Source organism: Thalassophryne amazonica, chromosome 20, assembly GCF_902500255.1.
Source record: "Thalassophryne amazonica chromosome 20, fThaAma1.1, whole genome shotgun sequence".
In the NCBI taxonomy this organism is placed as follows: domain Eukaryota; kingdom Metazoa; phylum Chordata; class Actinopteri; order Batrachoidiformes; family Batrachoididae; genus Thalassophryne; species Thalassophryne amazonica.
The window spans coordinates 13,921,958-13,982,905 of record NC_047122.1 but is presented as its reverse complement, the minus strand read 5'-3'; the positions used below and the strand labels follow the sequence as shown (position 1 = coordinate 13,982,905).

Genomic DNA, 60,948 nt, shown 5'->3' with positions numbered 1-60,948 from the left:
GAACCTTGTGGAACTCCATAATTAACTTTAGTCTGTGAAGAAGATTCCCCATTTACATGAACAAATTGTAATCTATTAGACAAATATGATTCAAACCACCACAGCGCAGTGCCTTTAATACCTATGGCATGCTCTAATCTCTGTAATAAAATTTTATGGTCAACAGTATCAAAAGCAGCACTGAGGTCTAACAGAACAAGCACAGAGATGAGTCCACTGTCCGAGGCCATAAGAAGATCATTTGTAACCTTCACTAATGCTGTTTCTGTACTATGATGAATTCTAAAACCTGACTGAAACTCTTCAAATAGACCATTCCTCAGTTAGCTGTTTTACAACTACCCTTTCAAGAATTTTTGAGAGAAAAGGAAGGTTGGAGATTGGCCTATAATTAGCTAAGATAGCTGGGTCAAGTGATGGCTTTTTAAGTAATGGTTTAATTACTGCCACCTTAAAAGCCTGTGGTACATAGTCAACTAACAAAGATAGATTGATCATATTTAAGATCGAAGCATTAAATAATGGTAGGGCTTCCTTGAGCAGCCTGGTAGGAATGGGGTCTAATAAACATGTTGATGGTTTGGATGAAGTAACTAATGAAAATAACTCAGACAGAACAATCGGAGAGAAAGAGTCTAACCAAATACCGGCATCACTGAAAGCAGCCAAAGATAACGATACATCTTTGGGATGGTTATGAGTAATTTTTTCTCTAATAGTTAAAATTTTGTTAGCAAAGAAAGTCATGAAGTCATTACTAGTTAAAGTTAATGGAATACTCAGCTCAATAGAGCTCTGACTCTTTGTCAGCCTGGCTACAGTGCTGAAAAGAAACCTGGGGTTGTTCTTATTTTCTTCAATTAGTGATGAGTAGAAAGATGTCCTAGCTTTACGGAGGGCTTTTTTATAGAGCAACAGACTCTTTTTCCAGGCTAAGTGAAGATCTTTCTAAATTAGTGAGACTCCATTTCCTCTCCAACTTACGGGTTATCTGCTTTAAGCTACGAGTTTGTGAGTTATACCACGGAGTCAGGCACTTCTGATTTAAAGCTCTCTTTTTCAGAGGAGCTACAGCATCCAAAGTTGTCTTCAATGAGGATGTAAAACTATTGACGAGATACTCTATCTCACTTACAGAGTTTAGGTAGCTACTCTGCACTGTGTTGTTATATGGCATTAGAGAACATAAAGAAGGAATCATATCCTTAAACCTAGTTACAGCGCTTTCTGAAAGACTTCTAGTGTAATGAAACTTTTTCCCCACTGCTGGGTAGTCCATCAGAGTAAATGTAAATGTTATTAAGAAATGATCAGACAGAAGGGAGTTTTCAGGGAATACTGTTAAGTCTTCTATTTCCATACCATAAGTCAGAACAAGATCTAAGATATGATTAAAGTGGTGGGTGGACTCATTTACATTTTGAGCAAAGCCAATTGAGTCTAATAATAGATTAAATGCAGTGTTGAGGCTGTCATTCTCAGCATCTGTGTGGATGTTAAAATCGCCCACTATAATTATCTTATCTGAGCTAAGCACTAAGTCAGACAAAAGGTCTGAAAATTCACAGAGAAACTCACAGTAACGACCAGGTGGACGATAGATAATAACAAATAAAACTGGTTTTGGGGACTTCCAATTTGGATGGACAAGACTAAGAGTCAAGCTTTCAAATGAATTAAAGCTCTGTCTGGGTTTTTGATTAATTAATAAGCTGGAATGGAAGATTGCTGCTAATCCTCCGCCTCAGCCGGTGCTACGAGTGTTCTGACAGTTAGTGTGACTCGGGGGTGTTGACTCATTTAAACTAACATATTCATCCTGCTGTAACCAGGTTTCTGTAAGGCAGAATAAATCAATATGTTGATCAATTATTATATCATTTACCAACAGGGACTTAGAAGAGAGAGACCTAATGTTTAATAGACCACATTTAACTGTTTTAGTCTGTGGTGCAGTTGAAGGTGCTATATTATTTTTTCTTTTTGAATTTTTATGCTTAAATAGATTTTTGCTGGTTGTTGGTCTGGGAGCAGGCACCGTCTCTACGGGGATGGGGTAATGAGGGGATGGCAGGGGGAGAGAAGCTGCAGAGAGGTGTGTAAGACTACAGCTCTGCTTCCTGTCCCAACCCTGGATAGTCACGGTTTGGAGGATTTAAGAAAATTGGCCAGATTTCTAGAAATGAGAGCTGCTCCATCCAAAGTGGGATGGATGCCGTCTCTCCTAACAAGACCAGGTTTTCCCCAGAAGCTTTGCCAATTATCTATGAAGCCCACCTCATTTTTTGGACACCACTCAGACAGCCAGCAATTCAGGGAGAACATGCGGCTAAACATGTCACTCCCGGTCCGATTGGGGAGGGGCCCAGAGAAAACTACAGAGTCCGACATTGTTTTTGCAAAGTTACACACCGATTCAATGTTAATTTTGGTGACCTCCGATTGGCGTAACCGGGTGTCATTACTGCCGACGTGAATTACAATCTTACCAAATTTACGCTTAGCCTTAGCCAGCAGTTTCAAATTTCCTTCAATGTCACCTGCTCTGGCCCCCGGAAGACAATTGACTATGGTTGCTGGTGTCGCTAACTTCACATTTCTCAAAACAGAGTCGCCAACAACCAGAGTTTGATCCTCGGCGGGTGTGTCGTCGAGTGGGGAAAAACGGTTAGAAATGTGAACGGGTTGGCGGTGTACACGGGGCTTCTGTTTAGAACTACGCTTCCTCCTCACAGTCACCCAGTCGGCCTGCTTTCCCGGCTGCTCGGGATCTGCCAGAGGGAAACTAACGGCGGCTAAGCTACCTTGGTCCGCACGGACTACAGGGGCCTGGCTAGCTGTAGAATTTTCCACGGTGCGGAGCCGAGTCTCCAATTCGCCCAGCCTGGCCTCCAAAGCTATGAATAAGCTACACTTATTACAAGTACCATTACTGCTAAAGGAGGCCGAGGAATAACTAAACATTTCACACCCAGAGCAGAAAAGTGCGGGAGAGACAGGAGAAGCCGCCATGCTAAACCGGCTAAGAGCTAGTAGCTGCGCTAAGCTAGCGGATTCCTAAAAACACGCAAAGTGAATAATGTGTAAATAATTTAGAGGTGATTCAGCAGAAGGAGTGCTTTAGTTAAGGCACGTGAAGATTACACTGTGAAACAAATTGTAATCTAGATAACTAGATCAATCTAACTGCGCAGATTAAACAGCTAACAGATACAGAGAAACACTGCTGTGCTCCGGAACAGGAAGTGATACAATACCGCAGTGAGAGCCAACCACCAGTAGAGGCCAGCCAACCACCGGTAGAAGAAAGGCACTGGGGAGATGGCTGTCATTACATCATCAATTAATTCCAGAATAGAATTTAAAATTCTTCTTCTTACTTATAAGGTTTTGAATAATCAGGTCCCATCTTATCTTAGGAACCTCATAGTACCATATCACCCCAATAGAGCACTTCGCTCTCAGACTGCAGGCTTACTTGTAGTTCCTAGGGTTTGTAAGAGTAGAATGGGAGGCAGAGCCTTCAGCTTTCAGGCTCCTCTCCTGTGGAACCAGCTCCCAATTCGGATCAGGGAGAAAAACACCCTCTCTACTTTTAAGATTAAGCTTAAAACTTTCCTTTTTGAAAAAGCTTATAGTTAGGGCTGGATCACGTGACCCTGAACCATCCCTTAGTTATGCTGCTATAGACTTAGACTGCTGGGGGGTTCCCATGATGCACTGAGTGTTTCTTTTTATTCACCTCTTTTTGCTCTGTATGCACCACTCTGCTTTTAATTATTAGTGATTGATCTCTGCTCCCCTCCACAGCATGTCTTTTTCCTGATTCTCTCCCCTCAGCCCCAACCAGTCCCAGCAGAAGACTGCCCCTCCCTGAGCCTGGTTCTGCTGGAGGTTTCTTCCTGTTAAAAGGGAGTTTTCCTTCCCACTGCCGCCAAGTGCTTGCTCACAGGGGGTCGTTTTGACCGTTGGGGTTTTTCTGTAATTATTGTATGGCTTTTGCCTTACAATATAAAGCGCCTTGGGGCGACTGTTGTGATTTGGCGCTATATAAATAAAATTGATTGATTGATTGATTGATATTTTGGACACTTCTTATCCCATCAAGTGAAAGGATGTTTGGGGATGATAAAATCATTTTTCAAGATGCATCTTGACATAGAGCAAAAACTGAAAACATTCCTTTCAAAAAGACACATAGGGTCAATGTCATGGCCTGCAAATAGTCCGGATCTTAATCCAATTGAAAATCTTTGGTGGAAGTTGAAGAAAATGGTCCATGACAAGACTCCAACCTGCAAAGCTGATCTGGTAACAGCAATCAGAGAAAGTTGGAGCCAGATTGATGAAGAGTACTGTTTGTCACTCATTAAGTCCGTGCCTCAGAGACTGCAAGCTGTTATAAACGCCAGAGGTGGTGCAACAAAATACTAGTGATGTGTTGGAGTGTTCTTTTGTTTTTCATGATTCCATAATTTTTTCCTCAGAATTGAGTGATTCCATATTTTTTTTCCCTCTGCTTGGTCTAAAAAGTAACCGTTACTGACTGCCACATTTTTTTTCTTGATTTCTTATAGTGTTTCTTAAAGCCAGAAAGTTGCCATTTGAAATGACTTTAGTTTTGTGTCATGTCTGTGATCTGCTTTTTTTTCTACAAAATTAAACAACTGAATGAAAATCCTCCGAGGCCGGTGATTCCATAATTTTTGCCAGGGGTTGTAGACTCTAAAGAATTGTAATTCTTCCTTTGTCATTATATTGTAATAAAACAAAGTATGAAAAGATGAGTGGTTTTCATAAAGGAACATTATGGTCAGAAATTAAGATGCTTTGCTTGAGAGTTCATTTTAGTATTCTGCGTGTACAGTGTTACTGAAACAGTATAAGTTGGAACTATGAATGTGTTTTAGGACTTCATTGAAACGGTGCCGGTCATATAATTAGAATATCATGAAAAAGTTGATTTATTTCAGTAATTCCATTCAAAAAGTGAAACTTGTCTATTATATTCATTCATTACACACAGACTGATATATTTCCAATGTTAATTTCTTTTAATTTTATGATTATAACTAACAACTAATGAAAATCCTAAATTCAGTATCAGAAAATTAGAATATTGTGAAAAGGTTGAATATTAAAGACATCTGGTGTCACACTCTAATCAGCTAATTAACTCAAAACACCTGCAAAGGTCTTTAACTGGTCTCTCAGTCTAGTTCTGTAGGTGACACAATCATGGGGAAGACTGCTGACTTGACGTCTTGCCTGGGCTAAAGACAAAAAGGACTGGACCGCTGCTGAGCGGTCCAAAGTTATGTTCTCTGATGAAAGCAAATTTTGCATGTCCTTTGGAAATCAAGGTCCCAGAGTCTGGAGGAAGAGAGGAGAGGCACAGAATCCACGTTGCTTGAGGTTCCAGTGTAAAGTTTCCACAGTCAGTGATGGTTTGGGGTGCCATGTCATCGGCTGGTGTTGGTCCACTGTTTAAGGGGGCCCAAGGTCAACGCAGCCGTCGACTAGCAAGTTGTAGAGCACTTCATGCTTCCTGCTGCTGGCCAACTTTATGGAGATGCAGATTTCATTTTCCAGCAGGACTTGGCACCTGCACACAGTGCCAAAGCTACCAGTACCTTGTTTAAGGACCATGGTATCCCTGTTCTTAATTGGCCAGCAAACTCACCTGACCGTAACCCCATAGAAAATCTATGGGGCATTGTGAAGAGGAAGATGCGACACGCCAGACCCAACAATGCAGAAGAGCTGAAGGTCACTATCAGAGCAACCTGGACTCTCATACCACCTGAGCAGTGCCACAGACTGATCGACTCCATGCCACGCCGCGTTGCTGCAGTAATTCAGGTAAAAGGAGCCCAACTACATATTGAGTGCTGTACATGCTCATACTTCTCATGTTCATACTTTTCAGTTGGCCAATATTTCTAAAAAATCCATTTTGTATTGGTCTTAAGTAATATTCAAATTTTCTGAGATACTGAATTTGGGATTTTCATTAGCTGTCAGTTATAATCATCAAAATTAAAAGGAAAAACATTTGAAATATATGTCTGTGTCTAATGAATGAATATAATATACAAGTTTCACCTTTTTGAATGGCATTACTGAAATAAATCAACTTTTTCATGATATTTTAATTATACCAGCACCTGTGGGGTCAGTAGATGTTACTCTGCACCTCTTTATGTGGACCATCCTGGAAAATATTTTATCATTGTAGTTCATATCGGTTGTCAGCGGACCCACGTGTAAAGTGATGGTGCGTTTACGGGCCTCGGATTCCTGGATGCCCTGTTCACGTCTGTGACTCGCCGATCACGTCAAGTGATTCAATTCTGGGTAATTAAAGTTTAGTTTTAGGTGTTCTTTCGCCGAGTTTGTTGTAAAACATCTTACATGTAGGTTGTAAGACTTGAGCAAAGTTGCATGAATTTAAGCGGTATAAAATATAAACGGTTATAAGCAGTGTTATTATGATTGACTATATTTAGTACAACTCACTGCACATATCAAAGTTAATGCAGCAAATAATACATAGATAGCGTGAAAACATTTATTTCTCTTGTGGTCCAAATGTGATTCTGGACATTTTATTTAAATAAAGCACGTTAAATTATGACTTTTTACTTTTAGATTTTCGAACATAATGAATATTGTTTGGAATCTGCCTGTTATGTTAAATTCCGTCTTTTCAATTATGTGTTCGATAACGAAAATGAAACTTAATGATTACTTTGTAGGTTTTACATGTTTTATTGTAAGTCTCGTGTCTGCTGCTTTTTGCTGTTTTTATTGTTACAAAGACTAACGTTCCTTGGACGAAACTTTCCAAATAAATAAATAAACATCCGATGGTCACAAACGCAGCAAAGGGGAGGAGCGTTTGCTGTACGCCATTGGTCACAAGTTGTAAAAGGAACGAGTATTTTTCTGTTTTGTTTTTGTTTTTAGTGGTAGGCTCTCAGGTGTGTTAGCCGCAGTTGAGGAACCATGTCGGGCAGCTGGTGGAGCGCTGAGGCGGTGACTCACGGCCTAATAGCGCTCTTTGCTATGGGCTCGTGGATTTCTGTCAACAGTTTGTGGGTTGAACTCCCGGTGATTGTCGACGTGCTGCCCGAAGGTCGGTCTCCATAAAGATTTATGAAGACGTTTATCTTCTCTCAACTTTACTACAGTACACTCAGACTATACTAACGCAAGCAACACAGACAATATTCAGCTGACAGCTCAATTTAGCAAGATTTTCAGTAACTAGACGCAAAGCCTTTTCACACTTTGGGAATGCGCATGCGCGACCAGGTTCAAAGGTCGAGAGGTAAAAACGTAAACGCTCGGACCGTCAGTGACAGCGTCAGAAGATTTATAGAGTCAAACAACTGTCTAAATCCACAATAAACATGATTTTACGGATGCTTATAAGGAATGAAAATGCAATTGCAATATAAATATTAAAAATTACCTTTGAGATTATCCAAAAAGTACTGAGCCCGGCTAGGGACATGGTGGTTATTTATTTATTTTTGGCCCAGATTATTGCGTTCCCTCGCAATAACTTAATATCATATTAAAGCTCACGCCTATCAGAGCACAGAGTGAGTGGAATTAGGTGGGGGGAGACTGAACGCATATGTTCGCGCACACAGAGCAGACAGCAACAGGATTCACGAGAGAATGGGATCCCATGAGATGAGGGGGGCAGTTCTTTTCAGAATCTTTTTATTAATTTTTCCAAAGCGAATATGTATGTATGTGTGTGTGTGTGTGTATAAAGGAAAGCAGCAGTAGCACACTAGAAATGTACATTACAAATGTAATAACCATAACAACAATAGAACATCCTCAGTATTAGGCAGGTACCAGTAAGGAAGGTACAGTTAAATGACCTACCCTCCCATACATTATGCATACACCTGTATACAAATTCACCTTAATCATATCAGGATAGAGAGAGAGAGTGAGATATTTTGGAGTGAGTTCAACTCAACCGTTAACCATTCCGGGCCGTCAGATCAAAGATTGTATTTATACCAAAAGGCGAGAGAACGAATGTTTGCTGCCCAGTAGTAGGAACACATGTTAGGGAGTCCCATACCTCCATCGGTCGTCAAACCATGGAGCACAGCTTTGCTTACTCTGGGTTTCTTATTCTGCCAGATGTACTGGAGGTTTCTTCCTGTTAAAAGGGAGTTTTTCCTTCCCACTGTAGCCAAGTGCTTGCTCACAGGGGGTCGTTTTGACCGTTGGGGTTTTACATAATTATTGTATGGCCTTGCCTTACAATATAAAGCGCCTTGGGGCAACTGTTTGTTGTGATTTGGCGCTATATTAAAAAATTGATTGATTGATTGATGTATGAGGAGATAGTCAAATCCAACAAAGTAAAAAAGGATTTGGGAACAAATACCAGTAGAGATTGAAATAGATACATAAACTTAGGTAGTATATTCATTTTTATGGAATTTATACGACCGGCTTGTGTCAGTGAAAGGGGTGACCACTGTTGTAAAGAAGTTCTCACCTGATTGTGAAGAGTTATGAAATTTTCACGGAATAGGTCCTTAAACTTATGGGTGATCTCTAATCCTAAATAAGTGAACTGCCGTTTCTCAATCTTAAGAGGGGTGCTACTATAATCGGCAGCCAGCGCCTCATCATTTATTGAAAAGAGCTTTGTCTTGTGGATGTTAATTTTGTAGCTGGACATACGTCCAAATTCTTCAGCGATAACGCCGCATGCCAGAGAGTTAGTTGGGTCTGAGATATAGAGCAAGAGATCGTCACCATAAAGAGAGACAGACTATGTTCCACGCCGCCCCTATAAATGCCCGAGATGTCAATGCTGTTTCTGAGCACACCTGCAAGTGGCTCTATTGCTAAATCAGATAGGATCGGGCTCAACGGGCAACTGACGTGTTCCGCGGCCCAGTGCAAAAGGTTGGGATATTATGGCATTTGTCTGCACCGTTGCAGTAGGGGTGGCTTAGAGCAACTTAATCCACCCTACAAATATAGGACCAAAGCCAAGTTTACGTAATGCTGAAAACAGATATTTCCACTCGACACGATCAAATGCCTTCTCCGCATCGATACAAACAATGCATTCTGGGATTTTGTCTTGGGAGGGCGTATATAACGCATCAAGAAGGCGTCAAATATTGAAAAAAAGCATGGCGGCATTTAATAAAGCCAGTCTGATCAGTGGGTATTATGAGTGAGGGCCTCTTCTAATCTGAGAGCCAGGACTTTCACTAGAATTTTGGCATCCGCGTTAAGGAGAGAAATAGGATGATAGGAGGCACAGTCAGCAGTGTCTTTTCCCTTCTTTGCAATAAATGATATGAAAGCCTCGGTCAGGGATGGTGGGAGTGAGCCACGTTGGTGTGATTCATGTAGGACAGCTGCATATTGTGATGAGAGGGGTTTTGAAAAATTCAGTGGGACAACCGTCAGGTCCTGGTGTCTTCCCAGACTGCATTGATGAGATGGCTTGGGTTATTTCTGCTGGGGTTGTAGGAGCCTCAAGCTTTTCATTGAGGTCTACGGGAACAGAAGGAATAGGTAATGAGTTGAGAAAAGTGCTAATACTAACCTCATTGCCATCAAATTCAGAGGAATATAGTCTGGAGTAAATTTCTGAAAGTAGGGTTGATCTCACTGGCATTGGAAGTAACTTCCCCATTTTTCAGAGCAGATGCTAGATATGTGTTATTTGGCTCTGAGTCCCCTCAGCAAATTAGCGAGTAATTTCCCTGATTTCTCCCCATGTTCATACAATGTGCAGTTGTTTTTCAGCAGAATGCTTTGTGGTTGCTAGGTTGTCAAGAGATCAAATCGATTTCAGTCTTTTTATTATAAAGCTCAGGGGTTTGGTGTTTCACACATTACTTGTCAATGTTGTGGATTTCAGATAGGAGGTCCAGTTGTTCTTTTCGGGATTTTCTTTTCAAGTTTGCTGTAAATGAGATAATTTGGCCTCTCAAATAGGCTTTGAGGGCTTCCCAGACTGAGAGTGCGGATATATCTGGAGTATTGTTAGTTTCAAGAAATAAGGAAATAGGGCTGGGCGATTTTCTCCCCCCCAAAAATCTTCGATTTTTTTTTTTTAATTATTATTAAATCTCTTTATTAAGGTTTTTTCTTTTTTGACACATACAAAATTAGGAACAAATACAAAAATTACAGAGTTAAGAAAAGAGAAAGAAGAGAAGAAAAAGAGAGAGAAAGAATGAGTGGGGGTAGGTCATCTATCACAAATATAATTCACTTTACCTGTTAAAGTAATCTAGGAAGGGTTGCCATATCCCGTAGAATGTGTCCACCTTGCCTTTCAGCTCAAATTTAATTTTTTCTAATTGTACATGTTTCATTATATCCAGTAATAAATTAGTAAAGGAGGGTGGGTTCTTTTGCTTCCAATTCAGCAGTATTGGAAGCAACCTAATTGTTTAGCTAATTGGTGTGTGTCCTCTGGCTTCATGGATAGATAAAGCTGGGTATCATCTGCGTAACAATGAAAATTTAAGCAATACCGTCTAATAATACTGCCTAAGGGAAGCATGTATAAAGTGAATAAAATTGGTCCTAGCACAGAACCTTGTGGAACTCCATAATTAACTTTAGTCTGTGAAGAAGATTCCCCATTTACATGAACAAATTGTAATCTATTAGACAAATATGATTCAAACCACCGCAGCGCAGTGCCTTTAATACCTATGGCATGCTCTAATCTCTGTAATAAAATTTTATGGTCAACAGTATCAAAAGCAGCACTGAGGTCTAACAGAACAAGCACAGAGATGAGTCCACTGTCCGAGGCCATAAGAAGATCATTTGTAACCTTCACTAATGCTGTTTCTGTACTATGATGAATTCTAAAACCTGACTGAAACTCTTCAAATAGACCATTCCTCTGCAGATGATCAGTTAGCTGTTTTACAACTACCCTTTCAAGAATTTTTGAGAGAAAAGGAAGGTTGGAGATTGGCCTATAATTAGCTAAGATAGCTGGGTCAAGTGATGGCTTTTTAAGTAATGGTTTAATTACTGCCACCTTAAAAGCCTGTGGTACATAGCCAACTAACAAAGATAGATTGATCATATTTAAGATCGAAGCATTAAATAATGGTAGGGCTTCCTTGAGCAGCCTGGTAGGAATGGGGTCTAATAAACATGTTGATGGTTTGGATGAAGTAACTAATGAAAATAACTCAGACAGAACAATCGGAGAGAAAGAGTCTAACCAAATACCGGCATCACTGAAAGCAGCCAAAGATAACGATACGTCTTTGGGATGGTTATGAGTAATTTTTTCTCTAATAGTTAAAATTTTGTTAGCAAAGAAAGTCATGAAGTCATTACTAGTTAAAGTTAATGGAATACTCAGCTCAATAGAGCTCTGACTCTTTGTCAGCCTGGCTACAGTGCTGAAAAGAAATCTGGGGTTGTACCAGTATTATACCAATTAGCTAAACTGCAGGATTGTCTTACAGACATAAAGACATGGATGACCTCTAATTTCCTGCTTTTAAACTCAGATAAAACTGAAGTTATTGTACTTGGCCCCACAAATCTTAGAAACATGGTGTCTAACCAGATCCTTACTCTGGATGGCATTACCCTGACCTCTAGTAATACTGTGAGAAATCTTGGAGTCATTTTTGATCAGGATATGTCATTCAAAGCGCATATTAAACAAATATGTAGGACTGCTTTTTTGCATTTACGCAATATCTCTAAAATCAGAAAGGTCTTGTCTCAGAGTGATGCTGAAAAACTAATTCATGCATTTATTTCCTCTAGGCTGGACTATTGTAATTCATTATTATCAGGTTGTCCTAAAAGTTCCCTAAAAAGCCTTCAGTTAATTCAAAATGCTGCAGCTAGAGTACTGACGGGGACTAGAAGGAGAGAGCATATCTCACCCATATTGGCCTCTCTTCATTGGTTTCCTGTTAATTCTAGAATAGAATTTAAAATTCTTCTTCTTACTTATAAGGTTTTGAATAATCAGGTCCCATCTTATCTTAGGGACCTCGTAGTACCATATCACCCCAATAGAGCGCTTCGCTCTCAGACTGCAGGCTTACTTGTAGTTCCTAGGGTTTGTAAGAGTAGAATGGGAGGCAGAGCCTTCAGCTTTCAGGCTCCTCTCCTGTGGAACCAGCTCCCAATTCAGATCAGGGAGACAGACACCCTCTCTACTTTTAAGATTAGGCTTAAAACTTTCCTTTTTGCTAAAGCTTATAGTTAGGGCTGGATCAGGTGACCCTGAACCATCCCTTAGTTATGCTGCTATAGACGTAGACTGCTGGGGGGGTTCCCATGATGCACTGTTTCTTTCTCTTTTTGCTCTGTATGCACCACTCTGCATTTAATCATTAGTGATCGATCTCTGCTCCCCTCCACAGCATGTCTTTTTCCTGGTTCTCTCCCTCAGCCCCAACCAGTCCCAGCAGAAGACTGCCCCTCCCTGAGCCTGGTTCTGCTGGAGGTTTCTTCCTGTTAAAAGGGAGTTTTTCCTTCCCACTGTAGCCAAGTGCTTGCTCACAGGGGGTCGTTTTGACCGTTGGGGTTTTTCATAATTATTGTATGGCCTTGCCTTACAATATAAAGCGCCTTGGGGCAACTGTTTGTTGTGATTTGGCGCTATATAAAAATATTGATTGAATTGATTGATTGATATTAATCTTTTAGCCAGAAGCACCACAAATTTTATTACAGCTTTTGTTTAATTAAAAGATTAGTTGTAATTGGGGCAACACCAAATAAGGCAAGAACTGGGTCTGGGACTAAACATATATGAAAAATCTCAGAGAGCATCTGAAATACCATTGTCCAGTAATTGTAGCTGTTTGGACAGCTCCAACAGGTATGAGCCAATGAGGCCAGACGCTGGCCACAACGGTCACATGATGGGTCTGTCCCAGGAAACATTTTAGTCAAACGTTGCTTGGACAGATAAAGTCTATGCAAAACTTTAAATTGCAATAATCCGTGTCAAGCGCAGATTGAAGATGAGTGGACATTATCCTGAGCCTTGTTCCATTGGGAGTCCGATATGTTTACTCCAAGGTCCTTTTGCCAAGCTTCCTTCAGGTGGCCTAGAGAGGGCAGATATTCCATATCTGACAGATCATTATAGACCTTAGAAATTGAGCCCTTTGTCAGTGGGTCATTTAAAATAATTGAGTTCAACTCGTATTCAGGGGGTCGACCGGGAAAAGAGGGAAACATCTCCTTCACAAAGCTGCGGACTTGTAGAAATTTAAAGAAATCTCCCCTGTTAATGTTATACTTCTCTTTTAGTTGATCAAAATTAGCAAAAGTGCCTTGTATAAAAAGGTCACGAACACAGTGTATCCCTTTAGTTTCCCATTGCTTAAAAGATGTACCTATAAGCCCTGGGGCAAACTCATGATTACCCATTATTGGAGCGAGCACTGAACTCATCTTCACTTTCGAAATAGATGTCTTAACAGAAGAATAGACCAGTGCCCGTAGTGAAGATGGGTGACAGCTATGATTTTCCATCTCAACCCAGTCGACCCCCGGTCCACCACACCAAAAAGACAAAGAACGAATATTACAAGCCCAATAATATAACTGAAAGCGAGGCAACCCCATGCCCCCGAGTGTTTTTGGTCTCTGCAGAAAAGATTTCTTGATTCTAGGAGTCTTCTTGTTCCAAATGAATTGAGAAATCAAGCCGTCTAATTTTTTGAAGAATGTTTTTGAAATGAAAATCGGTAAACATTGAAATACAAATAGAAATTTTGGTAAAACACTCATCCTCACAACATTAATTCGTCATGCTAAAGAAACTGGAAGGTTAACCCGTCTGTCAAAATCTGATTTTATTCGCTCAAGCAAACTTGATATATTATGTTTAAAAAGGTTAGAAAAATCTTGTGTAATAATGATTCCTAGATATTTAAATTTGTTAGAAACTGTGAATGGGTATGAATTTATGAAGCTGGAATGTTGCTGGTCCATTCCCTTAATTGGGAATAACACACTTTTAGAAAAATGTATTTTATAGCCAGATATTATACCAAAATTTTGCAATATTGATAGTATAACTGGTAGAGATTCCTTCCCATTTGATATATATATAATAAGAGATCGTCAGCGTACAGTGATACCTTGTGTTCCATATTACCTCTGAAAATTCCAGAATATCCATCAGCAGCTCTCAAAGCAATAGCCAGGGGCTCTATCACTATCGCAAACAACATTGGAGATAGGGGGCACCTTTGTCTAGTAGAGCGGCCTAGGGGAAAAAAGTTTGAGCTTATGCTATTGATCTGCACTGATGCCTGGGGTTGAATATATAACAGTTTTACTAGAGATATAAATTTGGGTCCGAATCCAAACTTTGACAGGGCCGAGAAGAGATAATCCCACTCGACCCTGTCAAAGGCCTTCTCTGCATCGAGAGAGAGTAGCAATTCTGCTCTGTGGTTCTCCACATTCTTTGTATGAATAATATTCAATAATCTTCTTATATTAAAGAATAGGTGTCTATCTTTGATGAAACCGGTCTGATCCTTTGATATAATTGTTGGAAGTATATGTTCTAGATGTGTCGCCAAAATTTTTGCAAAAATCTTATAATCTAAATTAAGTAGGCTTATAGGTCTATATGATGCAGGTTCCAAGGGATCTTTACCCGTCTTGTGAATGAGTGATGTGCTGGCTTCAAAAATGATGGGGGTAGGGAGCCCCTGGATAATGCTTCTTCCAGTGTTTGCAAAAATAAAGGGGAAATCTGCTCCTTAAAAGTCTTATAATACTCAGCCGTATAACCATCTGGGCCTGGCGCTTTTGAGTTTTGCATTTTATCTGTTGCACATTTTAGTTCCTCTAATTCAATTGCTTTCTCCAATAGGTCCCTATGTTCTGTGCTAATTGTTGGAATATGAAGGCCTTTAAAAAAATTATCTATTAGTGCTATATCATTTTTAGATTCAGAAGTGTATAAATTTATATAAAATGTTTTAAATGTTTCATTGATCTCTATTGGGGCCATTGTTGTTTGTCCTGTTTCAGTTCTGATTTGTGGAATTGCCCTTGAAGCTGTTTGTTCCTTAACTTGGGACGCGAGAAGCCTACCTACCTTTTCTCCATGTTCATAATGGTTATGTCTCAACATAGTGAGTGACCTGGTTGTTTCAGTAGTAGAGCAAATTAAGTTCTGTCTGAAGAGACTGCTTCTTTTTGTATAAATCAGGCGATGGAGAGGACAGACACTGCCTGTCCACCTCTGCAATATTTTCAATAATATCTAGTTCCTTTTTTCTTTGTTTTTTAGTAATGAAGCTACTCTGCGAAATCAGGTGTCCTCGTATACAGGCTTTTTGCGTCTCCCAAATCGTGGATCTTGTGACATCGGGTGTGTCATTGCTATCAAGAAATATATCAATGTGTTTCTTTATTTCTTCCTGCCATTTTTGCTCCGACAATAAATTGTTATTAAGTCTCCATCTTTTAACGGATTTCAGCCCAAAAATTAATTGTAAAAGTACTGGGCAATGATCTGACAAGACAGTTGTTTTATATTCACACTGATTAACTATTGGTAGCAGCCCTGGGGCAAACTCATGATTACCCATTATTGGAGCGAGCACTGAACTCATCTTCACTTTCGAAATAGATGTCTTAACAGAAAAATAGACCAGTGCCCGTAGTGAAGATGGGTGACAGCTATGATTTTCCATCTCAACCCAGTCGACCCCCGGTCCACCACACCAAAAAGACAAAGAACGAATATTACAAGCCCAATAATATAACTGAAAGCGAGGCAACCCCATGCCCCCGAGTGTTTTTGGTCTCTGCAGAAAAGATTTCTTGATTCTAGGAGTCTTCTTGTTCCAAATGAATTGAGAAATCAAGCCGTCTAATTTTTTGAAGAATGTTTTTGAAATGAAAATCGGTAAACATTGAAATACAAATAGAAATTTTGGTAAAACACTCATCCTCACAACATTAATTCGTCATGCTAAAGAAACTGGAAGGTTAACCCGTCTGTCAAAATCTGATTTTATTCGCTCAAGCAAACTTGATATATTATGTTTAAAAAGGTTAGAAAAATCTTGTGTAATAATGATTCCTAGATATTTAAATTTGTTATAAACTGTGAATGGGTATGAATTTATGAAGCTGGAATGTTGCTGGTCCATTCCCTTAATTGGGAATAACACACTTTTAGAAAAATTTATTTTATAGCCAGATATTATACCAAAATTTTGCAATATTGATAGTATAACTGGTAGAGATTCCTTCCCATTTGATATATATATAATAAGAGATCGTCAGCGTACAGTGATACCTTGTGTTCCATATTACCTCTGAAAATTCCAGAATATCCATCAGCAGCTCTCAAAGCAATAGCCAGGGGCTCTATCACTATCGCGAACAACATTGGAGATAGGGGGCACCCTTGTCTAGTAGAGCGGCCTAGGGGAAAAAAGTTTGAGCTTATGCTATTGATCTGCACTGATGCCTGGGGTTTGTAGAAGAATTTTTAGGTCCATATTTGAACTGTGTCATTTTCTAGCATATCACTTGCAATTAGTTTGTGTTATCTAAAAGACGACATCCTGAGAAGACTAAAGACGAGCCGCGACAGGTTGAATATATAACAGTTTTACTAGAGATATAAATTTGGGTCCGAATCCAAACTTTGACAGGGCCGAGAAGAGATAATCCCACTCGACCCTGTCAAAGGCCTTCTCTGCATCGAGAGAGAGTAGCAATTCTGCTCCGTGGTTCTCCACATTTTTTGTATGAATAATATTCAATAATCTTCTTATATTAAAGAATAGGTGTCTATCTTTGATGAAACCGGTCTGATTCTTTGATATAATTGTTGGACATATATGTTCTAGATGTGTCGCCAAAATTTTTGCAAAAATCTTATAATCTAAATTAAGTAGGCTTAAACGCAACACTTTTGGTTTTGCTCCCATTTTGTATGAGATGAACTCAAAGATCTAAAACTTTTTCCACATACACAATATCACCATTTCCCTCAAATATTGTTCACAAACCAGTCTAAATCTGTGATAGTGAGCACTTCTCCTTTGCTGAGATAATCCATCCCACCTCACAGGTGTGCCATATCAAGATGCTGATTAGACACCATGATTAGTGCACAGGTGTGCCTTAGACTGCCCACAATAAAAGGCCACTCTGAAAGGTGCAGTTTTGTTTTATTGGGGGGGGGATACCAGTCAGTATCTGGTGTGACCACCATTAGCCTCATGCAGTGCAACACATCTCCTTCGCATAGAGTTGATCAGGTTGTCAATTGTGGCCTGTGGAATGTTGGTCCACTCCTCTTCAATGGCTGTGCGAAGTTGCTGGATATTGGCAGGAACTGGTACACGCTGTCGTATACGCCGGTCCAGAGCATCCCAAACATGCTCAATGAGTGACATGTCCGGTGAGTATGCCGGCCATGCAAGAACTGGGACATTTTCAGCTTCCAAGAATTGTGTACAGATCCTTGCAACATGGGGCCGTGCATTATCCTGCTGCAACATGAGGTGATGTTCTTGGATGTATGGCACAACAATGGGCCTCAGGATCTCGTCACGGTATCTCTGTGCATTCAAAATGCCATTAATAAAATGCACCTGTGTTCTTCGTCCATAACAGACGCCTGCCCATACCATAACCCCACTGCCACCATGGGCCACTCGATCCACATCATTGACATCAGAAAACCGCTCACCCACACGACGCCACACACGCTGTCTGCCATCTGCCCTGAACAGTGTGAACCAGGATTCATCCGTGAAGAGAACACCTCTCCAACGTGCCAAACGCCAGCGAATGTGAGCATTTGCCCACTCAAGTCGGTTACGATGACGAACTGGAGTCAGGTCGAGACCCCGATGAGGACGACGAGCATGCTGATGAGCTTCCCTGAGACGGTTTCTGACAGTTTGTGCAGAAATTCTTTGGTTATGCAAACCGATTGTTTCAGCAGCTGTCCGAGTGGCTGGTCTCAGACGATCTTGGAGGTGAACATGCTGGATGTGGAGGTCCTGGGCTGGTGTGGTTACATGTGGTCTGCGGTTGTGAGGATGGTTGGATGTACTGCCAAATTCTCTGAAACGCCTTTGGAGACGGCTTACAGTAGAGAAATGAACATTCAATACACAAGCAACAGCTCTGGTTGACATTCCTACTGTCAGCATGCCAATTGCACACTCCCTCAAATCTTGCAACATCTGTGGCATTGTGTTGTGTGATAAAACTGCACCTTTCAGAGTGGCCTTTTATTGTGGGCAGTCTAAGGCACACCTGTGCACTAATCATGGTGTCTAATCAGCATCTTGGTATGGCACACCTGTGAGGTGGGATGGATTATCTCAGCAAAGGAGAAGTGCTCACTATCACAGATTTAGACTGGTTTGTGAACAATATTTAGGGGAAATGGTGATATTGTGTATGTGGAAAAAGTTTTAGATCTTTGAGTTCATCTCATACAAAATGGGAGCAAAACCAAAAGTGTTGCGTTTATATTTTTGTTGAGTGTAGGTCTATATGATGCAGGTTCCAAGGGATCTTTACCCGTCTTGTGAATGAGTGATATGCTGGCTTCAAAAATGATGGAGGTAGGGAGCCCCTGGATAATGCTTCTTCCAGTGTTTGCAAAAATAAAGGGGAAATCTGCTCCTTAAAAGTCTTATAATACTCAGCCGTATAACCATCTGGGCCTGGCGCTTTTGAGTTTTGCATTTTATCTATTGCACATTTTAGTTCCTCTAATTCAATTGCTTTCTCCAATAGGTCCCTATGTTCTGTGCTAATTGTTGGAATATGAAGGCCTTTAAAAAAATTATCTATTAGTGCTATATCATTTTTAGATTCAGAAGTGTATAAATTTATATAAAATGTCTTAAATGTTTCATTGCTCTCTATTGGGGCCATTGTTGTTTGTCCTGTTTCAGTTCTGATTTGTACTGCCTGTCCACCTCTGCAATATTTTCAATAATATCTAGTTCCTTTTTTCTTCATTTTTTAGTAATGAAGCTACTCTGCGAAATCAGGTGTCCTCGTATACAGGCTTTTTGCGTCTCCCAAATCGTGGATCTTGTGACATCGGGTGTGTCATTGCTATCAAGAAATATATCAATGTGTTTCTTTATTTCTTCCTGCCATTTTTGCTCCGACAATAAATTGTTATTAAGTCTCCATCTTTTAACGGATTTCAGCCCAAAAATTAATTGTAAAAGTACTGGGCAATGATCTGACAAGACAATTGTTTTATATTCACACTGATTAACTATTGGTAGCAGCCCGGAGTCAATTAGAAAGAAATCTATCTGAGAATAAGAGCGGTGGACTGGTGAAAAGTATGAATACTGACGTGTCGAAGGAAATAACAATCTCCACGGATCTACTGTTTTAAATGTCACCATAAAATCCAAAACAGTTCGTGCAGATTTAGACAGAGCCACTGTTCTCTGTGAGGACCGATCTAATTGGGGATTCAATATCAGGTTGAAGTCTCCACCAACTATAAGTTTGTGCGAGTCCAGATTTGGTACTGCAGAAAAAAAGGATATAATGAATTGTTTATCATCGATATTTGGAGCGTAGACACTAACTAGAATAACTAATTCATTAAAGAGCCTCCCCAAAACAATAATATATCTACCTTTACTGTCTGAGATTACTTTGGTTGCCACAAAAGGGATTGATTTTCTAATTATTATTGCTGCACCTCTGCTTTTAGTATTAAAATTTGAATGAAAAATTTGGCCGATCCAGTTTCTACACAGTCTACAATGATCTTTGTCCTTCAGGTGAGTTTCCTGCAAGAGACCAATATCTGTATTAAGTTTTTTCAAATGAGAGAGGATGTTGCCCCGCTTCACAGCACCATTCAGTCCCTTACAGTTCCAGGAAACTATATTAAGTAAATTCTTATCCAGGTTCTAGTTCAGAGTGAATTAACATGTGACCCCGCCCCCACTGTCTGAAAACACAAGAAAAGAGAAAGAGAAAAGAAAAAGTAGCAAACCCCATACCCTCTCTGATTTTCCCCATACAAACAAACAAACAACAACAAAGAAAGAAAAAAAAAAAAAAACAGCTGCCTCCAGTGCAGTAAAACTTTGTCTATAAAAAAAAAAGGTGCTCTCCTGAACCGAAGCACCGTCAATACAATGTAGTAAAAAAAAAAAAAAAAAAAAAAAAGTCCTTCAAATAAGAGAGGAGTGTGGACTCTTGACTTCACACTAAGCTCTAGTGATAAATGACCCTATAAACCTAGACCAGAGTATTATGCCAACAGGGCCAGAGTAATTTTAAATAAGGCCTAAACAGGGTTAAACACAGTGAAAACGAAACATTATCTAAATATTATGCGCCATAGGTGTTAATAACAGAAGTAATAATAAAATATATACTGTGCTCTCGCAGTAGAATTATAAGAACAGATAACTCTCACCACTTTTAATTTGTGTCTTTGGAATATAGCGCTGATCAGTTCAAAATCGTCGAGGGGGAGAAAAAAGAGAATTATGTCTCCTCCAGCGCGTCCCTCTTGTTATGTTGTCCTTCACGAACATCTCCGCTTCCCGTGGGTCAGTGAATGAGTGTTTGGATCCGTTCATGGTTATCACCAACTTTGCCGGGAAGTACAGGCTGTACGGCACCCCTGCATTACGTAGCGTCTTCTTCACCTGGTTAAATGACGCCCGGAGCCAGCCGACCTCTGGGGACAGGTCCGGGAATATGTGTAGTGGCGCACCTTTATAGGACAGCTGTCCCTTTTGTCTGGATAACTCCAATATTTTTTCCTTCTGGGTGTAATAATGCAGACATACAATTATGGCTCGAGGGCGTTCACCTTGGCGCGGTTTCGGGGCAGGGGTCCTGTGAGCTCGATCGATGATAATAGGTAAGTCAAACTTGTCTTGCCCCAGCACCTGAAGTAGGAGCTCGGCTACAAAGCTGCTAGGATTCCCCCGCTCGGCGTCCTCCGCGACTCCCACAATACGCAGGTTCTGTCTGCGGCTCCTGTTCTCCAGATCGCTGCATTTTCTCCCGTAGACTCTTGCATTCTTTTGTCAGCAATTCGTGTGACTTCTCCAGTGAAATCACCCTGTCAGAAAAGTCACTTAAGGATTTTTCCATCTCCCGTTGTGTACTTTCCGTCTGCTTATGAGTGTTATATAGCGCCTCTATCTTTTGGGAGAGTTCGTCTCGGAGCGCCTTTATGTCTGCTTTAGCCTCCTGCCGAATTGAAGAAATGTCCTCACGTAGTTCTTTGTGTAGCATGTCAGCGTTTGATTTAATGCATGACTTCAGGTCGTTCCGGAGGGATTGTAGTTCGCTCTGCAGCGCTTTCACGGAGATCGCATACTCTTCCCCAGGGCCATGGCCGGTCTCCGCCATGATGTCAAGCTCATCCGCGCTGGCCTGGACTGTAGTCGCCTGGATGGTTTTCTGTGTATATTTCCGAGTATCTTTTTTGTTGCCATTTCGGACAGTTATTTTAGCCCAGTGTGTCGCAGTTTGGTCTATGTTTTTCTGGTCTAGTTCGTTTTAAATCAATGTATTAAATAGAGCTGCCCTAACCTGCTGCTCACTCCATTGGCCCGGAAGCGGAAGTCCAAAATCTTCGATTTTTTAATAAAAAACTTGATTTTTGATTTTTTTTTTTTTTTGACCAAATTATCCTTCCAAGTTTTTTTGGTTTAAAAAAAAAAAAATTTAAAATCTAACAAAGGTGATTTGGTATGAAAAACATTACTGTAGTAATCAATGGCATCAGGTTAAAATAAGATAACTTCACTTATATTCAATAATATCAAATTTATTGTTGTCAATTGAAGTGCAAAGCAAACCACAGTAGTAATGATAACCACAGTAGACATCTCCCTATCTTTTAACAAAGTGCAGTGTGCAATTTATGCACATCATATTACAATTATAAAAGAAAAACCTTTGTAAACATCAACACTTATGTTTTCACTGTTTATAACCAAATATGAAGTATATGAACTGTTCAACCTCCCACTACTATATATATATATATATATATATATATATATATATATATATATATATATATATATATATATATATATATATAGTAAACAACATTGTTTTGACTGATAATAAATTCTAACCAAATGTGAAGTAGTTGAACTGTGCAACCTCACATTCCAAAAATTTAAAATAAACAATTTTAAACATCAACATTAACATTTTGACTGATTATAGTAATAACAAAATGAGAGGTAGTTTAACTGAACATGTTAACAGCATTGATAATGCATGCTTGTTTGTCTTCAAGCATTCTTTGCTAAGAATATGAGCCTGTCTACAACTGCAGGTTTGAGACATGCTCGGTGACAGGTGACAATGCCTCCACCTGTACTAAAAACCCTCTCCGAGGGAGCACTAGTTGCTGGGGTGGCCAAGTATTTTCTTGCAAGGCGACTCAGTCTAGCAAAGTTGGGCATGTGCTTTTTCCACCTCAGCAGTGGGTCGGTGTCATGGTCCACCTTAGGACTCAATAGGTAGGAGTTGAGCTCTGCTTCGATTTTGTCCTTTAGGGACTGTTGGGACAGTGGTGCAGTTGCTGCGTTTTTGAAAAAGGCAGCTAAAGTTTTCTTCTTAGGTGGGGACTGTTTTTCTTCACAGACCTTTTGCACACCTGCTTCATCTGAGCAGAGAACAGAGTTCAGTGACCGCCCTTTTTCTTAATAAAGTCCAACTTTCCTGGGTCAATGTAGGTGGTACGGAACCGTGGGTCCATTAGAGAAGCCAAGTTTATCATTTTCACTGTCGCTGTATTTCTCTTCAAGGTAGTGCATGATGTTTCTTTTTATTGTAGCAGTGAGCTCCACATCTTCCTCCTCTGGCTGAAGAAGACTTGTTTTAAACAGATGCAGCACAGGTTTGATGTATGAAACACTGACATAAGATTCCCCGGACAGGGCGTCAGTGAAGTCCTGGAGTGGCTTTACTGCTCTATGAGGTCTGTTAGAAAAGTAACGGACCTTTTTATTTTTTTCAAAAACTATATGGATTTGATTCATATGTTTTTACGTCAGCCAAGCTTGAACCTTTGTGCGCATGCGTGTTTTTCCACGCCTGTCGGTTGCGTCATCCACCTGTGGGCAGGCTTTGAGTGAGCACTGGTCCACCCCTCTCGTCGTTGTTTCATTGCGAGGAAATGGCGGAATGATTGGGCTTTTTTTTTCCATCAGAATTTTTTTCAGAAACTGTTAGACAAGCAGCTGGAAACCATTCAAAAAATTTATCTGGCTTTTGGTGAAAATTTTACGGGCTTCACAGAGAATGAGTGTTACTACAGCTTTAAGGACGGCCCACAATGGCGCACGGCGCGCCACACTCCGAGCCGCCATCGAGAGGCAGAAACCACCACATCATTTCTAAACGGATGGCTGTGTGGAGCCGGGACCGTCGTGTGCAATTTCTCTGGTTATCACAAGAGCTGGACATCAGCCATTTTCCGGCAGATTTCACTTTTAACAAGAGATTTTGTCATGGAAAGCCGCACGGAGGCTTCGCGCGTCAGGACCGATTTGCTGATCGAGCGAGACAAAGGAACACCTCCGTTTCGGAGTGTTAGAGGACAAGTTGGGACATGCCCAGCTCTCCACAATTTCAGTGCTTACCAGTCGAGTGAGTATAAGAGAAATTTTGTCAAGTCAAGTCACACTCACATGCACACAGACTAAATGTTGGCTTATTAGTTCATACAAACTTACCAATAGCATTGTGCAAGCGATGTCCAAAGCACTTAAGATTGGGCCATTTATTGTCTTTCATAGCTCTGATTACATTGGTGCCACTATCTGTAGTCATACAGGTGAGTCGGTCCTCTGAAAGGCCCCAGGAGTTGAGGGCATCCTTTAATTCCTGGGCAATCAAAACGCCCGTATGATCCTCTGGGAAATATGACGTTAGAAGACAGACGCTTCGCAAATTCCAGCTGTCGTTGATGTAATGTACCGTGAGACACATGTACGGCTGCACTGTTCGGCTCAACCATAAGTCAGTGGTGGCAGCATAAAAGTCCAGTCCGTTCAGCTCGTCTGTAACTTTTTGGCGTGTAGTATTGTATAGCAGGGGAAGTGCAACGTCAGAAAAATACTTGCGGCTAGGGACGGCATACCGAGGGTCCAGAACTTTTAGCAAGTCTTTAAACCCCCTCTTCTCGACAGAATAAACAGGCAGCATATCCTTGGCAATGTATAAAGTTATAGCCTCCATAATCGTTTTCCACCTTGCGCCACTCTTCTTATATGGTACACAGTTTGAAAACATTTGTGGAATGCTTGGTTGCTTTGCAGACTTCACGCTAATGCTAACGCTACTACTAGCAGCACGGTCTTCATAGCGCTGGAGGCAACACTTCTCCCACTCGGTAAAATGTCTCTGCTTCAAATGTTGGAAGAGATTTGTCGTACTGCTACCTGTGACAGCAACCGCTTTAAGGCACAATTTGCAGCGAGGCGTTTTCGGCAAGTATCCATACCAATTCCAAACTACTGAATTAGATGGATTTTTCTTGGGCTGGAGCTGCTTATTTGCTTCTTCCATGCTGTGTGGCGCTGCCTCTGTGTGTTTGTGTGCTGCATGTGAGGAGGAGGGGGACTGGCTCTGCTGCTGCCTGACCAGCAGTCACTACGGAAGTGCGGAGGAAAGCGACTGGTGGCAAATGCAAATATAATGTTGTACAGAAAAAAATCTAATAATCGATTTGAACTCAAAACTCGATTTTTATTTAAAATCGATTTTTTTTTTTTTTTTTTTGCCCAGCCCTATAAGGAAATATGTTTCTCCATAAACTTGATAAAGAAGTGTAGAATTAAATCGCCAATGTCTTGTGGGGTTTGGAATCCCAGGGAAATTCATTGACACTATCAAAGGAGCATGGTTGGAGATACAGTAACTATGCTCTGATAATCACATGAGCTGATTTGGGGAGCTTTTCTGTCATCCACAAAAATGATCTATCCTGGTAAACGTATTGTGCATGGGGGAGAAAAAGGAGTATGCCCTATCATCAGGATGAAGATGGCACCAAATGTCAGATTCCACCTTCTAACAGAAACTATTGAATGTATGAGGCTGACTTAGTGCTCATGGTTGGTTTGGAGGAAGAGCGATCTAGTGCTGGATCAAGCCAGCAGTTGAAGTCCCCGCCCATGATTAGATAACATGAGTTCAACTCGAGAAGCTTGGAAAAAAAACTTTTTCAAAAAAGGTAACATCTACATTTGGAGCATAAATGTTAACTAAGACAACACTTGTATCAAAAAGCTTTCCAGAGACAATTAAAAACCTGTCATCATTGACGTGAGTTGGTTCAAACAGTACATCCCTGGACATAAGAATGGCCATCTCCCTTGCTCTAGCCCGGAAGGTAAAAGAAAACACTGCCCCGCCCATTTAGAAAAAAAATTTAGAGTGCTCGGAAGATTGCAAGTGGGTTTCCTGCAGAAACACAATTTCTGCCTTTAATTGTTTGAGATGGGTTAGCACTTTCTTCCTCTTGACAATATGGTTCAAACCCTAACATTCCAGCTCACCAAATTAGCCTGTCTAGCCATTGCCATTTAAAGGAGAGAAAAAATAGAAAAGAAGAAATAAATGGACCTACATGTGTGCCTGCATTTTAAAAAAATTAGAACCCTCTTCCCCCATTCCCAACCCCCCCCCCAGAACATCAAAAGAACAAAGAACAGACCATCTCACCACTTCTCCAAAAGCAGCTGAATCAGACTGCAGCTGCACACTTCTCCTACGTGCTTCCCCATACATATACTTCCCTATGTATCTACTCCTTCTCCCTAGATCGAAAGTTTATCAATATTTAACGTGTTTAAGAGAATGGTAATAACCGCTGTGGGTGTAAATAGTGTGTCACATCTGGCGCTACTTGCCCCGTAAAGATTGTCCGATGGCTTATAAACAGAGAGGTAAAGAACTTAGCTGCCAGCCAGGCAGGGATGGGTATCAATAAGATTTTATCTATCGATTCCGCTTATCGATCCGAATCCTTATCGATACCTCTTGTGAATTTTTTGTGTGCTAAAAGTAGGCTTTACAGGTTTACTATGTCAGCGGGTCAAAGAGCTTTTTCTTATCATGAACCCGCTCTGTGGAACAGTCTTCCTGCGACCATGAGGCAGTCAGAGTCCTTGGACATTTTTAAGTCAAGACTTAAAGCCTATTTTTATTCTCTATCTTATGTGAATAGTTTTTATTTTTTATCTGTTTTATTCTTTTACTTCTGTTTTTAATTATGTATTTGAATTTTTTTATTTTCAGTTATTTTAATTTTTTATGAGGCGCCTTGAGACGGTTTTTGTTGTGATTTGGCACTTTATAAGCCGATTAAATTGAAATTGAGCAACATTTTATCAAGTCTTAAAATGAATAAATGTGAAATTGGTCACTGGATCCTTAAACTTTGGACATAATAAACTCTACATGGTGGATCCTTGATCTCTGGACATAAATACAAATAAACAAAATCTGTTGTTGCTGTCAAAAGCATTTCCATTCAGACATTATTGGCACGAATGTCTTTCCATACCTCTGAGCTGAGCTCTTGCAGCCGGCTGTGCTGCACGTCAAGATGTAACTTGTGTAAGATGTCTCATTTTGGGAGGAAAAAAAAACATTTTAGTCGATTGTAGTTTCTTGTCTGTATTACAGAGTTTGCAAGAGGTGTCATTTTATTTAAAGCGGCAATTCATTTTGAAGTTATTAATTTTGACCGGACTCTCAACAGAGAGCCGCGCAGCGTTTGGAGCTGTCCCAACGAAACAGGATGATTCTTGTTTCTTGACTGCAACAAGACAAGAGTCCCAGTTAGTGTCTTTGATCCACAAAAAAGTGACTCATGATATTTTAATAACTTTGAGAGGGGTTAAGAAGCGGACTTGTCACTTCTGAAGAGCAGCGAATCAAAGAACCAATGAGCTAGTGGATCGAAGCATTGCTTCATTGGATCACGCTTCAAAGTGGTGTTGCGCTGCAGAAACGGTTGATTTTAGACCCGCTGCAGAGTCTGTAATCAACTTAGAGAAATGATCATTTTCCCGACAAACACCCTCAAAATCAACGGCTGCTCTGAAGGACCGATAAGGGAATCATTAAGCAAAAAGCCTATTGATATCGGTGGATCGAATCATTTCTTAATGATACTCAAAGAACCGGTTCTCGATACCCAACCCTTGATTTCAAGCAGGAGCTTTTAGAAGAAGGCAGTGGGCTGCGTGCCCTCCGCAGACTCAGGCACTTCCGCTGTCCAAAAAGCAGATCACAGACATGACACAAAACTAAAGTCATTTCAAATGGCAACTTTCTGGCTTTCAATCAATCAATCAATCAACTTTTTTCTTATATAGCGCCAAATCACAACAAACAGTTGCCCCAAGGCGCTCCATATTGTAAGGCAAGGCCATACAATAATTATGAAAAACCCCAACGGTCAAAACGACCCCCTATGAGCAAGCACTTGGCAACAGTGGGAAGGAAAAACTCCCTTTTAACAGGAAGAAACCTCCAGCAGAACCAGGCTCAGGGAGGGGCAGTCTTCTGCTGAGACTGGTTGGGGCTGAGGGAAAAAAACAGGAAAAAGACATGCCGTGAAGGGGGACAGAGATCGATCACTAATGATTAAATGCAGAGTGATGCATACGGAGCAAAAAGAGAAAGAAACAGTGCATCATGGGAACCCCCCACAATCTACGTCTAAAGCAGCATAACCAAGGGATGGTCCAGGGTCACCCGATCCAGCCCTAACTATAAGCCTTAGCGAAAAGGAAAGTTTTAAGCCTAATCTTAAAAGTAGAGAGGGTATCTGTCTCCCTGATCTGAATTGGGAGCTGGTTCCACAGGAGAGGAGCCTGAAAGCTGAAGGCTCTGCCTCCCATTCTACTCTTACAAACCCTAGGAACTACAAGTAAGCCCGCAGTCTGAGAGCGAAGCGCTCTAATGGGGTAATATGGTACTACGAGGTCCCTAAGATAAGATGGGACCTGATTATTCAAAACCTTATAAGTAAGAAGAAGAATTTTAAATTCTATTCTAGAATTAACAGGAAGCCAATGAAGAGAGGCCAATACGGGTGAGATATGCTCTCTCCTGCCAGTCCCCGTCAGTACTCTAGCTGCAGCATTCTGAACCAACTGAAGGCTTTTTAGGGAACTTTTAGGACAACCTGATAATAATGAATTACAATAGTCCAGCCTAGAGGAAATAAATGCATGAATTAGTTTTTCAGCATCACTCTGAGACAAGACCTTTCTGATTTTAGAGATATTGCGTAAATGCAAAAAGGCAGTCCTACATATTTGTTTAATATGCGCCTTGAATGACATATCCTGATCAAAAATGACTCCAAGATTTCTCACAGTATTACTAGAGATCAGGGAAATGCCATCCAGAGTAACGATCTGGTTAGACACCATGCTTCTAAGATTTGTGGGGCCAAGTACAATAACTTCAGTTTTATCTGAGTTTAAAAGCAGGAAATTAGAGGTCATCCATGTCTTTATGTCTGTAAGACAATCCTGCAGTTTAGCTAATTGGTGTGTATCCTCTGGCTTCATGGATAGATAAAGCTGGGTATCATCTGCGTAACAATGAAAATTTAAGCAATACCGTCTAATAATACTGCCTAAGGGAAGCATGTATAAAGTGAATAAAATTGGTCCTAGCACAGAACCTTGTGGAACTCCATAATTAACTTTAGTCTGTGAAGAAGATTCCCCATTTACATGAACAAACTGTAATCTATTAGACAAATATGATTCAAACCACCGCAGCGCAGTGCCTTTAATACCTATGACATGCTCTAATCTCTGTAATAAAATTTTATGGTCAACAGTATCAAAAGCAGCACTGAGGTCCAACAGAACAAGCACAGAGATAAGTCCACTGTCCGAAGCCATAAGAAGATCATTTGTAACCTTCACTAATGCTGTTTCTGTACTATGATGAATTCTAAAACCTGACTGAAACTCTTCAAATAGACCATTCCTCTGCAGGTGATCAGTTAACTGTTTTACAACTACCCTCTCAAGAATCTTTGAGAGAAAAGGAAGGTTGGAAATTGGCCTATAATTAGCTAAGATAGCTGGATCAAGTGATGGCTTTTTAAGTAATGGTTTAATTACTGCCACCTTAAAGGCCTGTGGTACATAACCAACTAACAAAGATAGATTGATCATATTTAAGATTGAAGCATTAAATAATGGTAGGACTTCCTTGAGCAGCCTGGCAGGAATGGGGTCCAATAAACATGCCGATGGTTTGGACGAAGCAACCAATGAAAATAACTCAGACAGAACAACCGGAGAGAAAGAGTCTAACCAAATACCGGCATCACTGAAAGCAGCCAAAGATAACGATACATCTTTGGGATGGTTATGAGTAATTTTTTCTCTAATAGTCAAAATTTTGTTAGCAAAGAAAGTCATGAAGTCATTACTAGTTAAAGTTAATGGAATACTCAGCTCAATAGAGCTCTGACTCTTTGTCAGCCCAGCTACAGTGCTGAAAAGAAACCTGAGGTTATTCTTATTTTCTTCAATTAGTGATGAGTAGAAAGATGTCCTAGCTTTATGGAGGGCTTTTTTATAGAGCAACAAACTCTTTTTCCAGGCTAAGTGAAGATCTTCTAAGTTAGTGAGACGCCATTTCCTCTCCAACTTACGGGTTATCTGCTTTAAGCTACGAGTTTGTGAGTTATACCACGGAGTCAGACACTTCTGATTTAAAGCTCTCTTTTTCAGAGGAGCTACAGCATCCAAAGTTGTCTTCAAAGAGGATGTAAAACTATTGACGAGATACTCTAACTCCCTTACAGAGTTTAGGTAGCTACTCTGCTCTGTGTTGGTATATGACATTAGAGAACATAACGAAGGAATCATATCCTTAAACCTAGTTACAGCGCTTTCTGAAAGACTTCTAGTGTAATGAAACTTATTCCCCACTGCAGGGTAGTCCATCAGGGTAAATGTAAATGTTATTAAAAAATGATCAGACAGAAGGGAGTTTTCAGGGAATACTGTTAAATCTTCTATTTCCATACCATAAGTCAGAACAAGATCTAAGATATGATTAAAGTGGTGGGTGGACTCATTTACTTTTTGAGCAAAGCCGATAGAGTCCAATAATAGACCAAATGCAGTGCTGAGGCTGTCATTCTCAGCATCTGTGTGGATATTAAAATCACCCACTATAATTATCTGAGCTAAGCACTAAGTCAGACAAAAGGTCTGAAAATTCACAGAGAAACTCACAGTAACGACCAGGTGGACGATAGATAATAACAAATAAAACTGTTTTTTGGGACTTCCAATTTGGATGGACAAGACTAAGAGACAAGCTTTCAAATGAATTAAAGCTCTGTCTAGGTTTTTGATTAATTAATAAGCTGGAATGGAAGATTGCTGCTAATCCTCCGCCACGGCCCGTGCTACGAGCATTCTGACAGTTAGTGTGACTCGGGGGTGTTGACTCATTTAAACTAACATATTCATCCTGCTGTAACCAGGTTTCTGTTAGGCAGAATAAGTCAATACGTTGATCAATTATTATATCATTTACCAACAGGGACTTAGAAGAGAGAGACCTAATGTTTAATAGACCACATTTAACTGTTTTAGTCTGTGGTGCAATTGAAGGTGCTATATTATTTTTTCTTTTTGAATTTTTATGCTTAAATAGATTTTTGCTGGTTATTGGTGGTCTGGGAGCAGGCACCGTCTCTACGGGGATGGGGTAATGAGGGGATGGCAGGGGGAGAGAAGCTGCAGAGAGGTGTATAAGACCACAGCTCTGCCTCCTGGTCCCAACGCTGGACAGTCACAGTTTGGAGGATCCAAGAAAATTGGCCAGATTTCTAGAAATGAGAACTGCTCCATCTAAAGTGGGATGGATGCCGTCTCTCCTAACAAGACCAGGTTTTCCCCAGAAGCTTTGCCAGTTATCAATGAAGCCCACCTCATTTTTTGGACACCACTCAGACAGCCAGCAATTCAAGGAGAACATGCGGCTAAACATGCTTTAAGAAACACTATAAGAAATCAAGAAAAAAATTGAATCAATAGTCAGTCAATAACGGTTACTTTGTTTAGACCAAGCAGAGGGGGAAAAAAATATGGACTCACTCAATTCTGAGGAATAAATTATGGAATCACCCTGTAAATTTTCATCCCCAAAACTAACACCTGCATCAAATCAGATCTGCTCGTTAGTCTGCATCTAAAAAGGAGTGATCACACCTTGGAGAGCTGTTGCACCAAGTGGACTGACATGAATCATTGCTCCAACACGAGAGATGTCAATTGAAACAAAGGAGAGGATTATCAAACTCTTAAGAGGGTAAGATGTTGGTTGTTCAGTCAGCTGTGTCTAAACTCTGGACCAAATACAAACATGGGAAGGTTGTTAAAGGCAAACATACTGGTAGACCAAGGAAGACATCAAAGCGTCAAGACAGAAAACTTAAAGCAATATGTCTCAAAAATCGAAAATGCACAACAAAACAAATGAGGAACGAATGGAAGGAAACTGGAGTCAACGTCTGTGACCGAACTGTAAGAGACCGCCTAAAGGAAATGGGATTTACATACAGAAAAGCTAAACGAAAGCCATCATTAACACCTAAACAGAAAAAAACAAGGTTACAATGGGCTAAGGAAAAGCAATCATGGACTGTGGATGACTGGATGAAAGTCATATTCAGTGATGAATCTCGAATCTGCATTGGGCAAGGTGATGATGCTGGAACTTTTGTTTGGTGCCGTTCCAATGAGATTTATAAAGATGACTGCCTGAAGAGAACATGTAAATTTCCACAGTCATTGATATGGGGCTGCATGTCAGGTAAAGGCACTGGGGAGATGGCTGGCATTACATCATCAATAAATGCACAAGTTTACGTTGATATTTTGGACATTTTTCTTATCCCATCAATTGAAAGGATGTTTGGGGATGATGAAATCATTTTTCAAGATGATAATGCATCTTGCCATAGAGCAAAAACTGTGAAAACATTCCTTGCAAAAAGACACATAGGGTCAATGTCATGGTCTGCAAATAGTCCGGATCTTAATCCAATTGAAAATCTTTGGTGGAAGCTGAAGAAAATGGTCCATGACAAGGCTCCAACCTTCAAAGCTGATCTGGCAACAGCAATCAGAGAAAGTTGGAGCCAGATTGATGAAGAGTACTGTTTGTCACTCATTAAGTCCATGCCTCAGAGACTGCAAGCTGTTATAAAAGCCAAGGTGGTGCAACAAAATACTAGTGATGTGTTGGTGCGTTCTTTTGTTTTTCATGATTCCATAATTTTTTCCTCAGAATTGAGTGATTCCATTTTTTTTCCCCTCTGCTTGGTCTAAAAAAGTAACCGTTACTGACTGCCACAATTTTTTTTCCTGATTTCTTATAGTGTTTCTTAAAGCCAGAAAGTTGCCATTTGAAATGACTTTAGTTTTGTCATGTCTGTGATCTGCTTTTTTTTTCTACAAAATTAAACAACTGAATGAACATCCTCCGAGGCCGGTGATTCCATAATTTTTGCCAGGGGTTGTAGTTTATTTATACAGCCTCTGAGTTCCCCCGAATAAAGCGCACGTCATCTTCTAGTGTATCGTATCTCCACTGAAACAGACCGTTTTTCTTTAAAATACGCTTCAGAGTCTTCATGCACATAATCACATTGTGTCTCACAGACAAAGCCTCCAGTATGTTATTGTGTGTGAGCCCCAGGTTAAAGTAAAACTTAATCAAGTTCTTGTTATCCATGATGTGCAATCCATCCAAACGATTCAACGAACCTGTGTGTCACCAGGCTGGAAATATGGACTCAAAAGGTATCGCGAGGGAACGCAATAATCTGTGCTAAAAAACATTAACCACCATGTCCCTAGGCGTTCTCCACCCCAAGAAGCGCACAAGACAACCTGCCGGAGAAAATTCCTCTGTGCTTCCAGAGCGATTAGATTAGAGATGGTTTTATCAGCCAGTCGCGCGTTGGCCTGGCGAATTGTGCAGCAGTGCCATTGAGTCATGCCGCTCTTATCATCCAGCCAGCCGAACTCTTGCCGTCATCATCTTTTAAAAGGGCAACGTAATCTGTCGCCTTGATCTGTTGTGATACAAATCAGTGCGTTTTATCCCACCTGTGTTCATTATTCATTGATCTTAACTCCTCATCATCAGTCATTAACTTGTGTCTGAGGTCCTAGTGTCCCTCTGCTGGTGGTTGGCTCTCACTGTGGTATTGTATCACTTCCTGTTCCGGAGCACAGCGGTGTTTTGCTGTATCTGTTAGCTGTTTAATCTGCGCAGTTAGATTGATCTAGATAACTAGATAACGATTTGTTTCACAGTGTATTCTTCACGTGCCTTAACTAAAGCACTCCCTCTGCTGAATCACCTCTAAATTATTTACACATTATTCACTTTGTGTGTTTTTAGGAATCCGCTAGCTTAGCGCAGCTACTAGATCTTAGCCGATTTAGCATGGCGGCTTCTCCTGTCTCTCCCGCACTTTTCTGCTCTGCGTGTGAAATGTTTAGTTATTCTTCGGCCTCCTTTAGCAGTAATGGTACTTGTAATAAGTGTAGCTTATTCGTAGCTTTGGAGGCCAGGCTGGGCGAATTGGAGACTCGGCTCCGCACCGTGGAAAATTCTACAGCTAGCCAGGCCCCTGTAGTCGGTGCGGACCAAGGTAGCTTAGCCGCCGTTAGTTCCCTTCCAGCAGATCCCGAGCAGCCGAGAAAGCAGGCCGACTGGGTGACTGTGAGGAGGAAGCGTAGCCCTAAACAGAAGCCCCGTGTACACCGCCAAACCGTTCACATTTCTAACCGTTTTTCCCCACTCGGCGACACACCCACCGAGGATCAAACTCTGGTTGTTGGCGACTCTGTTTTGAGAAGTGTGAAGTTAGCGACACCAGCAACCATAGTCAATTGTCTTCCGGGGGCCAGAGCAGGCGACATTGAAGGAAATTTGAAACTGCTGGCTAAGGCTAAGCGTAAATTTGGTAAGATTGAAATTCACGTCGGCAGTAATGACACCCGGTTACGCCAGTCGGAGGTCACTGAAATTAACATTGAATCGGTGTGTAACTTTGCAAAAACAATGTCGGACTCTGTAGTTTTCTCTGGGCCCCTCCCCAATCGGACCGGGAGTGACATGTTTAGCCGCATGTTCTCCCTGAATTGCTGGCTGTCTGATTGGTGTCCAAAAAATGAGGTGGGCTTCATAGATAAACACCTCTGTTGGAAGCCTTAAGGACAAGTTGGAACATGTCCTGCTGTTAAACAATTTCTCATACACTCACTCCACTGAAAGCCATCAAAAGCCACCTGGATTTTACAAATGGTTATCAACACGGAGGTGTTTTTCCTGTGCCGCCGCACCGCGTTGGCTGCGTCCCGACGCGCGGACCCGTCCGCACGTCTTTCATTAAAAAAAAAACTCCTTTAACAGTGGAATATCCGGATAAAATGCTGAAACCGACTTCTTCTGAAACTTCTCTGTTCTCTCACGACGTCCTGGATCAATAGAGCCTGAAATGTGGAGGTTTTCAGCTTGAAACAGGCTGACGACGGCGGCTGAGAGCGCTGAGCGATGTCTCGCACCGTGGGAAGTCCTTAAAGTGACAGTATCACCTCAAAATCTCTCATCAGCCGTTAAAATTTTCACTGAAAACCAGCTTAATTTTTCGAACCGTGTCCACTTCGATGTGTCTCACAGGTTTAGAAAAAATTTTGATCAAACAAAGCGCCAGTCTCTCAGCAACTTCTCAGACAAAGGAATTCCGACGAGGGACTGGACGACTCCTCCCACAAGGAGTGCTCACAGGCGAATGACGTCACCGACAGGCGTGGAAAAACTCACGCATGCGCACGAGGGTTCAAGCATGTCTGACGTAAAAACATATGAATGAAATCCATATAGTTTTTGAAAAAAATAAAAAGGACCTATACTTTACGGACAGCCCTCGTAGTTGTATGACATTGGACACTGTGGAAACAGTGATAACTATCAGAACCAGTGGTACTGGATGGCTGGACACAAATATAGAGCTCAGACTCAGATGGGATTTGGCGACAGGGTTTTACTGGAACAAAAAGCAGTATCTGGTACACGGAAAGGCAGTCAAAAATCAGCAACAGTGTCAGAAACATTATGCTAGAGCATGATCCAATAAACAAGCAGGTAGTCCAAAACACAGCTAGAAAACAGGTCAAGAATAACATATAAAACAAGCTATGAAGCGAAGGAATAAAGCACAATGAACTGCCGAGTAAACAGTGCAACCCCTGAAGCTTATATACACCCTGGTGATGAGCTACCGATAAGGAACAGGTGTGTGGAAAGCACCAGAATAAGGGTGTGGCCCAACAGTGTGCCCTGCCTACCACCAAGATAGACAGACAAGAGAGATAGGGGGACAGAACAAGGCCAAGCAGAAAAAACACCGCAAGAGAAATCACAAAACATAACTTAACTAAACAGAGCAAACAATACCACAAATTACAAACCCTGAGAATAACTGACAGCTAGTTGTTTTCAGCGGCTCAAATATAGAGGTCACATTGCTAACTTACGCCCCCTTGCCGACAGCAGAGGGGGGTGCTCGCACTTAGTCATGTGAGATTTACACACTACTGAGCATGTGCATTGAGAATCTAACAACGGTCTATTTCGTCTCAGTCCATGAGGTGCATGCTGGGTTGGGCTAGGTCAAAGTTCACAACTACCCAAAACACGAGTCCGATAAGCGCAGACAGCAAAGTAAATATTGAAGATTTTGAGCACTAGAAAGTTATTTTCAAATAATTTAAGAAAAAAATGGGGATACAAAATAGGTGGGGAGCAGAAGAAAGACCTTGTGGCCTTAAATTACCCACTCAACTACAAAATGACCTCTGTACCAGACGTGTATAGTCACTATCTGCCCATGCGCTAAAAACAGGAAGTTTGTTCTTTACTGAGTTTACCTTTTCTGTGTGCACAAAGGACTAAGAGCTTGTTTCAAAATATGGAGAAAAATAATCCCTCACGGTGTTTAAGTGGTTAGCACTGTTGCTTCAAAGCAAAAAGGTTATGGGATCGATTCCCACTTATGGCCTTTCTGTGTGGAGTTTGCATGTTCTCCTTGTGTTTGCGCGGGTTTCCTCCGGGTGCTCCAGTTTCCTCCCACGTTTAAAGACATGCAGGTTAGATCAATTGGAAATTTTATAATTGTCCAGGTGTCCCTTGCAAAAGAAATTGTGATCTCAGTGGGACAAACCTGGTTAAATAAAGGTTAAAATAAATTAAAAACCCGCCTGTAAACCTGATTTTCATCCACACACAGAATGGGTAAACTCAGGAAAGAACAAACTTTTGTTTTTGGGCATGCACAGATTGCGAATATACAAATCTGGTTCGGGGGGTCATCCCAGTACGTGACGCCGTAATACGAACAAAATGACCGGGAGATGGGATGACCTGTCTATTTGTCAGTTTTTATATACACAGGGACCTTTCCGTTTGTCGGGTTTTTTGTACACACAGGGACCCATCCGTTTGTCGTTTTTTTTGTATATACACACACACACACAGACCTGTCTATTTATCTGATATTTTCATTTTATAAAACTTCAGACGTGAAGTTAATTTAAATAACTTGTCCGAAATTAGTTTGGTTAAAATTTTAACCATAAGTTAAAACTATGCCTCTGGATGACTTGGGTGATAATGCCAGTGTGTTAGTATGGGGTCAAAAGAAATGAGCTTTTTTCTTTTCTATGACCAGTTCACCTTTGGCTGCAGAGGATAGAGCAGTTTCTTATGGAACCAGTTCTTCTGGAGGATAGAACTGCGCATCTACTACAAAAAGCTACGTCTGCAAAAAATGTTAACGGTCTAAACATTATCGGACCAAAACTTATCGGAAGATAGTTGGTCCAATGATGGTTTTCAGCGTTATCTGAAAAGGTATTCTGATAATGAAAACATTATCTTCGATAATTAGTGGTTAGTGGATTTTTGGAACTGTGCCCACCACTGCGCACAGTCATGGGTCAGACAATTTTCACAAACAGCTTGAATGTGGTCGCCTGTTGTCCACTCTCGTGCTGTGAATGCGTATAGCCCCGCCTTTTCTAAGTGTCCAGCGAGCAGTGTTGGATGTTTGTGTGTGACGCCTGGAATTTGGCCGATACCTGCTGAGGGAGGAGTCGAATGGGCGCTCGCTGTCTTTCGGCCGCTGGTGTGTGCAAATGGTTGTCACGACAGCTGTACGAGGCGTTTGAGGCAGGTCCAGTTTTTCACGAGTGGCATTTGACAACTCCTTCGTGCATCATTCTGCTTCAGTCGTGTTATGTGTGAAGGGACCCTTAACCATTTTGAAATTCTGCGACTGTGCAAGAATTTTGAAAGTGCACAATGTTGTGAATCTGGAAGTGGAAGTATTTTTCAGATTTCCACACTCGTTTTTCAGAAACATTGAATGAAAAAATTTTACCCTAGCCCTCATCCTCATCCTAGCTCTTACGCTGAACATTTTAAAGCTGCAATGTGTAGGACGTAGGGGTGTTGTATGGCTGGGGGGCCTGGCTGCCTTTTTGTTTCTGTCTTTTGTTTTTCCTTCCAGGTGGCTTGCATTTGGGACTGAGTGGCTGTGTTGCTGAGGTTATCAGGACCTCACCCTGATCACCTGCGGCTCGTCAGGACTCACAGCTGAGGTGCATCTATATGGATTGGAACATGGTGGCATTTAAGACTGGAGTGTACAGTGTGTATTTGCCAGAGACTCGACCTTGTGACCAGACGGGTGAGATCGTCGTCTCGGGAGCCATCTCATCATCAGTGGATGCAGAGAACGTCCAGGGTTTGATGCACGGTCTGTGAAAGAGGAGGGGGTGAGGTCTCATGCTCGTCAGCACACTTCCTGAGGTACGTTAGATTTTGTGACTAACATTTATACAGTCAGTAAATGTGGTGTCCCTCACACCTTTTTATATTGAGCTGTATGTTAGTCATGTATCGGCTTCCACTGCAGTGGAGTTTTGTGAACTGGATGTTCCATGCCTGCAGGTTGGAAGCTGATTAGTAATCAAGCCAGGAAGTGTTTGCTGTTTGTACACCTTTAAGTGTTCTCTCTGTGTGTAGAGTGTGGACTCACATAATGGTTCCTTCTTTCACAGACTCGGTTTGTTGCGGCCACCTGGGGGGTGTCGGCGGGGTCCTTGGGTCCGAACAGCTTCTGGCTCCAGACCGTTAGCGCTGCTGGGAGCGCACCACGCCAGACCGCACTTTCTTTTGTTATTTTTTGTATCACTGTTATGTATTAAATTCAGTTAGCCTTTGTACCGTGCTCTGCTTATTTCATACTGGGTCCTTCAAACGCTGGTCGGTTCTCCGAGCTGCGTCCGACACATAACAAGGGGTGCCTATTAGTGGAAATGGAATATAGCATTCATATGCATCTCTTCATTTCTGGACAAAATGGTTAGAACCACTATAGTTTATCTACACATTTTAATATATGATCAGAAGTAAATGCCACCAAAGCAGTTTTGTTTAATCAAAATATATTTTTTTAATGTCCAAAGTTATTTGGCAACAGCAACAAAACAAAATGCTTTCATGAAGTGAAACAAAAAAAATACTGATACATGTATGCTGAACAGTTATTGGCACCCTGTCTTGGACTTTGATCTGTTTTGTTGTATGAAAATCCTTCTCTGCTCCACTTCACTATGAGGTTGTGAGTGGTGGTGAAACGGACCAAAGTTGCACTTTGTGCAATTTCTACAATCACAGCCACAGAAGCTTATCAATTCTTCAGAGTCGTCTTGGGTGTCTTGCTGGCTTCCTTCATCAGTCTACATCTTGCACGGTCACTTAGTTTTTGAGAACCATACTGTTTTTATTTCTTAAAGATTGATGTAAATAAAGTCGGATATAATTAGTGTCTTGGAAATGTTCATGTATCCATTCCCTGACTGTAAATTCATCAAAGGTTGCCAATAACTGCATCCAGCATACATGTTATGCTAGTGTTTTTTGTTTCACTTTATGAAAGCATTTTGTTTTGTTCTTATTGACGAATAACTGTGGATATTTAAAAAAAATATTTTGATTAAATAAAAATGCTTTGGTCACATTTATTTCTGGCCATAAATTAAAATATGTACATAAAATGTAGGAGTACCAAAGATTTTGTCCTGATTAACTGATTCCACCTGCTCAAAGTGATATTAATCAGTGAATCACCTGGTGGAGTGGGTGGTTGCAAAGAATACCTGCACTCTCATGGTCCTTTCTGGAACAAGTTTGAGACCTCTGATGTAGACTTTGTCATTGGGGAAAAAATACATTGTGGCTCTGAGTGGATTTGCAGAAATTTACACAAGGATATAAATTACTTTTTCTATAAGGTATGTTTAGTGATATTTTACCATGATTTTCAAAATATTCTACAAGCTTTAGCTTTGGTTTTTGAAATGCTTTAACAGTTTTTTTTCAGTCTTCATGAATTTCATGTAGTATAGTTGTTCTGCGTTACTGCACAGTTTGGTTTACAATTGAAAGGAAAATCATTGTTATTTCAACATTATCATTGACAGTTCAAATGAAAGGTTGAATCTAGGATCATTTAATTATGCACTTCTTTTGAGAATATTTTCATCGAGGAGATGCTGAAAATGTATCATTAGATTCAAAATTCATTTGGTTTCTGGGGCCCCGCGGTCCCTGAGTCGCTCCCCAGACCCCCTACAAATTTTCCTCGGATTTCACAATTTTCATTTCACAGTCGTGTTTATTAGTTAGTTACAGCAGCTGCCAACCCCCCCCCCCCCCCCACCACCTCAACATGAAAATAGCTTGTTTTGCCAATTCTCACTTTATAGTCACCCTTTCGTGACTTCAATGAACTTAAATACTTGTTTTATAAAAAATAAAATAGACATCTTTCTTGACCTCATATTTAAATGTTGACAGTACTGTAATGATAAAACTTACAATTTCTAACCTACATTGTGAATAAATGTAACATTTAAATTCTTTCTAAACATTTTAGTTGTTGAAATCATTTTTATTATTATTATAAGTAGTATTATTAGTAGTAATAATATGAAAAAATGTCTTCAAAAGTGGATTTGCCCCATCTTACTATTTGAGCAAAAGAATGGGTGTTGTCCATTCAGCTGCTCCCTTTTTTTGTTATCACAAGAGAAGGCAAAGGAGCATGGAACCCCAATCACCAAAGAAGCAAAACTGTGAAGAGAAATAAAATCATGACTGGTTACATCTTAATGCAGTCTGCAATGTCACCACTAGAAGACACTAAATCCTACCCGCTGTAGCTTTAAAATCTTTCCCACTGCATGTTTTTCTAACATATAGTAGTGTTCAGAATAATAGTAGTGCTATGTGACTAAAGATTAATCCAGGTTTTGAGTATATTTCTTATTGTTACATGGGAAACAAGGTACCAGTAGATTCTCACAAATCCAACAAGACCAAGCATTCATGATATGCACACTCTTAAGGCTATGAAATTGGGCTATTAGTAAAAAAAAAAAAAAGTAGAAAAGGGGGTGTTTACAATAATAGTAGCATCTGCTGTTGACACTACAAACTCAAAACTATTATGTTCAGATTGCATGTTTATCAATCACTAAACTAGTATTTAGTTGTATAACCATAGTTTTTTTTTTTAATGATTTCTTCACATCTGCAAGGCATTCATTTTGTTGGTTTGGAACCAAGATTTTGCTCGTTTACTAGTGTGCTTGGGGTCATTGTGTTGTTGAAACATCCATTTCAAGGGCATGTCCTCTTTAGTATAAGGCAACATGACCTCTTCAAGTATTTTGACATATCCAAACTGATCCATGATACCTGGTATGCGATAAATAGGCCCAACACCATAGTAGGAGAAACATGCCCATATCATGATGCTTGCACCACCATGCTTCACTGTCTTCACTGTGAACTGTGGCTTGAATTCAGAGTTTGGGGGTCGTCTCACAAACTGTCTGCGGCCCTTGGACCCAGGTAGAACATTTTTACTCTCATCAGTCCACAAAATATTCCTCTATTTCTCTTTAGGCCAGTTGATGTGTTCTTTGGCAAATTGTAACCTCTTCTGCATGTCTTTTATTTAACAGATATTTTATTTAACTTTGTGGGGATTCTTGCAAATAAATTAGCTTCACACATGCATCTAACTGTCACAGCACTTACAGGTAACTCCAGACTGTCTTTGATCATCCTGGAGCTGATCAATGGGTGAGCCTTTGCCATTCTGGTTATTCTTCTATCCATTTTGATGGTTTTCCGTTTTCTTCCACACGTCTGTTTTTTTGTTTTGTTTTTTTTACCAATAGCCCAATTTCATAGCCTTAAGAGTGTGCATATCATGAATGCTTGGTCTTGTTGGATTTGTGAGAATCTGCTGGTACCTTGTTTCCCATGTAACAATAAGAAATATACTCAAAACCTGGATTAATCTTTTTAGTGACATAGCACTATTATTCTGAATACTACTGTATATCTGTTCCGTGCAGAATACAAATTGGAAATATTCTGAAGTTGGGCCTTGACCATATCTGAATCCTGCAATTGTACCAGAATTCCAGAAGTGTGCAAAGCTGTGGTCCCAATTTGGAAGTGTTGTTTAAATTTCCAATTTTTTTATGTATTACAAAAAAATTGAAGGGAAACATCAAACCTTAGCTCTCATCCTAATCCTAACTTGAACTCTAAAGTATTTAAGGTAAAATAATTTGCAAGGGTGCTAGGCATGCTTAGGGCCTCATTCTGACATTGAAGGTGTGCAGCACCCTTCCAGAAATGACAGATTCAGGAGTACATTTAAAAAAAAAACAAAATACATCAGACATAGCCCCAGTTTGGATAATGCATGGAACATGTCTATTGTGATTCTGGACAGCTGCAAAAATCAGTTTTGCCTTATTTGCATGACTTTCAGCTTGGATTGAAATGGACTTGCAATTCTTTGTGAAAGTCTCACAGTACTGTTACTTTTTAAAAGCTTTACTCATTGTTTATTTGTCTTGTACCACAAAAGCTTCAACCTGTATTTACAGATGTCTTCTTTTAGGGTGGAACTTGCCAGCGTACCTCTCAGTTCTGATTGCATTTGGGAACCTGGGTCCAATAATGGTCACCATCACTCATCACTGTGCTCCAGGACGGTTAAACGAGCGCCTCCTTATCCACTGTATCCAGATTCTAGCAGTGGTGGCATCCATTTTTCTGGCAGTCTTCTGGTCGCACACAGTCACTGTAGCTGGGGTAAAAAGATCAGTACCATTCCTGCTCCTCACGTTTGTCTTGTCTTTGGTGTGCTGTACGTCCAGCGTCACCTTCCTGCCTATTATGTTTCAGTACCCTCCTCAGTATATTCGTACTTTCTTCATTGGACAGGGTCTCAGTGCCTTGTTCCCTTGCATTGTGGCTTTAGGACAAGGTGTTAGCAAGCTGGAGTGTAAAATAGTCAACGGCACTGTGAAGCCGGAGTATTTAAGAGAGAATTTCCCTGCCCAGAACTTCTTTGGGTTCTTGTTTGTCATGCTGTCAGTCTCAACCCTGAGCTACTTTTTACTGACACGAAGGCAAACTGCACTGCAACAAGATGAACCACAGCAGGAGTCTGGCGATGTGGATGCTGCAATGAAAGTTGAGGAGATGGATCTGCTGCACAACGGAGGGATGTCAATGTCTTCAAAAGAGGTTGTGGTGGAGGAACAATCATCTGCTCAGACATTTTGGAACCTACGTAACATCTACTTTCTGACTCTGCTTGCGATCTCAAACGCCCTCACCAACGGCGTTCTGCCATCTGTTCAGAGTTTCTCCTGTTTGCCCTACAATGCTATGACCTTTCATCTCTCTGTGGTCCTTGGCAACATCGCAAATCCACTAGCCTGCTTTCTAGCCATGTTTGTCATTCTCAGGTGAGTGGGGAAAAAAAACAGTACGATTCACGACAGTTTTATCAAAGTTGGCTTTTGAAAAGGTGTCATTTTTGACTTGCATACAATACAGTATGAGTCTATGTAATGAATGATCCGTCCGTCGTCGTTATGCACGTGGACCCTACGTCAAAGTTTTTCTAGGCACGATAGTTTCACTAAGTATGGACATAGAGATTCCATATGCAGCAGCATGTTACAGTGGGGTAAAAAAGTATTTAGTCAGCGAGTTGATGCTCTAGAGGAGATCTGCATGGAGGAATGGACCAAAATACCAGCTACAGTGTGTGCAAACCTGGTGAAGACTTACAGGAAACGTTTGACCTCTGTCATTGCCAACAAAAATTATGTTACAAAGTATTGAGTTGAACTTTTGTTATTGACCAAATACTTATTTTCCACCATAATTTATAAATAAATTATTTAAAAATCCTACAGTGTGATTTCCTGGAATGTTTTTTTTCTCATTTTGTCTCTCATAGTTGAAGTGTACCTATGATGAAAATTACAGACCTCTCTCATCTTTCTAAGTAGGAGAACTTGCACAATCAGGGACTGACTAAATACTTCATTACCCCACTGTATGTCTGGATGATTACTAGATGATCCATTGTTATCCGATAGCCATGCATTTTTTGGGGGGGTAAAAAAAAGATTTTTGACAAAAACTTTGACATTGCCTAAACAGTAGTGTTCCGAATAGTAGTGCTATGTGACTAAAAAGATTAATACAGGTTTTGAGTATATTTCTAATTGTTACATGGGAAACAAGGTACCAGTAGATTCTCACAAATCCAACAAGACCAAGCATTCATGATATGCACACTGTTAAGGCTGTGAAATTGGGCTATTGGTTAAAAAAAAAAAAAAAAAAAAGTAGAAAAGGGGGTGTTCACAATAATAGTAGTGTGGCATTCAGTCAGTGAGTCCGTCATTTTTGTGGAACAAACAGGTGTGAATCAGGTGTCCCCTATGTAAGGATGAAGCCAACACCTGTTGAACATGCTTTTCTCTTTGAAAGCCTGAGGAAAATGGGACGTTCAAGACATTGTTCAGAACAACAGCGTGGTTTGATTAAAAAGTTGATTGGAGAGGGGAAGACTTATACGCAGGTGCAAAAAATTATAGGCTGTTCATCTGCAATGATCTCCAATGCTTTAAAATGGACAAAAAAACCAGAGACGCGTGGAAGAAAATGGAAAACCATGAAAATGGATAGAAGAATAACCAGAATGGCAAAGGCTCACCCATTGATCAGCTCCAGGATGATCAGAGACAGTCTGGCGTTACCTGTAAGTGCTGTGACGGATGCCTGTGTGAAGCTAATTTATTTGCAAGAATCCCCCGCAAAGTCCCTCTGTTAAATAAGACGTGCAGAAGAGTTTACAATTTGCCAAAGAACACATCAACTGGCCTAAAGAGAAATGGAGGAATATTTTGTGGACTGATGAAAGTAAAATTGTTCTTTTTGGGTCCAAGAGCCGCAGACAGTTTGTGAGATGACCCCCAAACTCTGAATTCAAGCTACAGTTCACAGTGAAGCATGGTGGTGCAAGCATCATGATATGGGCATGTTTCTCCTACTATGGTGTTTGGCCTATATATCGCATACCAGGTATCATGGATCAGTTTGGATATGTCAGAATACTTGAAGAGGTCATGTTATCTTATGCTGAAGAGGACATGCCCTTGAAATGGGTGTTTCAACAAGACAATGACCCCAAGCACACTAGTAAACGAGCAAAATCTTGGTTCCAAACCAACAAAATTAATGCCTCGCAGATGTGAAGAAATGAAAAACTGTGGTTATACAACTAAATACTAGTTTAGTGATTCACAGGATTGCTAAAAAAGCAGTTTGAACATAATAGTTTTGAGTTTGTAGCATCAACAGCAGATGCTACTATTATTGAGAACACCCCCTTTTCTACTTTTTTTTTTTTACTAATAGCCCAATTTCATAGCCTTAAGAGTGTGCATATCATAAATGCTTGGTCTAGTTAGATTTGTAGATGAACAACCTATAATTTTTTGCACCTGCGTATAGGTTTTCCCCTCTCCAATCAACATTTTAATCAAACTACACTGTTCTTCTGAACAATGTCTTGAACTTCCCTTTTTCCTCAGGCTTTCAAAGAGAAAAGCATGTTCAACAGGTGCTGGCTTCATCCTTAAATAGGGGACACCTGATTCACACCTGTTTGTTCCACAAAATTGACTAACTCACTGACTGAATGCCACACTACTATTATTGTGAAAGCCCCCTTTTCTACTTTTTACTAATAGCCCAATTTCATAGCCTTAAGAGTGTGCATATCATGAATGCTTGGTCTTGTTGGATTTGTGAGACTCTACTGAATCTACTGGTACCTTGTTTCCCATGTAACAATAAGAAATATACTCAAAACCTGGATTAATCTTTTTAGTCACATAGCACTACTGTTATTCTGAACACTACTGTAACTTTAATACTTTATGGAATACAGTTTTCATATTCACTGGAAGTATATTATTCAGTTATGGCCCTGTGATGAGGGCAAACAAAACAAACTTCTGTTGATGTTTAAAAGTTTATTTATATATATATATATATATATATATATATATATATATATATATATATATATATATATATATATAAATAAACTCTGTTATAATGGGGACTGCGCAAACTAGGTGGCAGACAAGACCGTACTGTGGTTCTGGTTATAGTTTTGATGTGGTCTCAAATCGACCCTTGGAATTGATAGGAAGGATATATAGTAATAAGTTTGTTAAATCACATGGTGGTCATGGATTAGTGTTTTTTGGTGGGGGGGTTGGGAATCTATTTTGAGAACTTTGATTTCACACTTTGAGCATATCATTCTGTGGAAGACAATTTAGGATCCAGTTGTATGAATAACCATCCATAGCCATCATGATTCAGTTTCACCCAGATGTATTACCAAGGGTTTTAAAATGACAAGAAAATATTATTACGTCTACCAAGGACATAAAAAAATTGGCATTTATTTATTTGTCTGTCTGTCTGTTAGCAGGATTACATCAAAACTACTGCACAGATTTTGACAAACTTTCCACCACAGATAGATATTAGGCCACAGAAGACCCCATTAAATTTTGGAGGTGATCCGGATTCTGGAACAAGATTTCTGGATCAAGATTATACTTTATATAGGCTTTGAAGGATTACATCAAAATGACTTCACGGGTTCTCACCAAATTTGCATCACAGATATATATTGAGGCATGGAAGACTCCACTGAATTTTGAAGGTGATCTGGATTGGCGGATATCAGAAATCTGATTGTTCTTCATTTGGATAATTTCATAATTTCTGTGTTTTTGAGAACTTTGATTGCAAGTACTATGTAATTGAATTTGAATTTATTAGGCACCCATGCATAACAGAAATTCACTCATATACAAACAACCAAACTCATAACAGAAATGTCAAAAGTTAAAAGAAATCTAAAAAAAATTAAATACATGGTGCCTAAAGGCGTAGGCAGAAGCAGCGCTTATCAACACCTGCACCCAGAATAAAGTCAAACCAAACCAGGCATATATGCCTGATCATAGACGTTTATATCCAAACACAATCTGAACAACAGCAGCACATAGCTACAGATAAAAGAAGTCACATTTCTCCAGACAGCACCCAAAACAAACTAAAAATAAATAACCAAAGGTTCCAGTATAACTGTCACTTTATATGCCATATTCTTTGAACTGTGAGTGAGTGAGCTGGTTGCATGTGAGTCATAAGGGTTTTCTATTTGCTATATTTTTTACATTTCATAATGACTTTTTTAATGGTAATAAACACACTTTAAACTGACTGTTTAATTTCCCTTTAAACCACTTCAGTTTGAAACTGATTCAAACCAGATATATTTTGAACGTTTTAAATCGCTAAAAGCCAAAAGTCACCTATTTTTTAAATTGTTCACTGTTCCCTGTTTTTGTATTCTGGTGAAATAATTTCCTTCTGGATAAATAGTTTATTTTATCTTAATATGGCTTTAATCTAGTTGATTTCCGGGTAAAGGGTATTACTTTGTTTTTAAGTGTTCTACACAAAGCATTGTTTTTAAATTACTTCATGTAAGGTTTCTTTAAAAGTGAAAGTTTAAAGTAGTTTTAATGTGTTCAAGGCAATGGGATTCTAATGAGTTTTAAATAACTCTAAATCAAGGTTAAAGGGGTTTAAAGTAATTTCTAAAATGCCTTAAAAATGTCCTTAAACCAAATAACAGTTTTATGTACTACACTAAGTGGTATTTCTTCACATCAGGTTTCTTCAAGTAAAGGTGAAGGCAGTGAATAGTTCCAGTGTGTTTACATTCACGAAAATGAAATTTTAACATGATTTATACAGCTCTTGTCCAAGAATAAAATGGTTTAAAGTAATTTCTAAGATGCTTTAACAGTGTTTTTATCCAGATATCAATTTAGAGCATGTTGTCTTTTATAAAGCAGCATTTTAAAAACAATTTTATTCATTGACAGAAATACTTGTGAGCTGAAGATTGAAGCATCTTCTGTCGTTTGGAGAAATATTTTGGATGATGTGGTCTCTTCTATTTTTCAGGTCTTCCAGCAGTTTGAGCCTCTTGTCTTTGGCAGGGGGTGTATTTGCGGCATATCTCTTGGCATTAGCGGCTCTCAGCCCATGTCCACCGCTCCTTGGAAAGACTGCTGGTGTGGTTCTAGTGGTGAGGGGTGATTCCTGGCTTTTAAATCCTCCAATCTGCCTTTGTATGTATACACTCACCACTGACTATTGTGCCCCCTACAGGTTCTCTCTTGGATAATATTCACTGGCCTCTTCTCCTACCTGAAGGTGGTTATTGGGACTTTGCTTCACGAAGCGGGCCACACCGCCCTGCTGTGGTGCGGAATCGCTATCCAGGCGGGCTCCCTTATCGGAGCACTGACTATGTTCCCTCTGGTCAATGTCTACCACGTGTTCACCCGTGCTCAGGAGTGCGTGGATAACTGCGGTTAATCCTGTGAGTTTGTGCACAAAGCTCCAATTCATCAGGACTGGGAAATGACCAGATCTCTCTACATGTGGCATTATTGATTTAACCCATAAACGTCCTGCCATGCCTCGGCCTCATTGGAAAGTGAACATGTGGCCTCTTTGAATTACAGTTGTGATGATGTAATTAATATGATTGTATGATTTTTTTGTGTCTGTGTTTTTGCTTAGATAAAACTGTTCAATGACATTCTTTGATGTCCAGTGGTGGGCACAGTTCTGCTAATCCGCTTACAGCTAATTAGAAAACGTAACTTTTTCGTTAGCGGATTACCTTTTCAGGTAATTTTTATAACCATCAGTGGACCACTTGGCTTTTGCTAACTTTCAGTCCGCTGGCATAGTGAGTAAATCTTAACAATCAAAAACATTTGTAAACCCTAAAATCATACATGTTAATTCCTGCCTGTTGTGTGTTTTGAATGTTTTGAAACAGTCAGGTCGCTGTGAGGAGCTCAAATAGATTTTTTTTTTTCCCCCCTAAATGCTTTTTATGTAATACAGTTGATGGAAAAATGAACAATGTATTTATTTGTATTTTTGCTTGTATGAACAGTGCCTGCCTGAGCTCACTAAGGGGATTTAATGAATTCTTGTTGATCTATTCTTCCTTTTCCCTGGAGGAAGATGAATGTTGTTGAAACCGGCTGTGAACATGTGATGTCCTTGTTTGAAGATTACCCTTAAAAGTTAAATAATCATCCAAGTCAGGGAGTCATGATTGGTTACGTGTTCTGTGTCGCTCTGAGGAGGGGGTAATCTTTTGATGCGAATTCAGGACTTTGACTTCTCTACATTGTGAAAACTCAAACATCTCCATTAAACAGCCCGTGAGTATGTACATGGACAAACACACAGTCTTCAGTCTTGCTTTTTCTTTTTTTTTTTTTTTTGCATTTTTTTGTATTTTACTATTTTTTTTATTTCACTTCTTTGTAATTTTTCATTTTGTGTTTTATTAAATTTGTCATTTTTATGTTCATAACGTAGCTGCTCTTTTTATGTATTTATAGTATTTTTAAGATTTTCACCATATTAAATATACACACCTTATTTTTTTTAAGTTAGTATTTATTTTTACCGCCTCTAACACACTGCATCAACGTCATTTTTTTCATGACCCTAAGCTTTCAGTGTCTGTTCTTTTTTTTATATATATATATATATATATATATATATATATATATATATATATATATATATATATATATAACGCGCTGGCCAGATGTTCCTCAGGTTGTGTAACACTTGTGTTCGATACCTTGTGGTATGTGGTTATGATTTTTTTTTTCACTAAGTACATATTTAACTCTCATACTGACCGTGAGGAAATCAGAAACAGAAAATGCGTGTTTTGCTGAGTGGGTTTTCACCCATGAGGAGTTTGTCTTGGTGTTACGGAGCAAACGGAACTGTAACTATAAACATTTGTAAGAAAAATGTCATTACTGACAAAGGCATAACTAGAGCGCCACTCTCGTAGAGTGCAAACCTCCGCTAACGCTAATTTACAATTCCACAGAATTTTACCTTGGAAAAAATGTCAAGGTCAAAGTCCTGTTAGAAGTGTTTTTTCATAAGCTAAATTAGATGTGATCAAATGTCAGGAGTATGTATTTATTACACTTGAATCTAAGTTGTTTTTTTTTTTTTGTTTGTTTTGTTTGTGGTGGTGGTGTCAGGTTTTTTTCCCCTCAGACCTTTTCAGTTTCTGAATTCTTTTCAGGTCATTTTCACAGAACACTGGTTATCTCTGCTATGCACAATTTGTCATTGCTTTTTGGCACTTGGTTTCCATCTGATAACTGGAACACAAACAAACAGGCATAAAACTGGAACCTCCATTCAATTTTGTTGGTGTAGATAAATCCATAACAGAAAAATGAGTGACTGAGGCACTTTTGATTGAGATATGCAAAATGTGCACCAAGTGAACTTTTCAATATTAAATTCAAATGATCACAAAATCCACAATCCAGATCAGATCTGGATCAAACTTTCTCAGGTGATAGTGACTGCCAGTCTGCACCTCACTTTCAAATATATTTGAAATTTGCCCCAATCACTGTCATATGAGAGTGATTGGGGCACGTTTGATTAAGATATAAAATATACATTAAATGGGGTTTTCAAGGTTTAATTTAAATGGCTACACCATCTGTAATTCAGATCAGATCCAGATCAAACTTCCAGGCAATAAAGGATACCATCCTACATAACACTGAATCTCTTTTTTTCTTTTTTCTTTTTTTTTGACAGTTACCAGTTTTTGAAAAATTGTTCAGTATTAAAGATTTTAAGGTTTCCAAGATTTTTCCTGACTTTGATCTTGAAAACTGAATCAGTTCTTGCCTATGAAGATATGAATGTTCAGTAAAAATTTCATAACAATATTAATTGTGGGCTTGATTGTTCACAAACAAACCTGATCTGACGACTCAAACGAGGCAAAAACATCAATTGTTTTCAAACAACTGGCAGTAAAGTATGAAGCATAAAATAAAATAAAAAAAATTACAGCACACTGACAAATCAGTTTTTGCACAGAACAAAACCAGAAGATGCTGCTGAGAGTCAACAAGGCTGAAGTGCTTTTGAATTACTGCATTGTTACTTTTAGTTAAAATTCAAACTTAGAAGTATTTTTCCTGTCTGAGCCACTTACTAAAAACTTGTGCAGCTGATTGAACTGGTCGAGGCGATGCTGAGGTCAAAGGTGTCCATCTTTGTTTGATGATTTGCTGTATTTTACCTACACACTAAAACTAATGTCTGCAAGATCTGCGTGTTTCCTCTGGCTTTTATCTGTCGCCATAACATGAAAGAACATTCTGCTCAGACGTGACCGATGTGCTCAGGAGGTTATGAAATATGTTCACATTAAACACATAAGTTACTGATTTCAATTTCAGAAAATGTTTGCTCAGAGGTCACTGTGCGTGTGTGGACATGACTATTCCTTTTAACAACAGAAACTTGTAATACAACCCCTGGCAAAAATTATGGAATCACCGGCCTCGGAGGATGTTCATTCAGTTGTTTAATTTTGTAGAAAAAAAGCAGATCACAGACATGACACAAAACTAAAGTCATTTCAAATGGCAACTTTCTGGCTTTAAGAAACACTATAAGAAATCAAGAAAAAAAAATTATGGCAGTCAGTAACGGTTACTTTTTTAGACCAAGCAGAGGAAAAAATATGGAATCACTCACTTCTGAGGAAAAAAATATGGAATCACCCTGTAAATTTTCATCCTCAAAACTAACACCTGCATCAAATCAGATCTGCTCGTTGACATTGACTCTATGCCATGACATTGACCCTACGTGTCTTCTTGCAAGGAATGTTTTCGCAGTTTTTGCTCTAGGGCAAGATGCATTATCATCTTGAAAAATGATTTCATCATCCCCAAACATCCTTTCAATTGTCCAAAATATCAACGTAAACTTGTGCATTTATTGATGATGTAATGACAGCCACCTCCCCAGTGTCTTTACCTGACATGCAGCCCCATATCATCAATGACTGTGGAAATTTACATGTTCTCTTCAGGCAGTCATCTTTATAAATCTCATTGGAACGGCACCAAACAAAAGTTCCAGCATCATCACCTTGCCCAATGCAGATTCGAGATTCATCACTGAATATGACTTTCATCCAGTCATCCACAGTCCACGATTGCTTTTCCTTAGCCCATTGTAACCTTGTTTTTTTCTGTTTAGGTGTTAATGATGGCTTTCGTTTAGCTTTTTTGTATGTAAATCTCATTTCCATTAGGCGGTTTCTTACAGTTCGGTCACAGATGTTGACTCCAATTTCCTCCCATTCGTTCCTCATTTGTTTTGTTGTGCATTTTCGATTTTTGAGACATATTGCTTTAAGTTTTCTGTCTTGACGCTTTGATGTCTTCCTTGGTCTACCAGTATGTTTGCCTTTAACAACCTTCTCATGTTGTTTGTATTTGGTCCAGAGTTTAGACACAGCTGACTGTGAACAACCAACATCTTTTGCAACATTGCGTGATGATTTACCCTCTTTTAAGAGTTTGATAATCCTCTCTTTTGTTTCAACTGACATCTCTCGTGTTGGAGCCATGATTCATGTCAGTCCACTTGGTGCAACAGCTCTCCAAGGTGTGTTCACTCCTTTTTAGATGCAGACTAACGAGCAGATCTGATATGATGCAGGTGTTAGTTTTGGGGATGAAAATTTACAGGGTGATTCCATAATTTTTCCTCAGAATTGAGTGATTCCATATTTTTTTCCTCTGCTTGGTCTAAAAAAGTAACCATTACTGACTGCCACAATCTTTTTCTTGATTTCTTATAGTGTTTCTTAAAGCCAGAAAGTTGCCATTTGAAATGACTTTAGTTTTGTGTCATGTCTGTGATCTGCTTTTTTTCTACAAAATTAAACAACTGAATGAACATCCTCTGAGGCCGGTGATTCCATAATTTTTTGCCAGGGGTTTATATAAATTACTCAGAAATTAGACCATTTTTAAGTAAAAACTAGTTGTACAATAAAATCGAATAATTTATCAAGCCATATTCATGTATTAACATATGCACATAAACATGACTATTTTTCCACCATGCATGTAATCAAAGAGGTGCATGTGACCTGTGTGAGCTGTTCTGGACTATTGAGAACATGGACAGCAAACAGGAGGATTCATGACCCTGTGCACACACCAAACCAGAGTCTTCAGCAATCTGTGCAATAAGTTACATAGTTGGAATAAGTGTCAGATTGCTCGGCTTCAGTTATGTTTTGTTTGAATATTAACAGCATTGAAATTGATATTGACGTCTTTACGGAGTCAATCTCTCGCGTAATCACATTCTCGCTGGGAGGCCAAGATTTTGTTGTCAGTGTAAACAAAGGTTTGCGGCAACTTGTTTGCAACATTGCGCCGTTATGGAGGCGAGTTCAACCAAAATATGTATTTAGGTGTTTAAGATAAATCTGAGTCTTTAATGTGAGTTTTATTTATTTATTTTTAAAAAGCGTGTTGTTAGGGTTGCGTGTCAGGAACCCGTTCTTTTCGGGTATCCTTTAGAAATGATTCGATCCATCGACATCAACAGCCTTTTTGCTTAACGATTCCCTTATCGGTCCTTCAGAGTGGCCGTTGTTTTTGGGGGTGTTTGTCAGGAAAATTATAATTTCTCTACATTGATTACAGACCCTGCAGCGGGTCTGTAATCAAGCATTTATGCAGCTTTGCTTTGAACCTTGAACCAATGAAGCAGTGCTTCGATCTTTGATCTGCTGCATTGTTGGTTCTTTGTTTTATTTTGCTTTATCTTAACTTTTTCCCCGCTAAAATCCCAAAGAGCATATGTCTGTGAGTAATATTTACCTTTTTTATGTTAAACTGACCTGTGATGGTCTTCTGAAACAGTTGGTAGATGTATTTTATAACTTAAAATGGGACCGATGCTAACGCATTAGCATGTCTATGACATTTTCAATGTTAAAATTAGCATTAAGCTGAGCCACTATCAAGCCTCCCTCCCCAGTTTGCAAAGGATTCTGGGATACTCTAAAACTGTGAATAATTGGCTTTTGCGGCCAAATTTATCATATGTTATGCTTGAGCTTTTGATCCCTCTACTTCCTGAGTGTGATTTTTACCCGAAGCCAACAAATATGGCCATCAGGTATTGTGAAGGTTTTTCATCCGTCTGTCCGCCTGTCAGTCGGTCTGTGCTCAGCATAAGTCCATAAAATAATTCTGCTAGAGTTTTCAAATTCACAGGGAACATTCTTGGGACACAGACCTTGGACAAGTTCAAAGATGGCTAACCTTGACCTATTTTAAGAGGTTAAAAAGTCACATTCTATTTCAATCTCTTCCATTTAGTTTTTGAGTGGCAGGCGTGACAGCCAATCAGAGTAGAGCTGCACCATCACGTCAGCGGTCACATGGCATACGACGATTCATGAACAAAGGGATAAAAGTAAAAAAAAAAAAATCACAATTCCTTGAGAAAAGGTGGAGGAATGAGCTTTCTCACTGAATAGCCTGAGAATCAAGAGTGCAAAAGGGACGAAAGAGGAACGAAATGAAACTGAAGCTAACATTGATCTAGACGCTTTAAATGAAACACCCCTGGAACCACTGCTGGAGCAGTGTTAGTCTGCGTCTCTGCGTTCTAGGACTCAGCGCTGGGATGGCGCTCAGCTGCAAACAGAAGCGCGTGATCTGACCTACTGTGGAAATCCACCACCTGCTCTGGTTCCTCGTCCAGAACAAAAAGAGGGATCACCTCCTTCATCGGCAAAATCCTCACTGTCTGACTCAGACTACGCTGCGTGCTCCATCTTGCTCCAATAAAAAAAACTGAAGCGCTTGCTCAACATTCATAAGATGCCTCATTTTTACAAAAATAAAACACACACACAACACCACACACGCTAAATACGCCACCAAAATTATACACACTGGAAACATGCTAAATATTTCTCAAATCTCTCAAATGCCAAAACTCTAATTGCTGTCTGTACACCCGAAATGCAAACTGAATTTCAGACATCTTATATATATGAGCAAAGACGACAGACAGTGTTTGACATAAGCAGGAATCTAAATAGCAAACAGGAATCAATTGCAATGATTCCAATTGAAAATAATGGAGACATAACTTGAGCTTCTTCTGGCATTTTTACATAAAACATTTACATTTCTTTTACATAAAACAAAAAATAACAACGTCTATAAAGCCAGAGAATATATTCACGAGAGTTTTAGGCACAATATACAAAGAGTTTAATGCTGTTGTCTGCATGGAGCCTGATCACAGCGTCTCAAATGCATTTCTTCTGTCATGAATGTTCTGAGATACCCATAATGCACTGCTGGGCACAGCATGTCCACACTAAAACCTTCAAGATTAGTGCATTACTTTAAAAGTAAAACATATAGCTGATATTTTCACTTTATAAAACTTCAGATGTGATGTTAATTTAAATAACGTGTCTGAAATTAGTTTGGTTAAAATTGTAACCATAAGTTAAAACTGTATTCCTCTGGATGACTTGGGTGATATTGCCAGTGTATCAATATGGGGTCAAAAGAAATGAGCTTCTCCCCTTTCCTTTGGTGACCAGTTCTTCTTTTTCTGCAGAGGATAGAGCGGTTTTTTCTATACAGCCAGCTCTCCTTTGTTTGCATAGGATAGAACTCTGGATCTACAATAAAACATTTAACAGGTAGGTGGTCAACTGATTTTACACTTCCTATATGTTTGTAAGTATTCAGCTGTGTTTACCACGTAAAAAATACGTTAGCTGTCTAAAAATGATCAGACCAAAACGTATCAGAAGATAATTAGTCCAATAATGGTTTTCAAAGTTATCTGAAAAGCTAATCCGGTAATGAAAAAATTGAAATGAAAAATTATCTTCAATAATTAGAGGAACTGTGCCGCCACTGCATCACACGCAGCGGCAGAAGCCCCACACCACACACACATCAGCACCGCCACAGAGCAGCTGCAGCTCCTTCACAAAAGCGCTCAAAAACCGACTTTGGTACTGTGTGATAACATTCAGCTGGTTGAATGTAGACAAACAAAATGGTAACGTTACAAAAACTAAGGAAATGATGGGCTAACATTACAAAAACTAAGCAAACAATAAGAAACCATCAAGAACAGCAGCAAAACAAAATACAGACGAATTGAGGTTTTTGTTGCCCTTCATTCAAATTTTTTCGACAGTTTAAAAATCCTCATGAAGCAACCGCTGCAGGAACAAAGCTGAGCGAAGGTTAAACGATGGCAATGAAAGTCAAAGAAAGTCCAGATTTCTTGTTTCATTAGGGCTCTGTTGCCCTTCGTTAAGTGCCGTGTGACTGGGCCTTAAGGAAATCGATAAGGAATCGGATTGATAAGCGGAATCAGTTATCTTGCATGTGTGTGCAGTTTTGACACAGTGAGCCAAATTTTGTAAAATGTGTAAGCAATCGGCAAAAACTAATACTACAATTTATACCTTTTTATAAAGATGATGGCAATGTTTGGGATTTAGTTTTTTATTTATCAATTTTTCATGCATTTGTTTTATAAATATTGTAGCTATCACTGGGCCGGTGTCCCTAAGACTGTGAAATGTTGTGCTGCAATGCGTTATGGGAGTTCGGGGATTTTTATGATTGTTATTGTAGTTCATGTTGGTTTAGCAGTGTTGTTAGTGTTATAGAATTGTTGTGTTTTTGTTAGTTTGATGAAGAGTTATGTTGTTACCATGAGTGAAAAGTACCTTGCATTTGATCTCTTCTGCCACTGTGCAGTACAGGCATAGTGAAAAAAGTGTCCTTCTCTGAGGACTGAGCGTCTCACAGTGGCCTGACTGTTGCAGGCACACAACAGTCAGGAACTATGTATGATTTTAGGGTTTACAAATGTTTTGTCTGTTAAGCTTTAGTCACTTTACCAGCAAAACAATGTTAGCGGAACTAAATTTAGCGGAAGCTAATTGGTCCGCTGAAATGCCAATATGTCCAAAATGATGCACTTTAAACCTGCAGTGAAAACAATATGATAGGAATCAAAAATGTCAAAGCCAAAATATTGCAATACATAAATGTGGGACAGATTAAACACACATTTTCTATACCTGCTTATTGCAATTAAGTGTCACGGGGCTGGAGCCTATCTCACCTGTCATAGGGTGAGAAGTGGGGCACAGTGTCTTTAAAATGTTATTGTATCCATATCCTTACTTGTCTAATGACCCCTTCACACATAACGTAATTCAGGCCAAATACTGAATGAAGGAGGATGTGAATGGCAGTCGTGAAAAATCAGAGCCGCTTCAAACGTCTCGTACAGCAGTCGGCACAACTATTTGGCCACAGCACATGCACTCAACATTTGTGTAGCGCTTGTGCTGGAAAACCCAATCAAATAGTGTCAAGATGAGGTCCTACTGCCATCTGACCATGGTTGCAACATTCGTACAGAATGTTGTATGCCATTCGGACCATTCAGACTGCAGTTGAGGTGCTGCACGAAATGATCGGCCACATTGCACCCTGGCTGAATGTGGGGAACGAGCTAGCCTTCAGACCAGCGACCAAATGAAGGCGAATGGCGTGGAATGGCCATTCGACCCACGCACGGCCAGAATCAAGGTGCCTCCCACGAACTTCCGGCAGTCGCTGGACATAAAGAAAATGTGTGGCCATTCATGCGGCCAGCACAAATGCAGAACGCAGGACACCGCTTTCGAGCTGTAGTCCAGGTGGCAAAAGCTCAAAGGGCAGTCAGTGTGTCATGTCCACCCCCAAGAAGCAACACAAATGTTTTGCGAATGTGAACACACCCCCCACACCATGATCCAGCATTGTCAAGGTGCGGCTGAGGTGGCAAAGGCTCAAACAATGGCTGGAGTGCAGTGCAGTATCCTTTCAACACACTGTCCAGTGCAGCGCGCAGATCTGGATGGCTGTCATGTCCATGATGGAACAGCTGACAGCTGTGGAACACCAATCATGGCATATCCACCACCTCCCGCTGGAGATGGAATCACTGACCAGCAACATGCCCACACCACCACAACAGAGATAAAAATAAAAACCCAGCTGCTCCAGCTGTGTGTCACAGCGTCAGCATGCCATCCGACCGGACAGCCACATTACGTGACACACAGTCGCTGATGATCATGGCTCAGATGCACCCACAAAGGCAATCAAATGATGCCACCGTGTATGGGTGCACCAAAACTGTCAGATGATCACATGCACTTTCACCAAGGCGATCATCATGTCACAGCTGACCACTGTGTCATTGCTACTCACAGCTGGAGAACACATATCGTGTGATGAAGAACATCACCTCTCAACACACCACCGTGATGCACTTGTGTAGGCAGGCTCCTATGACATGGTGAAAAATAAGAACAGCTCACCGGCCCATTGTGCCGCACGTGACACGCGATCACAACATCCACGCAATCCGTCCGTCATATGACAGCCTGACTGACAGACAGTGTGGGCAGCTCATTTTCCCCATATCCTGGAGCCATGAGCCCATTCATGTGAGCACTTTGCTGCTCCGGACAGGTGGGTGTGTCACTCATCAGTGATGTGATGTGCATATTGACATGGTACCCAGAAGACTTATGCATTTTTCAGGGGATCGTGGTTGACATGTAATCACGTCATGGATTGGATGTCATTCAAAATCAAGCAGGGAGGGAGCTGACTATGGCCCACGTCCAGTGATCGCATTCCTGCAGCTTGCACCGCTCCACATCACAGACACTGCGTCAGCTAGGCCGCCCCATATGAAAATATCCATCTGATCATGTGAACAGCTAATGAGGAAAATGTCACATCCACCAAGTGAGTCATAGTCCACATGACAAGGTGTCCTGCCACGCACTGTTGGACAGAGACAGCTGGATGCACGGAGCAGGCTGATGTGTTCATGATGTGAGCGCATGAATTAATTCATGTCAGTTCATTAATTCCTTGTTATGTCCATGGGCATGGCTCATGAACAAAACAGAATAGGAGGACTATAATTCTTGTATTCTCTGTTCTTTATAACAGGAATTAAATATTTTAATAGAAAAAATGAAATCCATTTATTTTCATTAATTCCAACACAGACCGTCAAGTCATCAGGCATCAGTTACACATCATTACCAGTAACATGAATTTATCAATCTTGAGGGAGTGCCAAGATAGAACTGTTGTGTGTGGCTGCTCATCTGTTGCTTTCCAGTTTCTTTGTTATTTTATTACTTTTAACTTAGGTTATTTATGAAACTGAGTCTCTGCTGATGCACGATCACCAAACACTGCTGGATCTTCAACCCTCAGTCCAGGGTGTGGTGTTTTGGTTTGGGGATGGAGCAGTTTCTGTACCCATTCTTATCAGAGGTTCCGGGTTTTCTGTACCGGGCTCCTGCGCTGCCTTTTGGCCAAAAGCGCAGTTGCTGCTGTGGTAGATGAAGTGGCCGGCTGGTGAAGCTGAAGTTTTGTTTGGCTCATTGTTTGGCGTCTGGATGATCTGTGTGCAGAATTCTGGCGGGATCTGTGCTGCCCTGGGGCCTTGTGGATCCGGTCAAAGCCTGCGTGGTGTCTGTGGTTGGCTCTGAGGACTGTCGGCCCGGCCGTCCATGTCTTTGCCGGATTGATTTATGCCAGCAGCGGTCTCGGAACCCTGGTCTGCTTCGCTGGGTTCCTCGGTGGGCTAAAGTCTACAGTCCAGTTCCAGTCCCAGCTTCGGCCAGGGCTGGTCTGATAAATACCAGATCACTGGCTAACAAAACTTTTATTCTTTGGAACTTTAGCTCCCATGATCTGGATTTGTTATGTGTAACTGAGACGTGGCTAACTGCTGGAGATTCTGGTGCTCTTGTTGAGCTTTTACCAGCGGGTTGCTGCTATTTTAACTCTCCCCGGATTTCTGGGAGAAGTGGAGGCACAGCGGCTGTGTATAAAAAGGATTTTAAATGCAAGCAGTGTTTGTCACAATCTTCCTTTCCCAGCTTTGAATGTACCTCATTTGAGATGGTTCAGACTAATCCTTTTCTTTGTGCTCTTGTCTATCACCTTCCCAAGTATACTAAGAATTTTATTAATGACTTTTCGGTCTTTTTAGCTGAGGCCATGCCTAATTATGTTCGCGTTTTAATTATGGGAGATTTTAATATTCATGTGTTTTGTCCTGACAGGCCGCAGGTACGAGACCTTTAAGCCTTCTTGATTCTTTTAATTTGGTTCAGTCTGTGATTGGTCCCACACATGATTGTGTCCACACGCTGGATCTGGTCCTTTCCTGCAGTCTGTCGGTAACTGATCTGGAATGCGGTCGCTGTATCAGACCATCGTGGTGAAGAGAGAGCTGAGCAGGTGGGCAAAGTTCTTGATTTACCGATCGATCTACGTTCCGACCCTCACGTATGGTCATGAGATTTGGCTCATGACTGAAAGAATGAGACTGCGAGTACAAGCAGCCAAGATGAGTTTCCTCCGCAGGGTGGCTGGGCACTCCTTAGAGATAGGGTGAGGAGCTCGGTCACTCGGGAGGAGATCGGACTTGAGCCGCTGCTCCTCCATGTCAAAAGGAGCCAGCTGAGGTGGCTCGGGCATCTTTTCCGGATGCCCCCTGGATGCCTCGCTGGACGCCTCACTGGAGAGGTGTTCCAGGCACGTCCCATTGGGAGGAGACCTCGGGGAAGACCCAGGGCATGCTGGAGGGACTACGTCTCTCGGCTGGCTTTGGAATGCTTCGGGGTTCCCCCAGAGGAGCTGGGGGAGGTGTGTGTGGATTGGGAGATCTGGGCAGCTTTGCTTGAGCTGCTGCCCCCACGACCCAACTCCGGATAAAGCGAAAGAAAATGGATGTATGGGTTTCTCGGATCACTTTCAATCAACTTCAATCAACTTTTTTCTTATATAGCGCCAAATCACAACAAACAGTTGCCCCAAGGCGCTCCACATTGCAAGGCAAGGCCATACAATAATTATGAAAAACCCCAACGGTCAAAACGACCCCCTATGAGCAAGCACTTGGCCACAGTGGGAAGGAAAAACTCCCTTTTAACAGGAAGAAACCTCCAGCAGAACCAGGCTCAGGGAGGGGCAGTCTTCTGCTGAGACTGGTTGGGGCTGAGGGAAAGAACCAGGAAAAAGAGATCGATCACTAATGATTAAATGCAGAGTGATGCATACGGAGCAAAAAGAGAAAGAAACAGTGCATCATGGGAACCCCCCCACAGTCTACGTCTAAAGCAACAAAACCAAGGGATGGTCCAGGGTCACCCGATCCAGCCCTAACTATAAGCCTTAGCGAAAAGGAAAGTTTAAAGCCTAATCTTAAAAG

The 60,948-nt window shown here is 40.4% G+C and overlaps 1 protein-coding gene across 2 annotated transcripts; it reads left to right on the top strand.

Moving 5' to 3' along the window:
• Positions 1–6,367: 6,367 nt before the first annotated feature.
• On the top strand, positions 6,368–48,953 carry slc52a2 (solute carrier family 52 member 2). Of its 2 annotated transcripts, XM_034161141.1 has the most exons (5): positions 6,368–6,378; positions 6,993–7,138; positions 42,179–43,034; positions 47,650–47,773; positions 47,857–48,953. In XM_034161141.1, exons 2-5 carry the CDS (start codon positions 7,009–7,011, stop codon positions 48,064–48,066), a joined length of 1,320 nt encoding a protein of 439 aa, XP_034017032.1. In that variant the 5' UTR covers positions 6,368–6,378; positions 6,993–7,008; the 3' UTR covers positions 48,067–48,953. The 2 variants fall into 2 exon arrangements, with proteins under 2 accessions (XP_034017032.1, XP_034017033.1); XM_034161142.1 differs by lacking the exon at positions 6,368–6,378 and having other exon boundaries at positions 7,093–7,138; positions 42,165–43,034.
• The last annotated feature ends 11,995 nt before the right edge of the window (positions 48,954–60,948 follow it).

Bases quoted from the DNA above. Each gene is read 5' to 3' on its own strand.
- slc52a2 (XM_034161141.1), top strand. From the start codon at position 7,009: ATGTCGGGCAGCTGGTGGAGCGCTGAGGCGGTGACTCACGGCCTAATA. The intron at 7,139-42,178 runs GTCGGTCTCCAT...GTCTTCTTTTAG, and splicing joins TGTCGACGTGCTGCCCGAAG to GGTGGAACTTGCCAGCGTAC. The intron at 47,774-47,856 runs GTGAGGGGTGAT...TGCCCCCTACAG, and splicing joins CTGCTGGTGTGGTTCTAGTG to GTTCTCTCTTGGATAATATT.